This window comes from Rattus norvegicus, chromosome 7 (assembly GCF_021556685.1).
Source record: "Rattus norvegicus strain SHRSP/BbbUtx chromosome 7, alternate assembly SHRSP_T2T, whole genome shotgun sequence".
NCBI lineage: Eukaryota > Metazoa > Chordata > Mammalia > Rodentia > Muridae > Rattus > Rattus norvegicus.
The window spans coordinates 10,479,504-10,551,592 of record NC_141540.1 but is presented as its reverse complement, the minus strand read 5'-3'; the positions used below and the strand labels follow the sequence as shown (position 1 = coordinate 10,551,592).

The following is a 72,089-nucleotide window of genomic DNA, read 5'->3' as shown; positions in this document are numbered from 1 at the left end:
CCTTATTTACTATATTCAGATTCTGGAAATAACCCAGATGCCCTTCAACAGAGGAATGGATACAGAAAATGTGGTATATCTACACAATGGAATATTATTCAGCTATCAAAAACAATGACTTTATGAAATTCATATGCAAATGGATGGAACTGGAAAATATCATCCTGAGTGAGGTAACCCAATCACAGAAAAACACACATGGTATGCCCTCATTGATAAGTGGCTATTAGCCCAAATGCTTGAATTGCCCTAGATGCACAGAACACATGAAACTCGAGAGGGATGAGCAAAATGTGAATGATTCACTCCTCCTGTAAAAGGAGCAAGAATACCCTTGGCAGGGAATAGGGAGGCAAAGTTTTAAACAGAGGCAAAAGGAACACCCATTCAGAGCCTGCCCCACATGTGGCCCATTCTTATACAGCAACCCAATTAGATAAGATGGATGAAGCAAAGAAGTGCAGGCCAACAGGAACTGGATGTAGATCTCTCCTGAGAGACACAGCCAGAATACAACAAATACATAGGCGAATGCCAACAGCAAAGCACTGAACTAAGAATGGGACTCCCGTTAAAGTAATCAGAGAAAGGACTAGAAGAGCTTGAAGGGGCTCATGACCCCATATGAACAACAATGCCAACCTAACAGAGCTTTCAGGGACTAAGCCACTACCAAAGACTATACATGGACTGACGCTTGGCTCCAACCTCATAGGTAGCAATGAATAGACTAGTAAGAGCACCAGTTTAAGGGGAAGGCCTTTGTCCTGCCAAGACTGAACCCCCAGTGAATGTGATTGTTGGGAGGAGGGCGGTAATGGGGGGAGAATGGGGAGGGGAACACAAATCTAGAAGGGGAGGGAAGAGTTTAAGGGGATGTTGGCCCTGAAACCGGGAAAGGGAATAACAATCAAAATGTAAATAAGAAATACTCAAGTTAATAAAGATAACAACAACAACAAAAAAAAAAAGATAGAATCTCAGGAGCAGAAGATACTGAAGAAAACATCAACATAATCATCAAAGATAATGTAAAACACAAAAAGCTCCTAGACCAAAACATGAAGAAAATTCAGGACACAATAAGAAGATCAAACCTAAGGATAAGTATAGAAGAGAGTGAAGACTCCAAAGTGAAATGGCCAGTAAATACATTCAAAAATTATAGAAGAAAACTTTCTTAACCTAAAGAATGAAATGCCCATTAACATACAAGAAGCATACAAAATTGCAAAGAGATTGGAACAGAAGAGAAATTCCTCCCATCATATAATAGTCAAAACACCAAGTGCACAATACAAAGAAAGAATATTAAAAGCAATAAGGGAAAAATGTCAAGTGACATATAAGGGCAGACCTATAAGAATTACACCAGACTTCTCACCAGGGACTATGAAAGCCAGAAGACCCTGGTCAGATGTCATACAGACTATAAGAGAACACAAATGTAGTCCAGGCTACAATATACAGCAAAACTCTCAGTTAACATACACGACTAAAACAATATTTTACATGACAAAACCAAATTTACACAATATGTTTTCTCCAAATCCAGCTCTACAAAGGATAATAGATGAAAAACTCCAATACAAGGAAGGAAAAGACCAAGGAGAAAAAGCAAGAAAATAATCTCCTTTCAAAGAAACCAAAAGAGGACAGACACACAAACATAATTCCACCTATAACAACAAAAATAATGGGAAGTGATGATCACTATCTCTCAACATCAGTGGACTCAATTCTCCAATAAACAAACACTACTTCAGAGTAAAAGGCTGGAGAAAATTTCTAAGCAAATTGTGAGGAGAAACAAGTTGGAATAGCTATTCTAATAAAAATTAAATTGGCTTTCAATGAAAGCTCATCAGAAAAGATAAGGAGATCCCAGCCCGCAGCAGCTCTCTGCTCCCAGACCCCGTGGGAGAGAGACCTCACCGCCCGGTCAGGTGGGCAATCCTAAGGCTGCAGAGCGGAAGAGACCACCAAGACTGCCCACCCCTGCCCATATCCCTGGCCCAAGAGGAAACTGTATAAGGCCTCTGGGTTCCCGTGGGGGAGGGCCCAGAGCAGCAGGACCCCTGAGCCTGAGACACCGCCAGAACCTCAAGGAATAGACCGAAAAACAGTTCTCTGCACCCAAATCCCGAGGGAGGGAGAGCTAAACCTTCAGAGAGGCAGACACGCCTGGGAAACCAGAAGAGACTGCACTCTGCACACATCTTGGACGCCAGAGGAAAACAACAAACGCCATCTGGAACCCTGGTGCACTGAAGCTCCCAGAAAGGGCAGCGCAGATCTTCCTGGTTGCTGCCACCGCAGAGAGCTCGTGGGCAGCACCCCACGAGCAAACTTGAGCCTCGGGACCACAGGTAAGACCAACATTTCTGCTGCAAGAAAGCTGCCTGGTTAACTCAAGACACAGACCCACAGGAACAGCTGAAGACCTGAGGAGAGGAAAAACTACACGCCCGAAAGCAGAAGACTCTGTCCTCATAACTGGCTGAAAGAAAACAAGAAAACAGGTCTACATCACTCCTGACACACAGGCTTATAGGACAGTCTAGCCACTGTCAGAAATAGCAGAACAAAGTAACACTAGAGATAATCTGATGGCGAGAGGCAAGTGCAGGAACCCAAGCAACAGAAACCAAGACTACATGGCACCATCAGAGCCCAATTCTCCCATCAAAACAAACGTGGAATATCCAAACACACGAGAAAAGCAAGATCTAGTTTCAAAATCATTTTTGATCATGATGCTGGAGGACTTCAAGAAAGACGTGAAGAACTCCCTTAGAGAACAAGTAGAAGCCTACAGAGAGGAATCGCAAAAATCCCTGAAAGAATTCCAGGCAAACATAAATAAACAAGCAGAAGCCCATAGGGAGGAGACACAAAAATCCCTGAAAGAATTCCAGGAAAACACAATCAAACAGTTGAAGGAATTAAAAATGGAAATAGAAGCAATCAAGAAAGAACACAGGGAAACAACCCTGGATATAGAAAACCAAAAGAAGAGACAAGGAGCTGTAGATACAAGCTTCACCAATAGAATACAAGAGATGGAAGAGAGAATCTCAGGAGCAGAAGATTCCATAGAAATCATTGACTCAACTGTCAAAGATAATGTAAAGCAGAAAAAACTACTGGTCCAAAACATACAGGAAATCCAGGACTCAATGAGAAGATCAAACCTAAGGATAATAGGTATGGAAGAGAGTGAAGACTCCCAGCTCAAAGGACTAGTAAATATCTTCAACAAAATCATAGAAGAAAACTTACCTAACCTAAAAAAAGAGATACCCATAGGCATACAAGAAGCCTACAGAACTCCAAATAGATTGGACCAGAAAAGAAACACCTCCCGTCACATAATAGTCAAAACACCAAATGCACAAAATAAAGAAAGAATATTAAAAGCAATAAGGGAAAAAGGTCAAGTAACATATAAAGGCAGACCTATCAGAATCACACCAGACTTTTCGCCAGAAACTATGAAGGCCGGAATAGCCTAGACTGATGTCATACAGACTCTAAGAGAACACAAATGCCAGCCCAGGTTACTGTATCCTGCAAAACTCTCAATTAACATAGATGGAGAAACCAAGATATTCCATGACAAAACCAAATTTACACAATATCTTTCTACAAATCCAGCACAACAAAGGATAATAAATGGTGAAGCCCCACATAAGGAAGCAAGCTATACCCTAGAAGAAGCAAGAAACTAATCGTCTTGGCAACAAAAGAAAGAGAAGAAAAGCACACAAACATAACCTCACATCCAAATATGAATATAACAGGAAGCAATAATCACTATTCCTTAATATCTCTCAACATCAATGGCATCAACTCCCCAATAAAAAGACATAGATTAACAAACTGGATACGCAATGAGGAATGCAATTCTGCTGCCTACAGGAAATACACCTCAGAGACAAAGACAGACACTACCTCAGAGTGAAAGACTTGAAAACAACTTTCCAAACAAATGGTCGGAAGAAGCAAGCTGGAGTAGACATTCTAATATCAAATAAAATCAATTTTCAACTAAAAGTCATCAAAAAAGATAAGGAAGGACACTTCATATTCATCAAAGGAAAAATCCACCAAGATGAATTCTCAATCCTAAATATGTATGCCCCAAATACAAGGGCACCTACATACGTAAAAGAAACCTTACTAAAGCTCAAAGCACACATTGCACCTCACTCAATAATAGGAGGAGATTTCAACACCACACTCTCATCAATGGACAGATCATGGAAACAGAAATTAAACAGAGACATAGACACACTAAGAGATGTCATGAGCCAAATGGACTTAACAGATATTTATAGAACATTCTATCCTAAAGTAAAAGGATATACCTTCTTCTCATCTCCTCATGGTACTTTTTCTCTAAAATTGACCATATAATGGGTCAAAAAACGGGCCTCAACAGGTACAGAAAGATAGAAATAATCCCATGCGTGCTATCAGACCACCACGGCCTAAAACTGGTCTTCAATAACAATAAGGGAAGAATGCCCACATGTACGTGGAAATTGAACAATGCTCTACTCAATGATAACCTGGTCAAGGAAGAAATAAAGAAAGAAATTAAAGACTTTTTAGAATTTAATGAAAATGAAGGTACAAGACACCCAAACTTATTGGACAAAATGAAAGCTGTGCTAAGAGGAAAACTCATAGCGCTGAGTGCCTGCAGAAAGAAACAGGAAAGAGCATATGTCAGCAGCTTGACAGCACACCTAAAAGCTCTAGAACAAAAAGAAGCAAATACACCCAGAAGGAGTAGAAGGCAGGAAATAATCAAACTCAGAGCTGAAATCAACCAAGGAGAAACAAAAAGGACCATAGAAAGAATCAACAGAACCAAAAGTTGGTTCTTTGAGAAAATCAACAAAATAGATAAACCCTTAGCCAGAGTAACGAGAGGACACAGAGAGTGTGTCCAAATTAACAAAATCAGAAATGAAAAGGGAGACATAACTATAGATTCGGAGGAAATTCAAAAAATCATCTGATCTTACTATAAAAGCCTGTATTCAACAAAACTTGAAAATCTACAGGAAATGGACAATTTCCTAGACAGATACCAGGTACCGAAGTTAAATCAAGAACAGATAGAGCAGTTAAACAACCCCATAACTCCAAAGGAAATAGAAGCAGTCATTAAAGGTCTCCCAACCAAAAAGAGCCCAGGTCCAAGTGGGTTTAGTGCAGAATTCTATCAGACCTTAATAGAAGACCCCGTACCAATATTATCCAAAATTTTCCACAAAATTGAAACAGATGGAGCACCTACCGAATTCCTTCTATGAAGCCACAATTACTCTTATACCTAAACCATGCAAAGACCCAACAAAGAAAGAGAACTTCAGACCAATTTCCCTTATGAATATCGACGTAAAAATACTCAATAAAATTCTGGCAAACCGAATCCAAGAGCACATCAAAACAATCACCCACCATGATCAAGTAGCCTTCACCCCAGTCATGCAGGGATGGTTTAATATATGGAAAACCATCAACGTGATCCATTATATAAACAAACTGAAAGAATAAAACCACATGATCATTTCATTAGAGGCTGAGAAAGCATTTAACAAAATTCAAAACCCCTTCATGATAAAAGTCCTGGAAAGAATAGGAATTCAAGGCCCATACCTAAACATAGTAAAAGCCATATACAGCAAACCAGTTGCTAACATTAAACTAAAAGGAGAGAAACTTGAAGCAATTACACTTAAAGCAGGGACTAGACAAGGCTTCCCACTCTCTCCCTACTTATTCAATATAGTTCTTGAAGTTCGAGCCATAGCAATCAGACAACAAATGGAGGTCAAGAGGATACAGATCGGAAAAGAAAAAGTCAAAATATCACTATTTGCAGATGATATGATAGTATATTTAAGTGATCCCAAAAGTTCCACCAGAGAACTGCTAAAGCTGATGAACAACTTCAGCAAACTGGCTGGATATAAAATTAATTCAAATAAATCAGTAGCCTTCCTCTACGCAAAAGAGAAACAAGCCGAGAAAGAAATTAGAGAAACGACACACTTCATAATAGACCCAAATAATATAAAGTACCTCGGTGTGACATTAACCAAGCAAGTAAAAGATTTGTACAATAAGAACTTCAAGACAGTGAAGAAAGAAATTGAAGAAGACCTCAGAAGATGGAAAGATCTCCCATGCTCATGGATTGGCAGGGTTAATATAGTAAAAATGGCCATTTTGCCAAAAGCGATCTACAGATTCAATGCAATCCCCATCAAAATACCAATACAATTCTTCAAAGAGTTAGACAGAACAATTTGCAAATTCATCTGGAATAACAAAAAACCCAGGATAGCTAAAACTATCCTCAAAAATAAAAGGACTTCAGGGGGAATCACTATCCATGAACTCAAGCAGTATTACACAGCAGTAGTGATAAAAACTGCATGGTATTGGTACAGAGACAGACAGATAGACCAATGGAACAGAATTGAAGACCCAGAAATGAACCCACACACCTATGGTCACTTGATTTTTGAAAAAGGAGCCAAAACCATCCAATGGAAAAAAGATAGCATTTTCAGCAAATGGTGCTGGTTCAACTGGAGGTCAACATGTAGAAGAATGCAGATCGATCCATGCTTATCACCCTGTACAAAGCTTAAGTCCACATGGATCAAGGACCTCCACATCAAACCAGACACACTCAAACTAATAGAAGAAAAACTAGCGAAGCATCTGGAACACATTGGCACTGGAAAAAATTTCCTGAACAAAACACCAATGGCTTATGCTATAAGATCAAGAATCGACAAATGGGATCTCATAAAACTGCAAAGCTTCTGTAAGGCAAAGGACATTGTGGTTAGGACAAAACAGCAACCAAGAGATTGGGAAAAGATCTTTACCAATCCTACAACAGATAGAGGCCTTATATCCAAAATATACAAAGAACTCAAGAAGTTAGACCTCAGGGAGACAAATAACCCTATTAAAAAATGGCGTTCAGAGCTAAACAAACAATTCACAGCTGAGGAATGCCGAATGGCTGAGAAACACCTAAAGAAATGTTCAACATCTTTAGTCATAAGGGAAATGCAAATCAAAACAACCCTGAGATTTCACCTCACACCAGTCAGAATGGCTAAGATCCAAAACTCTGGCAACAATAGATGCTGGCAAGGATGTGGAGAAAGAGGAACACTCCTCCATTGTTGGTGGGATTGTACCTGGTACAACCATTCTGGAAATCAGTCTGGAGGTTCCTCAGAAAATTGGACATTGAACTGCCTGAGGACCCAGCTATACCTCTCTTGGGCATATACCCACAAGATGCCCCAACATATAAAAAAGACACGTGCTCCACTATGTTCATCGCAGCCTTATTTATAATAGCCAGAAGCTGGAAAGAACCCAGATGCCCTTCCACAGAGGAATGGATACAGAAAATGTGGTACATCTACACAATGGAATATTACTCAGCTATCAAAAACAATGACTTTATGAAATTCATAGGCAAATGGTTGGAATTGGAAAATATCATCCTGAGTGAGCTAACCCAATCACAGAATGACATACATGGCATGCACTCATTGATAAGTGGCTATTAGCCCAAATGCTTGAATTACCCTAGATGCCTAGAACAAATGAAACTCAAGACGGATGATCAAAATGTGAATGCTTCACTCTTTCTTCAAAAGGGGAACAAGAATATCCTTGGCAGGGAAGAGATAGGCAAACATTAAAACAGAGACTGAAGGAACACCCATTCAGAGCCTGCCCCACATGTGGCCCATACATATACAGCTACCCAATTAGACAAGATGGATGAAACAAAGAAGTGCAGGCCAAGAGGAGCCGGATGTAGATTGCTCCCGAGAGACACAGCCAGAATACAGCAAATACAGAGGCGAATGCCAGCAGCAAACCACTGAACTGAGAATAGGACCCCCGTTGAAGGAATCAGAGAAAGAACTGGAAGAGCTTAAGGGGTTCAAGACCCCATATGTACAACAATGCCAAGCAACCAGAGCTTCCAGTGACTAAGCCACTACCTAAAGACTATACATGGACTGACCCTGGACTCTGACCTCATAGGTAGCAATGAATATCCTAGTAAGAGCACCAGTGGAAGGGGAAGCCCTGGGTCCTGCTAAGACTGAACCTCCAGTGAACTAGACTGTTGGGGGGAGGGCGACAATGGGGGGAGGGTTGGGAGAGGAACACCCATAAGGAAGGGGAGGGGGGAGGGGGATGTTTGCCCGGAAACCGGAAAAGAAAATAACACTCGAAATGTATATAAGATATACTCAAGTTAATAAAAAAAAAGATAAGGAAGGACAGTTCATATTCTTCAAAGGAAAAATCCCAGCATGATGAACTCTCAATCCTAAATATCTATGCTTCAAATGCAAGGACACCTACATTCATAAAAGAAACCTTACCAAATCTCAAATTACACTTTGCACCTCTCAGAATAATAGGAGGAGATTTCAACATTCCATTTTATTCAACAGATTGATCATGGAAACAGAAATTCAACAGAGACATAGAAAAACTAGCAGAATTTATGAGCCAAGTAGATTTAACAGATATTTAGACACCATTTCATCCTAAAACAAAAGGATATACCTTCTTCTCAGAACTTCATGGTATCTTCTCAAAAATTGCCCATAAAACAGGCCTCAACTGATAGAGGAAGATATAAATAATTCTATGCATCCTATCAGATTACCACAGACTAAGGATAGACTTCAATAACAATAACGATATCAGATATAAAGGGATGATTTGTTATAAGAACATTCATCTATATAATCCACTATTTAAACAAACTCAATAATAAAAACCACATTATTGTTTCATTAGAGGCTGAGAAAGCATTTGACAAAATTCAACACCCCTTCATGATAATAGTCCTGGATAGATCAGGAATTCAAGCTCATACCTAAACATAGTAAAAGCAATATATAGCAATGCAGTAGCTAATATCAAACTAAGTGGAAAAGAAACTTGAAGCAAACCAACTAAAATAAGGGACAAGATAAGGCTGCCCACTCTCGCCCTACTCATTCAATATAGTTCTTGAAGTCCTAGACAGAGCAATCAGACAACAAGGGAGATCAAAGGCATACAGATTTGAAAGGAAGAAGTCAAAATATCATTATTTGCAGATGATATGATACTATATTTAAGTGATCCCAAAAGTCCCACCAGAGAGATACTAAGCCTGATGAACAACTTCAGAAAACTGGCTGGGTATAACATAAAGGCAAACAAATCAGTAGCCTTTCTCTACTCAAAGAATAAACAGGCTGAGATAGAAATTAGCAAAATGCCATGCTTTGCAATCATCCCAAATAGTATAAAAAAACCTCAGTGTGACTTTAACCAAGTAAGTAAAAGATTGTAGGACAATAACTTCAAGTCTCTGAAGAAATAAACTAAAGAAGACCTCAGAAGATGGACAGACCTCCCATACTCATGGATTGGAAGGATTAATATAGTAACAATGGCCATTTACCAAAAACAATCTACAAATTCAATGCAATCTCCATCAAAATTCCAACTCAATTATTCACAGAGATAGAAAGAACAATTTGCAAATTCATTTTCAATGACAAAAAATTCAAGGTAGCAAAAACTATACTCAAAATAAAAGAACTTCTGGAGAAATCACCATCCCTGATCTCAAGCAGTATTACAGAACAATGGTGATAAATATTGCATGGTATTGGTACAGAGACAGGCAGGTAGATCAGTGGAATCGAATTGAAGACCCAGAAATGGACACACCCACCTATTTTCACTTGATCTTTGACAAAGGAGCTAAAACCATCCAATGGCAAAAAGATATCATTTTCAACAAATGGTGATGATTCAAGTGGAGGCCAGCATGTAGAAGAATGCAAATTTATCCATTTTTATTGCCCTGTACAAAGCTTAAGTTCTAGTTGATCAAGGTCTTCCACACCAAAAAAGATACCCTCAAACTAATAGAAGAAAAAGTGGGGAAGAATCTTGAGCACATTGCCAATGGTGAAAATTTCCTGGAAAAAAAAAACACCAATGGTTTATGCTCTAACATCAAGAATCGACAAATGGAACCTCATAAAACTGCAAAGCTTCTGTAAGAAAAAGGAAACTGTCATTAGGACAAAATGGAAACCAACAGATCTGGAAAAGATCCTATATTTGATACAGGGCTAATATCCAATATATATATATATATAGAATTCAAGAAGTTAGACTCAAATAACCCTATCAAAAATGAGGAACACAGCTAACCAAAGACTTTTCAGCTGAGGAATGTTGAATGGCTGAGAAGACCCTAAAGCAATATTCAACATCCTTAGTCATAAGGGTAATGCAAATCAAAACAACCCTGAGATTTTGCTTACCACCAGTCAGAATGGCTAATATAAATATTCCGGTGACAGTAGATGCTGGAGGAGTATGCGGAGAAAGAGGAACACTCCTCCACTGTTGGTGGGATTAAAACTGGTACAACCACTCTGCAAATCAGTCTAGAGGTTCTTGAGGAAGTTGTATATTCCACTACCTGAGGACCCAGCTATAGCTCTCCTGGGCATATACTCAAAAGATGCTTCAATATACAGCAAAGAAACATGCTCCACTATGTTCATAGCAGCCTTATATATAATAGCCAGAAGCTGGAAATAATCCAAATGCCCTTCAACAGAGGAATGGATACAGAAAATGTGGTACATCTACACAATGGAGTACTACTCAGTGATCAAAAACACTGACTTCATGAAATTCATAGGCAAATGGATGGGACTAGAAAATATCATCCTGAGTGAGGTAACCCAATCACAGAAAAACTCACAGAGTATGCACTCACTGATAATTAGATATTAGCCCAAAAGCTCGAATTACCTTAGGTGCTATCCACAGACCACATGAAGCTCAAAATGGATGACCACATTGTGGATGCTTCACTCCTTTTTAAAAAGGGGAACACAAATATTCATAGGAGGGGATAGGGTGGCAAAGTTTAGATCAGAGAATGAAGGAATGACACACCCAGATCACGTCAAATACCGAGGTGAACACTGACAGCAAATCACTGAAATGAAAATGGGACCCCTTTTGGGATAATTAGAGAAAAGCTTGAAAGAGCTGAAGGGGCTTTCAAGCCCATAAAAGCAACAATGCCAATCAACCAGAGCTTCCAGGGACTAAACCACTACCCACATGGACTGACCCAGTGCTCCAACTGCATGTGTAGCAGAGGATAGCCTTGTTGGGCACCACTGGAAGGAAAAGGCCTTTGTCTTGACAAGATTGAACCACCAGTGCAGGGGAATTCCAGGCAGGGGTGGCATGTGTGGGTTGAAAAGGGGGGATGCATCCTTATGGGAGATGGGGGGGATAAGGGGGTTGAGGACAGGAAACTGGTAAAGGGAGTAATATTTCAAATGTAAATAAAGAAATATATCCCTAAAAATTATATAGAAAAACCCAACTTAAAAAAAGATTGTTATAATTTAAATACATACCATAGTTGAACCACTCTGAAAGTATGAAATAAATATATAAAATATATCCGTATATACGATAAATAGCTACTTAATGTCTTATATGATGTTTATATATACTTATATAGTAGTATACATTAAACCCTCAAATTACAAAACAGTTTTGAGCAACGCATACATATAAATGTAGGTACAGATTTAAAACCTTCTTTTCTCAAAATATTTAGAATATTGTTTTCTCCTGTTAGACTCTGTGAAAGCAAATTTGATTACTGTATATAATAGTGATTTCTTCACAGTTTTTAAGCATGTATGTTGTGTATCATTGTCTAAAATTTTATCAATTTATTCCTATATGCAAAAATAAATAAATATAAATATGGATATGGATATCAGTTACATTCAGGAAAATGATGTTAATTATATGTTAAGCACTTAGAATACTTAATAATGTAAATATTTACTTACTTAACACTTAAACCTAAAATTTAAATGAGTAATGGTCTATGCAGTCTCATCTCAGCAATCAAGTCATTGTAACATAAATTATGGGAGTGTGTATCAGCTAATATGGTTTGGCTAATAAATAAAACTTATGTTTTTTCAGTGATGTGGCATTTCAATCATTTTTCAAAGTTAAGTTTGGAAATTTTATTTAGGTTTAGCACACACTAATTGATTAACCATTACAAAATTGTAATCCTTAAGAAAGTTAATACAAGTGACTTTATACACAGTAAGCAGGTCGTTCTTATGTGTTTAATAATAAGTATTCATATTATGAAAAAAAGAGGCTGTGAATTTGAAAGACAGTGAGAAGGTATATATGTTTGAATTTGAAGGGAACACAGGGAAGGGAGAAAATGATATAAATTACTTTAAATTATCAACATAAAAACTTAGGAACTACAAAGTTGCATTTTAATGTGTAGTGAATAATCTATAACTGTTTATAAACATATTTCTCTTCTCTGGAACAATATCATAATATAAATGATAGCTGTAAAATTAATAAAGCTTAAAAAGTTACAGTCATACTATACTAGAAATTGTGTTAGAACTGTTTAGGAAAGCAATTTTAATTGCATGAGTGAAAATCACATAAATAGCATCATAATCTTTTAGATAAAATACAAATGATCAGAGACAGATTGACAAAATGATGTAAGTAGGCCACTGAAATTTAATACTTTATTATCTTACTTGGTCTTCAATGTACCTCTCATTCACAGGCCACATCATGTCATGTACTTGTGAAAAAACACCATCTTTCTTGCCATGTTTATAGACGCTTGCTTGACTTGCTGATTCCTCAGGCTATAAATGAACGGGTTTAGCATGGGGGCTACTGAGATATTTAGTATGGCAACTCCCTTGGTCAATGATGCTATATCTGCTGGTGAGGGCTTAATGTACATAAAAATGCAGCTTCCATAAGAGATGGAGGTGACAATCTTATGGGAAGAACATGTGGAAAAAGTCTTTGACCTCTGACTAGCAGAAGGAATCTTCACAATTGTTCTAATGATGTATGGGTAAAACAGAAATATTAACACCAATGTGAACATTAGGATAAAGACAGCACAGGAAAACCCCATTCGCTCCAGGAACCTTATATTTTAACAGGAAAGTTGAAGCAGAGGGAAATAATCACAGGCATAGTGATCAACAATATCGGACCCACAATAATCAAGCTGTAGGACCAACATGAGCACAGAGAAGATGACTAGGAAAGAGACCAGCCAGCAAGCAAAGACCAGCATTGTGCAGACCTTGTGACTGATGATGGTCAGGTAATGCAGTGGCTTGTGAATGGCAATGTAACAGTCATAGAACATGGAAGCTAGAAGGTGAATTCAATTTCCCCAAATAAAATAAGAAAAAATAACTGTTATGCAGTTGTTGAAAGAAATGGTTTTATCACCTGAGATAATGGTGTCTAAGTAGTTTGGTATGGTGACAGTTGTAAAGGATATTTCTAAAACAGAGAAATTCCTGAGAAAGAAATACATGGGTGTCTGGAAGGTGAGACAAAATGAGATTGATGATTGTCAGGTTCCCTGTGATGCTGACTGTGTATGTGATGAGGAGAAAAATGAATATCACAACCTGGAGCTTAGGGTCATCTGACAATCCCAGAAGAATAAACTCTGTGGTTTCTATATAGTTGTTCATTCTACAGTTAATTTTCATTTCTGCCAAATCTAGCTACAAAACCAGAAAGAATCAAGTAGAATTGATGACTCATAAAAACCAAAACAAGGGAATGTCATATTGTTCAAGTATTATGCTGTTTCCATCTGTAAACTGAATTTAAAGCTTTTCAATACTAGTGATTCTTTAATTACCTTTCTTTGTTCAGAGAACATCTCCACATTCAAGGCAGTTTGAAAAACAGTTTAGTATCAAAAATATGATGCAATCCTCTTGTCTCAATGAGCAAATATATTATAAGAAGTTGTTAGTTGGGGGTGTGAAGAGAAAAGATCTCTAAGTCATTCCAGTAGTGATGTTTGACTTGGTACATCTAGTGTGAGAATAAAATAGAGGTTCCCCAAATAGGACCTAAGAACTTAGCATATATTCCTGTGGTCTTGTCCCATGGTTTATATCTAATTGATGCTATCAAAAATATTTTTTTTTACTTTTCATAGAAAGTGGAATGATCTAGCAACTGATATACATCCAGGAAATGTTAAGGATGCCCTATGTTGAATATGAACCACTTACTAGCTTGAAAATAGGTTAACACTTGCTTCATTTTCTTGTCTGGTAAATATACAGTTTCTTCTGCAGACAAATCAATATTAAAGACCAATTTTTAGTTATACATGTTAATATATGTTAGATAGTAGAAAATTATATATCATATATATGTATGTGTATATGCATGATTGTGAGAACATGTAGCTCAGTGTAATGGCAACTAATTCACCTTTCCTTACTCCTTTTTCCCCATGATATTAGCGGTAACATTTTCTGTTCACATACATAAAACCTTAGATTCATTCTCCACTTAGACTAGGCTGTCAGTTCCCATAAGTCCTATCTGACTTGGTGCATTCACAGAAGGAGATTTCATTATCAATGCTCTTTTAATATATTTTTTCTTAGTGTAATATTGGCTGAAATGAGAATTGACCAGTTAATATTGGCTTTTATTTGATAACTTGTTGACATTATTCTTTACTTTATGCAATAATGTGCATGTGCATTACTTAGGATATATCTTTGCATAACGATATGTTTCCTCAATTATTTACTGTATTCAATGTCCATAAGTATTTGTTTCAAAATCACTATTTTGAAATTTTTTCAAATGAAATGGATGTAACGAAATGTGAAATATATTCCTATACATAATATGCGTACATACATACATACAATTTTAAGTAAACTGTGAAATATTATTTGGCTTATTTGACTCTTTTAGTAGTATTATGCTTAGTAGGAGTGAGTTTGGATTTGATCAAAATTATATGTTAATTCTTACATCTTTAGCTAAAAATATACTTTGTCATCAAATAGATAAGATTAATTCCAATCTCTAGGTGATATTCTTACAGTAAAATACTGATATTAAGACTCATATTTTAAAATAGATACTAAGGTTAACATAGTTACAAATGACTTCATATACATAGCATTTTTCATACCAGTAAAATGTTCTCCCATGGCATAGAATATTTTCAAATAAAATAACTCCTTATTTGGGCATTATCCACATGTGAATATATTTGAGTTGTTTTGGAACTGGAAGAGCTGACTTTTAAATATTGACTTTTTTTTTCTTTGAGTTTTACATATGCTGTAGCTCTTTATGTCTAATTAAAGTTAGTGTATTGTATTCTTTAAACATAAATTTTAATTATTTAAATCATAGATGGTGAAAAGTACTACAAGTATGTTTTAAATAACCATACTACTGAAATTTCTGATTTATTGACTTATTTATTATTCCTAAAACTGTAAAAGTAACATGCTGAAATTTCAAAAGACTGAGAAATTTGCTAACCACCGTTGTATGCCTTAATTGTAAAGTGTATATTTCTTGATAAATAAAATTCTTTTTTCAAATTAAAATGATGTAAATACACATTAGATTAGTACTATTTTGGATGTGAAAATCCACCAATGCATTATCTTTCATCCTCTTTTAAAGTTATACCTACATTTTTCCTTACATGTGCTTTAATTTTAACATTTAACATTTACAGTAACAATGTAATAAAGATATTTCTAACCCTTAAGAGACTGGAGTCCCCAAGAAATAGAGAGGTCTAGTTGGGTGGAGTATTGGGGTGGGATGGGGACATCCTTGAGGAGACACAGTTCAAGAGGAAGTAAAGCATGTGCAACTGTCAGCAGTTGGACTGGGAGGGAAATAATATCTGGACTGTAAAAAAAATTAAATATATATTTTTTAAAGAAAATAAATAAAATTGTGTCCAAGCATTTAATTCATTTCTTTAGGTTCAGAATATTAAAAGTTTTAGGTTATTTATTTAATTAAAGATCCATTTAATATTTGCTTATTTATTTATTTATTTATTTCAAATAAGAGTGCTCTGCCTGCTTGTATATCTGCATGCAAGAGAGAGCATCAAACCTCATTATAGCAGGTTGTGAGCTGCCATGTGGCTACTTGGAATTAAACTCAGGACTTCTGGAAGAGCAGCCAATGCTCTTAACCAAAGAGCCATCTCTCCAGATGGGTTAGGTTATTAACATCTCATTTTCTTCCACTCATTTCATCAAAATTACTTCTTTACTTACTTTTTAAAGACTCCAAATAATTCAAACAAAAAATGAACTATGATAATATTTGTTCAATTTCTTAATTACCATCAATTTTATGGGTTTCATTATAAAAATATATTCAAATTATGTCTTTCCAAAGTCTCTCTAATTATTAAATAGAAACCATGCGTCTTGCAGTAAAGTAAGTAAAGTATAGACAATTTATATAATACTTATAAGAGGAAACTATATTGAAAATTCAATTAGATGGAAATGTTAAAGAATGCTCTTTTGAGAGATACATTAGGGAGATTGACTAATTGCATTTTATTTTGGTATGTATGTTTGAATATTGTTAGTAATATTACATGATGCAATGGATGATCAATTTTCTTTATGAGATATTGACTTTGGAAGTCCAGCTTTTTCTCAACATTACCCCAATTTATACGTTTTTTCTTCAGTCAAATCTCATTAAGTAGAAGTTTCCAAAAATTACACAGAACACATCTCTGAATACATTTTATTGATCACACTGTCTTCGTTCTTTACACATTCAAATTTACAGGGTCATTCATAATGTTTGTGATTTAAGGATAGAAAAAATAATTATTTAATTTGGAGAGTAAGTCATATCTAGCTCAGTCTCAAGTTTTAAATTGTAAAACATAACACCCTATATATATGAATTTGGATAGGGAGGAAGTAGGATTGGGGAAGATTTGGGTTCAGGGAAAGAGTTTGATCAAAATACATTATGGACAAAAGATTTAAATATGCAAATAACTAAACAACAAGTCATAAAAGTAATCTTATATAAGTATACTCTTATTGCATAATCTGGATCATGCCACAGGGATTCTTTAAGATTTTTTCACTTGTCTTTATCAGACTCCTCAGAATTCACTGAATGAGTGATTAGACTTATTTTTTAACTAACTTCTCTTTTTACTAGTTTCACACTTATGTGTTTTTCTTTCCAGGATAATATGAATATAATAGACTAATTAGCTTCAATAATAATGAACAGGATCAATTTTCATCATTGAATTTCATATATATATATATACACATATATGAAAATTAAGTTGCATTTAATACTAAATCTCATATATCTAACTGTCTTGAAAATAATGCTAGTAGAGAAACAAGAATTGAACTGAAAGTATAAATTTCACAGAAACATTAGAAAAATAATGACTGACCCGCGGATCCCGGCCCGCAGCAGCTCTCTGCTCCCAGACCCGGTGAGAGAGACACCCAACCGCCTGGTCAGGTGGGCACTCCTGAGGCTGCAGAGCAGAAGAGACCACCAACACTGCTCACCCCTGCCCACATCCCTGGCCCAAGAGGAAACTGTATAAGGCCTCTGGGCTCCCGTGGGGGAGGGCCCAGGAGCGGCAGGACTTCTGCGCCTGAGACACCGCCGGATCCTGAAAGAAACAGACCGGATAAACAGTTCTCTGCACCCAAATCCCGTGGGAGGGAGAGCTAAACCTTCAGAGAGGCAGACAAGCCTGGGAAACCAGAAGAGACTGCTCCCTGCACACACATCTCGGACGCCAGAGGAAAAAGCCAAAGACCATCTGGAACCCTGGTGCACTGAAGCTCCCGGAAGGGGCGGCACAGGTCTTCCTGGTTGCTGCCGCTGCAGAGAGCCCCTGGGCAGCACCCCACGAGCGAACCTGAGCCTCGGGACCACAGGTAAGACCAAATTTTCTGCTGCAAGAAAGCTGCCTGGTGAACTCAAGACACAGGCCCACAGGAACAGCTGAAGACCTGTAGAGAGGAAAAACTACACGCCCGAAAGCAGAACACACTGTCCCCATAACTGACGGAAAGAGAGGAAACCAGGTCTACAGCACTCCTGACACACAGGCTTATAGGTCAGTCTACCCACTGTCAGAAATAGCAGAACAAAGTAACACTAGAGATAATCTGATGGCGAGAGGCAAGCGCAGGAACCCAAGCAACAGAAACCAAGACTGCATGCCATCATCGGAGCCCAATTCTCCCACCAAAACAAACATGGAATATCCAAACACACCAGAAAAGCAAGATCTAGTTTCAAAATCATATTTGATCATGATGCTGGAGGACTTCAAGAAAGACATGAACACACTTAGGGAAACACAGGAAATCATTAATAAACAAGTAGAAGCCTACAAAGAGGAATGGCAAAAATCCCTGAAAGAATTCCAGGAAAACACAATCAAACAGATGAAGGAATTAAAAATGGAAATAGAAACAATCAAGAAAGAACACATGGAAACAACCCTGGATATAGAAAACCAAAAGAAGAGACAAGGAGCTGTAGATACAAGCTTCACCAACAGAATACAAGAGATGGAAGAGAGAATCTCAGGAGCAGAAGATTCCATAGAAATCATTGACTCAACTGTCAAAGATAATGTAAAGCGGAAAAAGCTACTGGTCCAAAACATACAGGAAATCCAGGACTCAATGAGAAGATCAAACCTAAGGATAATAGGTATAGAAGAGAGTGAAGACTCCCAGCTCAAAGGACCAGTAAATATCTTCAACAAAATCATAGAAGAAAACTTCCCTAACCTAAAAAAAGAGATACCCATAGGCATACAAGAAGCCTACAGAACTCCAAATAGATTGGACCAGAAAAGAAACACCTCCCGTCACATAATTGTCAAAACACCAAACGCACAAAATAAAGAAAGAATATTAAAAGCAGTAAGGGAAAAAGGTCAAGTAACATATAAAGGGAGACCTATCAGAATCACACCAGACTTCTCGCCAGAAACTATGAAGGCCAGAAGATCCTGGACTGATGTCATACAGACCCTAAGAGAACACAAATGCCAGCCCAGGTTACTGTATCCAGCAAAACTCTCAATTAACATTGATGGAGAAACCAAGATATTCCATGACAAAACCAAATTTACACAATATCTTTCTACAAATCCAGCACTACAAAGGATAATAAATGGTAAAGCCCAACATAAGGAGGCAAGCTATACCCTAGAAGAAGCAAGAAACTAATCGTCTTGGCAACAAAACAAAGAGAATGAAAGCACACAAACATAACCTTACATCCAAATATGAATATAACGGGAAGCAATAATCACTATTCCTTAATATCTCTCAATATCAATGGCCTCAACTCCCCAATAAAAAGACATAGATTAACAAACTGGATACGCAACGAGGACCCTGCATTCTGCTGCCTACAGGAAACACACCTCAGAGACAAAGACAGACACTACCTCAGAGTGAAAGGCTGGAAAACAACTTTCCAAGCAAATGGTCAGAAGAAGCAAGCTGGAGTAGCCATTCTAATATCAAATAAAATCAATTTCCAACTAAAAGTCATCAAAAAAGATAAGGAAGGACACTTCATATTCATCAAAGGAAAGATCCACCAAGATGAACTCTCAATCCTAAATATCTATGCCCCAAATACAAGGGCACCTACATACGTAAAAGAAACCTTACTAAAGCTCAAAACACACATTGCACCTCACACAATAATAGTGGGAGATTTTAACACCCCACTCTCATCAATGGACAGATCATGGAAACAGAAATTAAACAGTGATGTCGACAGACTAAGAGAAGTCATGAGCCAAATGGACTTAACAGATATTTATAGAACATTCTATCCTAAAGCAAAAGGATATACCTTCTTCTCAGCTGCTCATGGTACTTTCTCCAAAATTGACCATATAATTGGTCAAAAAACGGGCCTCAACAGGTACAAAAAGATAGAAATAATCCCATGCGTGCTATCAGACCACCACGGCCTAAAACTGGTCTTCAATAACAATAAGGGAAGAATGCCCACATATACGTGGAAATTGAACCATGCTCTACTCAATGATAACCTGGTCAAGGAAGAAATAAAGAAAGAAATTAAAAACTTTTTAGAATTTAATGAAAATGAGGATACAACATACTCAAACTTATGGGACACAATGAAAGCTGTGCTAAGAGGAAAACTCATAGCGCTGAGTGCCTGCAGAAAGAAACAGGAAAGAGCATATGTCAGCAGCTTGACAGCACACCTAAAAGCTCTAGAACAAAAAGAAACAAATACACCCAGGAGGAGTAGAAGGCAGGAAATAATCAAACTCAGAGCTGAAATCAACCAAGTAGAAACAAAAAGGGCCATAGAAAGAATCAACAGGACCAAAAGTTGGTTCTTTGAGAAAATCAACAAGATAGATAAACCCTTAGCCAGACTAACGAGAGGACACAGAGAGTGCGTCCAAATTAACAAAATCAGAAATGAAAAGGGAGACATAACTACAGATTCAGAGGAAATTCAAAAAATCATCAGATCTTACTATAAAAACCTATATTCAACAAAATTTGAAAATCTTCAGGAAATGGACAATTTCCTAGACAGATACCAGGTATCAAAGTTAAATCAGGAACAGATAAACCAGTTAAACAACCCCATAACTCCTAAGGAAATAGAAGCAGTCATTAAAGGTCTCCCAACCAAAAAGAGCCCAGGTCCAGATGGGTTTAGTGCAGAATTCCATCAAACCTTCATAGAAGACCTCATACCAATATTATCCAAACTATTCCACAAAATTGAAACAGATGGAGCCCTACCAAATTCCTTCTACGAAGCTACAATTACTCTTATACCTAAACCACACAAAGACACAACAAAGAAAGAGAACTTCAGACCAATTTCCCTTATGAATATCGACGCAAAAATACTCAATAAAATTCTGGCAAACCGAATTCAAGAGCACATCAAAACAATCATCCACCATGATCAAGTAGGCTTCATCCCAGGCATGCAGGGATGGTTTAATATACGGAAAACCATCAACGTGATCCATTATATAAACAAACTGAAAGAACAGAACCACATGATCATTTCATTAGATGCTGAGAAAGCATTTGACAAAATTCAACACCCCTTCATGATAAAAGTCCTGGAAAGAATAGGAATTCAAGGCCCATACCTAAACATAGTAAAAGCCATATACAGCAAACCAGTTGCTAACATTAAACTAAATGGAGAGAAACTTGAAGCAATCCCACTAAAATCAGGGACTAGACAAGGCTGCCCACTCTCTCCCTACTTATTCAATATAGTTCTTGAAGTTCTAGCCAGAGCAATCAGACAACAAAAGGAGATCAAAGGGATACAGATCGGAAAAGAAGAGGTCAAAATATCACTATTTGCAGATGATATGATAGTATATTTAAGTGATCCCAAAAGTTCCACCAGAGAACTACTAAAGCTGATAAACAACTTCAGCAAAGTGGCTGGGTATAAAATTAACTCAAATAAATCAGTTGCCTTCCTCTATACAAAAGAGAAACAAGCCGAGAAAGAAATTAGGGAAACGACACCCTTCATAATAGACCCAAATAATATAAAGTACCTCGGTGTGACTTTAACCAAGCAAGTAAAAGATCTGTACAATAAGAACTTCAAGACACTGAAGAAAGAAATTGAAGAAGACCTCAGAAGATGGAAAGATCTCCCATGCTCATGGATTGGCAGGATTAATATAGTAAAAATGGCCATTTTACCAAAAGCGATCTACAGATTCAATGCAATCCCCATCAAAATACCAATCCAATTCTTCAAAGAGTTAGACAGAACAATCTGCAAATTCATCTGGAATAACAAAAAACCCAGGATAGCTAAAACTATCCTCAACAATAAAAGGACTTCAGGGGGAATCACTATCCCTGAACTCAAGCAGTATTACAGAGCAATAGTGATAAAAACTGCATGGTATTGGTACAGAGACAGACAGATAGACCAATGGAATAGAATTGAAGACCCAGAAATGAACCCACACACCTATGGTCACTTGATTTTTGACAAAGGAGCCAAAACCATCCATTGGAAAAAAGATAGCATTTTCAGCAAATGGTGCTGGTTCAACTGGAGGGCAACATGTAGAAGAATGCAGATCGATCCATGCTTATCACCCTGTACAAAGCTTAAGTCCAAGTGGATCAAGGACCTCCACATCAAACCAGACACACTCAAACTAATAGAAGAAAAACTAGGGAAGCATCTGGAACACATGGGCACTGGAAAAAATTTCCTGAACAAAACACCAATGGCTTATGCTCTAAGATCAAGAATTGACAAATGGGATCTCATAAAACTGCAAAGCTTCTGTAAGGCAAAGGACACTGTGGTTAGGACAAAACGGCAACCAACAGATTGGGAAAAGATCTTTACCAACCCTACAACAGATAGAGGCCTTATATCCAAAATATACAAAGAACTCAAGAAGTTAGACCGCAGGGAAACAAATAACCCTATTAAAAAATGGGGTTCAGAGCTAAACAAAGAATTCACAGCTGAGGAATGCCGAATGGCTGAGAAACACCTAAAGAAATGTTCAACATCTTTAGTCATAAGGGAAATGCAAATCAAAACAACCCTGAGATTTCACCTCACACCAGTGCGATTGGCTAAGATCAAAAACTCAGGTGACAGCAGATGCTGGCGAGGATGTGGAGAAAGAGGAACACTCCTCCATTGTTGGTGGGATTGCAGACTGGTAAAACCATTCTGGAAATCAGTCTGGAGGTTCCTCAGAAAATTGGACATTGAACTGCCTGAGGATCCAGCTATACCTCTCTTGGGCATATACCCAAAAGATGCCTCAACATATAAAAGAGACACGTGCTCCACTATGTTCATTGCAGCCTTATTTATAATAGCCAGAAAATGGAAAGAACCCAGATGCCCTTCAACAGAGGAATGGATACAGAAAATGTGGTACATCTACACAATGGAATATTACTCAGCTATCAAAAACAACGAGTTTATGAAATTCGTAGGCAAATGGTTGGAACTGGAAAATATCATCCTGAGTGAACTAACCCAATCACAGAAAGACATACATGGTATGCACTCATTGATAAGTGGCTATTAGCCCAAATGCTTGAATTACCCTAGATCCCTAGAACAAACGAAACTCAAGACGGATGATCAAAATGTGAATGCTTCACTCCTTCTTTAAATGAGGAAAAAGAATACCCTTGGCAGGGAAGGGAGAGGCAAAGATTAAAACAGAGACTGAAGGAACACCCATTCAGAGCCTGTCCCACATTTGGCCCATACATATACAGCCACCCAATTGGACTAGATGGATGAAGCAAAGAAGTGCAGACCGACAGGAGCCGGATGTAGATCGCTCCTGAGAGACACAGCCAGAATACAGCAAATACAGAGGCGAATGCCAGCAGCAAACCACTGAACTGAGAATAGGTCCCCTATTGAAGGAATCAGAGAAAGAACTGGAAGAGCTTGAAGGGGCTCGAGACCCCAAAAGTACAACAATGCCAAGCAACCAGAGCCTCCAGGGACTAAGCCACTACCTAAAGACTATATATGGACTGACCCTGGACTCTGACCCCATAGGTAGCAATGAATATACTAGTAAGAGCACCAGTGGAAGGGGAAGCCCTGGGTCCTGCTAAGACTGAACCCCCAGTGAACTAGTCTATGGGGGGAGGGCGGCAATGGTGGGAGGGTTGGGAGGGGAACACCCATAAGGAAGGGGAGGGGGGAGGGGGATGTTTGCCCGGAAACCAGGAAAGGGAATAACACTCGAAATGTATATAAGAAATACTCAAGTTAATAAAAAAAAAAAAAAAATAAAGCATAAGCCTGAGTAATAAAAAAAAAAAAAAAAAAAAAAAAAAAAAAAAAAAAGAAAAATAATGACTAATACATCATGACAGATAGTTTAAGGTATATACCAATAAACTGTAGATTCCCTTATATATACTTTATTTAAAATTAATGAATTCTCATTTTGACAGCATATTCATAATAGTAACAATTTATTAATTTATTAATAACAATTTATTAATTGTTTATTTCAGTCATCAAAGGTCTTATATTTTATTTTATTTGATTATGCTAAAATATTTGTAAACTTCTTATTCTTATTCTCAATTGGAGCATTGAGGTTCAGATTTCGCAATTTTCATTCATTTATAAAAATGTCAGGTTGGGGATTTAGCTAGCAAGCGCAAGGCTCTGGGTTCGGTCCCCAGCTCCGAAAAAAAGAAAAAAAAATGTCAAATGTTAGAAATCAACAGATATCTCACAATTAAATCAGATATCTACAATTAAAGACTTTCTTCAAAGGAGCATTAAATACATGTAAAAAAGAAAATGTATTCTGTGGAGATAATGAATCTGCTTTTACCCAACAGAAAATATGTAATTAGCATAAGCACTCAAGCCACATTTTAAAATATAATTACTATTGTATCTTAAATCTGACAAAGTTGAGTTCTCAATTGATGTTTAACTTTTAGAAATGTGCACTGCCCTCTTTAAGTTCAACTTACGTGCAATTACATACAGATTTCAGAACCACTAGAAGAGTGGCTGCATCCTCCACTGCTTTCTTTGAAAACTCCTCCCCCCAGGTAACAACTTAAAGATACATTGTAACTGTTTTCATCTACATTTTCTCATTTTACCCAAAGTGAGTTTATTCCTTTGATTACGGAGAGATAAGAAAGAGTGAAGGAGGACACAGAAACTGTTCCAGAAGATGTTTCAAAATAATACTGATTAATTCATTATCTCAAGTCACAAAGAATACTTATAGGTTTATCGATTCACTCTGCAATTGGCTCAAGGGACCAATTCACTGAATCAAAGTTGCCAGCAAGGGAATATGCACAAAACACTAGGGAATATCAACCATAATTGATTGCATTGTTATCAAAACAGAAAGAAGCTTGGGGACCCTGTCCAGAGAAACAGAGTAAGATCATTTGGAAGAAATCATGATGATGTTTCATGCAGTTTAAAATCCACCTACCTTTAAAATTTTGACTACATTAAAACTTCTTACACTTTATGCTTCTTTCTTCTGCTCACTCAATTGCTCAAAGACAATGGATTAATGTTATAATTTTTGTATCGAACATATTAGGGCCATCTTCCACAGGGAGTCTATAATTATAGTGTTATGAAAATAATATTAAAAACCAATAATATATTTCAAGACTTTAGTTAATTTTGTCCAAAACAGTAAAGAAGAACATGATTAGCAGATTTTGATTGGGGTTTTTTTGCTTGATTTTTGTTGGATTATTACATTATTTTAGTTGTTGAGATCATAATATGATTTGCCCCCTTTACTTTCTTCCCTCCAAAACCAACCATATACACCTGCTTGCTCTCTTTCAAATTTATGGCCTCAATTTCGTAAGTTATTGTTATATACATATATGTATACTAATATATATAATATATTCCTAAATACATAAATGCAACCTGTCAGTCTGCCTAAGTCTACTTGTGTGTTTTTCTGAAGAGAAGACCATTTGATATTGGCCTAACTACAGGCATGCTCTTCCCTGGGGAAGACTATATCGCACATGCTATTGCTTGTTTTTCATTACATTTTATTTTTTATGTTTTGATTTCAAAATAACTTTTGTACAATATAGTCATGGTTTCTGTTTTCCCAATTCTTCTTAGATCCTCCCCATGTACTGTAATTACAGTATAGTTTTCCATACTTATTTTCTCTTTTAATAAAATATATTGATGAGAAAGAAACTGAGAGTTTACTTAATGAGGTGGAATTGAAATTTTATATATTGACAAATCCATCTCCAAGAAAACAATTCAATGATATCCATTCCCTGTATGAATTACTACATGTGCAGGGGAAGATGTAGCAGCCTCTCCTCCCAACCACCCCTTTGCCTCCGGACTTGTCTGGGGCCAGAAGCCGCCCGACCTGGGGCCTGGGGACACAGGCTCAGTGGACAACCATGAGCTTGGTGTCCAACCAGCAGTTTGCAGGTGGCTGCACCAAGGCAGCGGAGAAGGAGCCAGAAGAGGCGCTGCCTGACGCTGTCTGCGCGGCACAGGAGCCTCAGTTGCGCATGGGACGGGCATCTGTAAGTGGTTCAACATGAGCATGGGGTTCGGCTTCCTGTTTCTGACTGCCCGTGCCCGGGTCGCGCTCGATCCCCCGGTATATGTCTTTGTGCACCAAAGCAAGCTGCAAACGGAAGGTTTCGGAGGGTGAGGCAGTGGAGTTCACCTGTGAGAAGTCTGCCAAAGGTCTGGAGTCCATCCATGTCACTGGCACTGGTGGCGTGTTCTGTATTGGGAATGAGCGTTGGTCAAAGGGAAGAACATGCAGAAACGAGGATCCAAAGGAGACAGGTGCTATAACTGTGGTGGGCTAGACCATCATGCCAAGGGATGCAAGCTACCACCCAAGAAATGCCACTTTTGCCAAAGCATCAGCCATATGGTGTCCTCATGTCCACTGAAGGCCCAGCAGGGCTCCAGTTCTCAGGAAATCCTGTCTACTTCCGGGAGGAGGAAGAAGAGATCCACAGCCCTACCCTGCTCCCAGAAGCCCAGAATTGAGAACCAGGAGTAGGGGTTATTCTTTGGCTAATGGGGAGTTTCAGGGAGGAGGCATCAATCCGCAGAGTGGAGAAAGTGGGAATCGGGTGGGTTGCGTGGGTAGCTTGCACTGTCATATGACATCTCAGACCGGGGTGCCCAGTATCACCCTGTCTTTCCTTGGAGGGAAGGAAAGGGTGAGGCAAAGGAACTCCTACCATGCTCCATCAAAAAGCAAGTGAAAGCTTTTGTGGGGAACCACCCTAGAACCTGCATGCTTTATCTGAAGCTCTAACATGCTTTGCCAAGTGGCTGTTATAGGGGAGAAGCCCTTCTTCTGTAGAAAGGCTGTGTGACATTTACATTGCTAGACAGGATGTGAAAAAAGTGTCAAACCAAGATTAATGAACCTAACCCTCCAGCTACTATGATCCCTGGAAGGAACTCTCAGCAGCAAGGAGAGGTTATTTTCACAGGGTGCTTACTCATTACCCAGTCCTGCCCTGCTGTGCTGGGAACATTCTCTAGCAATGGGTTGTGATGACAGGCAAAGTGGGTGGTTGGGGGACAAGTCCAGACCTACTGTTCCCGCCTCACTCCCAGCCTTTACTGTGCCAATGGGATTTTAATTTATTTGCTCCCTTGGGTAACTGCACCTTGGATCCCACTTTCTCCATAATGCCAACTGCACTATTTATGTGCAAATGATGTATCTTGTGCATTTTTTTCTTAATATAGATATTGGGTTTGTATTTTTGTATATTTTAATCTTTAGGTCTTCATTCCTGCACTGTGTTCTCGGGTACATGAGCAAACTCAGGGATAAGTCTTTAGCAGCCCCAGGTCTGCACAACAGGAATACTTAACTTTTTTTAATCACCATGGAGACAAACAATTTGGAGTGCACAGCCTGTTGAACTACCTCATTTTTGCCAATTACAATTGCCTTTTCTGCCATAGCATCCTTGAAAAATGTCTCACAGGTTTTGATTGAGCTATCCCTAGACTTGATCTGGTTTTAGCAAAACATAGGAAATCAGTCTAAACTGGAAAGTGTGAACAGAGACATTAAGAGGCAGGACCAGGTGAAAGGCACAAGAGTAACTTTCCATATCACATCCATCCTTTTGCCAGATTAATGTAAGCCTGCCATGTACAGCTGGGTGTGTTTGTGTGTATGTTTGTTGATTTTTTTCAATGCAAATTTATGAGGACAAGGTGCTAGGAAGTACCCTGCCACTGAGTTATCCTGGTAAGGATGCAATTTAAGACCAATATCTTATATCTTATTCCCACATTGTGCTATCAAGGTATGGGAACATGAGGCAAGGACTCAAACCCTTGGCCTTTCACAATCTTGGCTTTCGAGAGACTCACGAGTGTGGGCCTCTGTGGCAAATATCCAGCCCTGCTGTAATGTGATGGTTGATAGCTAATGAGGGGGGGAAGTTTTGTTTATGTGCTTTGAGATCACCACAAACCTACCTCACTATGTTGAAATGGGACAAATGCAATAGAATACATTGGGAGGTGTGTAGGTGTGTGTGTGTGTGTGTGTGTGTGTGTGTGTGTGTGTGTGTGTGTAATCCTGGTTTCTTTTTTCCACCAAATGCTGCCCCCACCTCTAGTTAATTGTATTCGTCTGGCCTTTGTAGGACTTTACTGTCTGAGTTGGTGATTGCTAAGTGGTCTACTTTTGTAAATATAAATGTGTTGGTCTTCATGTTCTTTTGGGGTTTTATTGTTTAAAAAACTTTTGTTATATTGAGAGAAAAATAGCCAACGCATCTTTGACAGAACGTTCTGTACCAGACTATACCATCTAAAACCTAAATGTGGGGTCCTCTTCTCAAAGTGAGCCTCTGGGAACCATGGCTTTCCATTCTGTGCTCTTTCTGTTTCCCAATCTGGACCACAATGACCTTAAAACCAGCCCCTCTTCTCCCTCATAAGAAAACTCAGACTCAGTTACTTCTTTGAGCATCTCTACAGATTTTGAAAGACTAACGTAAAAATTCTGAAGAAGCCATGAACTTCATTCTCCCTCCCCTTGTTCCATAACTCAGTGAAGAGTTTTGTTTGGTGCTTTTGAGACCGGGTCTCACACTGTAGCTGGAGATAGCCTCAGGTTACTGGCTATCCCCCAGCCTCAGACTCCTCTGTGCAGGGGTGCAGGTGAGCCACTTTTCCCTGGCAAGACCATTTCTTGGTGTGATTTACCTTTGGACGGATGCAACCAATGTAATCTGTCACCCTTAGGTAGAGAGAAGCAGTTGTGGGGCCTGCCATGTAAAAAGTGGAATCTGAAGATCAGGAAGGGACTATGAATGTTCTTACAGTTGAGACACTCAGGAACTTAATGCCGGTGCAAGAAACTTCTGTCAAAGTGGCCACAAGATGGTTACTAGGAGACGGATGAATGTATCTCCATGTGTACTGCTAGAAACAAAAGCTTTGTGAGAAATCTTGAATTTATGGGAAGGGTGGGAAAGTGTGTACTTGCCTGTCCATTCCCTGATATCTTTCCTGAACTGAGGAGACTAAGCCCCCTGGGGCTTTGGTGACCCCACCCCTGAGGTGTTTTATTTCATGGTTGAGTTGTACTGTCCCTGGGTACTTATATTCCTATCGTATAATCATTTTGTAACAAATGTTGACTTTACCTTCGCCTCTCTTTCCTGGGAAAATAAAGGCTTATTGGTACTCCAAAAAAACAAACGAACAAAAAAAAAAAAACAAAAACAAAAAACAAAAAACAAAAAACAAAAAAAAAAACAAAAACAAAACCCAACCAAACAAAAAATAATTACTATATGTGTGTATATTGTTGTCTTTATGTAGGTGACGGCTGGCACAAGTTAAGGCAAGGCCTGTGACTAGACAGTGAAAAGGTAAGGAAAGCACAGAGTTTTGAGGGGAGGAGTGAGAGAGTAAAAGAAAAGAAGAGACGCAAGATGGAGGAGGACAAGGAGGATCATTCTCCATGTCGCTCTAATTAGTCAGATGTAGCTACGACTATCACATAAGGGATGGATTATTTTAGGACAGTTTTTTCTTGCCTAGGTGGGCAAATTATATCATATCAATAGGCTCTGAGTTTCTTGTCTGGACATTTTGTGGAGTGTAAATTTACTGAGATAAATTACTGAGATATATCTGTTTATTAAGTTACAAGCTGTAGAGTCCTGATTTGGTCAGGCTGGGTTGGGTTGTGACAGTGACCACTTGGCGTGGTTGTAGGGAATGTGAGCAGAGCTGTGCAGCAAAGAACTAGGAGGGCAGCCACCACTGGGACCAAAGAATAGCTAGAGGTAGCATGGCATGTTGCCCTAGAACCAGCTACCACTGAGATGAATATATTCCACTAATGGCATATGGCTCGAAGACCCGGACTAGCAAGGGTTTGTGTTTACTGTTAGTATTTACCACAGCACATGTGCATTTGCCATCTTTCATCTAACATTTTGAAAAGCAGTATTATTTTCCTTTATAAATACATATAGATATCATTAATTTATCATCATAGCATGCAGATCAAAACCATTATTTGTTTGTTACCATTGAAATAAAGACCATATACACATTGAAAAAATACATTCATAAATCTTTGTTTAAAATTCCCTTATTAAAGTTTTTATATGAAATGTCATGTGTGTTATAAAATGTTGAAAAACAGATTGCTCCATGGTAATTATTACCTTTACCTGCAATTTGAACACTGCCATGAAATTTTTACGTGGAAAGCATATATATTACTTTCCAATTTCTGAAATTGTCTGCTTTTAGAAGTGAAATATCTAGTATTTAAAGTAAATTCTGATGCCATTTGAAACTTACATGATGTATTGATACAATTGAATGAACAAATTCATAATACAAAGTAGTGTAAAAAATTTGATCCTTACAAAATTTTTTTATGTGTAGCCACAAGTACCTGTGTACTTGCAACTACAGATATGTAGAAGTATCCTTGTATTGATTATAAGAAGGGTAATATTAATCAGAGAGCTAGAAGACAGAAACATAATACTATAATAAATGATGCCTTTATAAATTTATCATATAAATAGTTGTACTGGCTGGTTCTGTGTGTCAACTTTACACAGGGTGGAGTTATCACAGAGAAAAGAGCTGTAAGACATTTTACCCATCAGTGATCAAGACAGGAGGACCCATATGGGTGGTGCCATTCCTGGGCTGGTAGTCCTGGACTCTATAAGCAAGCAAGCTGAAGAAGCAAGGGGAAGCAAGCCAGTAAATAATATCCCTCCATGGCTTCTGCATCAGCTCCTGCTTCCAGACCTGCTTGAGTTCCAGTCCTGACTTCCTTCAGTGATGAACATCAACGTGAATGTGAAAGCTGAAAAAACCCTTTCCTCCCTAAATTGCTTCTTGGTCATGATATTTCTGCAGGAATATAAAACCTGACTAAGACAATAGTTTAATTAAAAAGGAACTTTATAATATTTGCTTTGTGGTTTCATCCTTATTTTTTTTCAGAATTAAAGGGAACTCACAAAGAAGTTGGGTTTTTTTTTTGTTTTGTTTTGTTTTGTTTTGTTTTTTTTGCAAAAATATAGCATTGCTTCCCTGCTGGAAGACTGACTATTCAGATTAAATAAAAAATTATTAGTTTTACTTTATTGAAGTTGTAAAGGGTTATCTAAATGACTTCTATCTGACCTGTTTAATACTAATACCCAGTAAACAATATAATGTCTGTGGCATAATTTCTCCATTATTATATGGTATTGCTGTTGGTGTATAACAGGAACTAGATATCTTGGCAAGAGTTAACTAAGATCACCAGTGGAAGGGGAAGCCCTTGGTCCTGCTAAGACTGAACCCCCAGTGAACATGATTGTTGGGGGGAGGGCAGTAATGGGGGGAGGATGGAGAAAGGAACACCCATGTAGAAGGGGAGGGGGAGGGGCTAGGGGGATGTTGGCCTGGAAACCGGGAAAGGGAATAACATTAGAAATGTAAATAAGAAATACTCAAGTTAATAAGAAAAATAATAATGGACATTTTCCCTCTATGTCATAATATTTTTGATAATCTGTGCTATATTTCTTTACAATATACATATTTGTCAGTAATTTATAATCAGACATGCAAGTCAAAAGCCTACTTATTATTATTTGAGAAATTGTATTAAATATGTAACTACTAAGGAAAAATGATAAATAATATTTGGAGGAAATCTCCAATACGTTTTGCATTAATAAGGTTTTAAATAAAAAGTCTGAGTTTATTATAAACACAAATATTCTTTCTTACATTGTATAACTATATATTAAAAAGGTATAATGCCCATTAGAAATGTAATTTTATATTTCCTAAAATATGACATATATTTCATGACACTCTTCAGATTAATTTTGTTATTCAATTTTTACCTTATATGTATATACTACATAAAATTCCCTCACATAGATTAAGCACATCTTCAAGAAAGATCTCTAGTAGTCTCACATAGAAGTAAAATAAAAGGATTTATATATGTATATATATGAATATATAAGAATAATATATATATTATGACTTAAATGTGTGTGTGTGTGTGTGTGTGTGTGTGTGTGTGTGTGTGTGTGTTGGGAGTGTCTTACTTTGTACCTCTTATTGGCCTGGAACTCACTATGTAGACCAAACTGGCCTTAAACTTAATCTCATGGAGATATGCCTGCCTATTCATATAGTATTCTTAATCCTTCCATATGAACAGAAACATGACTAAGAACTGCACTATAAAACCTTCTGTCTTGCTAACCCACAAACCAGGCAGCCTATATTAGCTGTTATGAGGCCCCCTAAAATTGTACAGCAGAGAACTGCCTGGTCTGTCTTCAGTGAGAAAAGAAGCACCTAACCCTTGAGAGACTTGAGACACCAAGGAGTGGGAAGGCCTGATGGGGGTGAGGGGGTGGGAGGTTAGGGGGACATCCTCTTGGAGACAGGAGAGAAAGAATAGGATGAGGACCGGTCGAAGGGCAGTCAAGGATGGGGATAATGACTGGACTTTAAAAAAGTAGATTTATGATAAAAACAAAAACAAAAAACAAAAAACTTTTGTCTTGAAACACAATAATTTTTTAAATCTAGGGAAACATGTTTAGTCAGATATTTTAAAGTTCTCTGCAGAAGGTAAAGAATGAATATTCCATAAGAATAAGACAACTTTAATTTCTGTTCACTATAAATCCCTGAGAGACTAGTTTGAAGAAAGGAAGGAAGCAAGGAGAGGTTAATTCAGGAGAGGTAATGCAGTCATGACATACCTGTTTAGAAATCACAGCAATATAGGAAGATAAAAGAACTGTAAACCAATGAACTGATAAAATAAGGGCACTTTCTCTTCAATCAAACAACTTTGCTAATAAACACATGGACTCAACACTTGGAACAATTTATTCCTAATTATCTGTAGGATAGGTTGAAACCGAGTGAACTATACTGCAAACGATACTTTGTTAAGAGTAGTATTTTAAGTTCAACATCTTTAGTCATAAGGGAAATGCAAATCAAAACAACCCTGAGATTTCACCTCACACCAGTGAGAATGGCTAAGAACAAAAACTCAGGTGACAGCAAATGCTGGTGAGGATATGGACAAAGAGGAAGATTCCTCCATTGTTGGTGTGATTGCAGACTGGTACAACCATTCTGGAAATCATTTTGGCGGTTCCTCAGAAAATTGGACATTCAACTGCTTGAGGACGCAGCTATACCTCTCTTAGGCATATACCCAAAAGATGACCCAGCATATAACAAAGACATATGCTCCACTATGTTCGTAGCAGCGTTATTTATAATAGCCAGAAGCTGGAAAGAACCTAGATGCCCTTCCACAGAGGAATGGATACAGAAAATGTGGTACATCTACACAATGGAATATTACTCAGCTATCAAAAACAATGACTTTATGAAATTCATATGCAAATGGATGGAACTGGAAAATATCATCCTGAGTGAGCTAACACAAACACAGAAAGACATACAGGGTATGCACTCATTGATAAGTGGCTATTAGTCCAAAAGCTTGAATTGCCCTAGATGCACAGAACATATGAAACTCAAAAGGAAAATGTGAATGCTTCACTCCTTCTTTAAAAGGGGAACAAGAATACCCTTGTCATGGAATAGGGAGGCAAAGTTTAGAACAGATGCAGAAGGAACATCCATTCAGAGCCTGCCCCACATGTGGTCCATACTTATAAAGCCACCCAATTAGAAAAGATGGATGAAGCAAAGAAGTGCAGGCTGACAGGAACCGGATATAGATCTCTCCTGAGAGACACAGCCAGAATACAGCAAATACAGAGGCGAAAGCCAGCAGCAAACCAGTGAACTGAGAACGGGACCCACGTTGAAGTAATCAGAGAAATGACTAGAAGAGCTTGAAGGGGCTCAAGACGCCATATGAACAACAATGCCAACAAATCAGAGCTTCCAGGGACTTCACCACTACCTAAAGACTATACAAGTACTGACCCTCGGCTTCAACATCATAGGTAGCAATGAATAGCCTAGTAAGAGCACCAGTTGAAGGGGCAGGCCTTGGTCCTGCCAAGACTGAATCCCGAGTGAATGTGATTGTTGGGGGGAGGGCGTTAGTGGGGGGAGCATTGAGGGGAACACCAATATAGAGGGGGAGGGGGAGGGGTTAGGGGGATGTTGCTCTGGAAAATGGGAAAGGGAGTAGCAATCGAAATGCGAATAAGAAACACTCAAGTTAATATAGATTAAAAAAAAGTGTAGTATTTTAATTCGATTCATTTGTACATCTCATGGGCAAAGAAAAATTAAAAAAATGATAGCATTTTAATATCTTTACATATCAGCAAATACTATTTGCTCCTTGTGAGAACATAACATGTTGCATTTGTTATAGAATTCCATATGGAGCTTTCTCAGAAACCTAAAGTTAAATCAAGCAGGTGACCCATTCATAGGCATACACCCAAAGGACTCAAAATACTACCACAGAAGTACTAGAGAATTCATGTTACTTTTGCTCAATTCAAAATACCAAGAAAATAAAACTAGCTTCATTGTTTAACAGCAGATGAATTTGTGGTACTCTCACAAAATAAAATTTTATTTAAGCATAAATAAAAAATTAAATAGTAAAGTTTGTAGGAAAATAACTTTATTTGGAAACTGTTATGTTAAATAAAATAACTCAGGCTCAGATAAAAAGCAGAAAAAGGAAGCTCCCGGAGAGGGCGGCGCAGATCTTCCCGGTTGCTGCCGCCGCAGAGACCTCATAAGCAACACCCCACGAGCAAACTTGAGCCTTGGGACCGCAGGTAAGACCAACTTTTCTGCTGCAAGCGACCTGCCTGGTGACCTCAAGACACAGGCCCACAGGAACAGCTGAAGACCTGTAGATAAGAAAAACTACACGCCTGAAAGCATAACACTCTGACCTCATAACTGGCTGAAAGAAAACAAGAAAACAGGTCTATAGCACTCCTGACACACAGGCTTATAGGACAGTCTAGCCACTGTCAGAAATAGCAGAACAAAGTAACACTAGAGATAATCTGATGGTGAGAGGCAAGCGCAGGAACCGAAGCAACAGAAACCAAGACTACATGGCATCATTGGAGCCCAATTCTCCCACCAAAGCAAACACAAAGTATCCAAACACACCAGAAAAGCAAGATCTAGTTTCAAAATCATATTTGATCATGATGCTGAAGGACTTCAAGAAAGACATGAAGAACTCCCTTAGAGAAACACAGGAAAATATAAATAAAAAAGTAGAAGCCTACAGAGAGGAATCACAAAAATCCCTGAAAGAATTCCAGGAAAACATAAATAAACAAGTAGAAGCCTATAGAGAGGAATCACAAAAATCCCTGAAAGAATTCCAGGAAAACACAATCAAACAGTTGAAGGAATTAAAAATGGAAATAGAAGCAATCAAGAAAGAACACATGGAAACAACCCTGGATATAGAAAACCAAAAGAAGAGACAAGGAGCTGTAGATACGAGCTTCACCAACAGAATACAAGAGATGGAGAGAGAATCTCAGGAGCAGAAGATTCGATAGAAATCATCAACACAACTGTCAAAGATAGTGTAAAGCAGAAAAAGCTACTTGTCCAAAACATACAAGAAATCCAGGACTCAATGAGAAGATCAAACCTAAGGATAATAGGTATAGAAGAGAGTGAAGACTCCCAGCTTAAAGGACCAGTAAATATCTTCAACAAAATCATAGAAGAAAACTTCCCTAACCTAAAGAAAGAGATACCCATAAGCATATAAGAAGCCTACAGAACTCCAAATAGATTGGACCAGAAAAGAAACTCCTCCCATCATATAATAGTCACCAAATGCACAAAATAAAGAAAGAATATTAAAATGGAAAAAGGTCAAGTAACATATAAAGGCAGACCTACCAGAATCACACCAGACTTTTCACCAGAGACTATGAAAACCAGAAGATCCTGGACAGATGTCATACAGACCCTAAAAGAACACAAATGCCAGCCCAGGTTACTGTATCCTGCAAAACTCTCAATTAACATAGATGGAGAAACCAAGATATCCCATGACAAAACCAAATTTACACAATATCTTTCTACAAATCCAATGCTACAAAGAATAATAAATGGTAAAGCCCAACATAAGGAGGCAAGCTACACCCTAGAAAAAGCAAGAAACTAATCGTCTTGGCAACAAAACAAAGAGAAGAAAAGCACACAAACACAACCTCACATCCATATATGAATATAACAGGAAGCAATAATCACTATTGCTTAATATCTCTCAACATCAGTGGTCTCAACTTCCCCAATAAAAAGACATAGACAAACAAACTGGATACGCAATGAGGACCCTGCATACTGCTGCCTACAGGAAACACACCTCAGAGACAAAGACAGCACTATGTCAGAGTGAAAGGCTGGAAATCAACTTTCCAAGCAAATGTTCGGAAGAAGCAAGGTGGAGTAGCCATTCTAATATCAAATAAAATCAATTTTCAAGTAAAAGTCATCAAAAAAGATAAGGAAGGACACTTCATATTCATCAAAGGAAAAATCAACCAAGATGAACTCTCAATCCTAAATATGTATGCCCCAAATACAAGGACACCTACATACGTAAAAGAAACCTTACTAATGCTCAAAACACACATTGCACCTCACACAATAATAGTAGGAGATTTCAACACCCCACTCTCATCAATGGACAGATCATGGAAACAGAAATTAATAAGAGACATAGACAGACTAAGAGAAGTCATGAACCAAATGGACTTAACAGATATTTTTAAAACAATCTATCCTAAAGCAAAAGGATATACATTCTTCTTAGCTCCTCATGGTACTTTCTCCAAAATTGACCATATAATTGGTCAAAAAATGGGCCTCAACAGGTACAGAAAGATAGAAGTAATCCCATGCATGCTATCAGACCACGACGGCCTAAAGCTGGTCTTCAATAACAATAAGGGAAGAACGCCCACATATACGTGGAAGTTGAACAATGCTCTACTCAACGATAACCTGGTCAAGGAAGAAATAAAGAAAGAAATTAAAGACTTTTTAGAGTTTAATGAAAATGAAGGTACAACATACCCAAACTTATGGGACACAAGGAAAGCTGTGCTAAGAGGAAAACTCATAGCTCTGAGTGCCTGCAGAAAGAAACAGGAGAGAGCATATGTCAGCAACTTGACAGCACACCTAAAAGCTCTAGAACAAAAAGAAGCAAATACACACAGGAGGAATAGAAGACAGGAAATAATCAAACTCAGAGCTGAAATCAGTCATGTAGAAACAAAAAGGACCATAGAAAGAATCAACAGAACCAAAAGTTGATTCTTTGAGAAAATCAACAAGATAGATAAACCTTTAGCCAGAGTAACGAGAGGACACAGAGAGTGTGTCCAAATTGACAAAATCAGAAATGAAAAGGGAGACATAACTACAGATTCAGAGGAAATTCAAAAAATCATCAGACCTTACTATAAAAGTCTATATTCAACAAAACTTGAAAATCTGAAGGAAATGGACAATTTCCTAGACAGATACCAGGTACCGAAGTTAAATCAGGAACAGATAAACCAGTTAAACAACCCCATATCTGCTAAGGAAAAATAAGCAGTCATTAAAGGTCTCCCAACCAAAAAGAGCCCAGGTCCAGACTGGTTTAGTGCAGAATTCTATCAAACCTTCATAGAAGACCTCATACCAATACTATCCAAACTATTCCCCAAAATTGAAACAGATGGAGCACTACCGAATTCCTTCTATGAAGCCACAATTACTCTTATACCTAAACAACACAAAGACCCGACAAAGAAAGAGAACTTCAGACCAATTTCCCTTATGAATATCGACGTAAAAATACTCAATAATATTCTGGCAAACTGAATCCAAGAGCACATCAAAACAATCATCCACCAGTGAACGTGTTTGTTGGGGGGAGGGCGGCAATGATGGAAGGGTGGGGAGTGGAACACCCATAAAGAAGTGGAGGGGGAGGGATTAGGGGGATATTTCCCCGGAAACAGGGAAAGGGAATAATATTCGAAATGTAAATAAGAAATACTCAAGATAAGAAAAAAATAAAATAAAATGAAATAAAGCAGAAAAAGATTATTCTCATGCATATCTCTTTTTAATTTTTACCTGTGCAGATGTCTAGACACACACACATATATATATACATATATTTATGCATATTCATATGTGCATCTACACCATATAAATAATAAGGTAAAACAAGAGGTGATAAAAGAGGTTTTAAAGAAACAGGAGTTGAAAAAATATATATGACATAAAGGAAAAAGTGGCGTAGTAGGGAAGGAAGATTAGATATTTAGGTGGTGTGTTTATGAAGTAGAGAGGAATATAAAAATGCAAATTATAGAAGTCAAAATATTACTATGTGAAGATAATATGATAGTATACTTAAGTGACCCCAAAACTTCCCCCAGAAAACTACTAACCCTGATAAACAACTTCAGCAAACTGGCTGGGTATAAAATCAACTCAAACAAATCAGTAGCCTTTCTCTACTGAAAGGATAAACAGGCTTAGAAAGAAATTAGGGAAAACAACTCCCTTCATAATTGTCTCAGACCACATAAAATACCTTTGTGTGATCCTAACCAAGCAAGTGAAAGATCTGTATGAAAAAAACGTCAAGTTACTGAAGAAGGAAATTGAAGAAGATCTCGGAAAATGGACAGATCTCCCATGCTCATAGATTGGCAGAATTAAAAGTGGTCATTTTGCCAAAAACAGTATACAGACTCAATGTTATCTCTATTCAAAATGCCAACTCAATTCTTCATAGAGTTAGAAAGAGCAATTTGCAAATGCATTTGGAATAACCAAAAAAAAAAAAAACCATGAAAGCGAAAACTGTACTCAATAATAAAAGAACTTCGGGGGGAAATCACCATCCCTGACCTCAAGCAGTATTACAGAGCAATAGTCATAAAAATTGTATGGTATTGGTACTATATTGTAGGTAGATCAGTGGCATAGAATTGAAGATGCAGAAAAGGACCATCACACATATTGCCACTTGATCTTTGACAAAGGATTAAAAACCATCCAATGGAAAAAAGATAGCATTTTCAACAAATGGTGCTGGTGCAACTGGAGGTCAGCATGTAGAAGAATGCAAATCAATCCATTCTTATCACCCTGTTCAAAGCTTAAGTCCAAGTGGATCAAGGACCTTCACATCAAACCAGACACATTCAAACTAACACAAGAAAATGTGGGGAAGAGCCCTTAACTCATGGTCGCTGGGAAATTTTCCTGAAAAGATCACCAAAGGCTTATGCTCTAAGATTAAGAATCAACCAATGGGACCTCATAAAACTGCAACTCTTATGTAAGGCAAAGGACTCTGTCATTAGGACAAATTGTCAACCAACAGATTGGGAAAAGATCTTTACCAATCCTACATTTTATAGAGAGCTAATATCCAAAATATACAAAGAGCTGAAGACTCCAGAGAGCCAATTAAACCTATTTAAAATGGAGTACAGAGCGAAACAAAGAATTCTCAGCTGAGGAATATCGAATGTCTGAGAAGTACCTAAATAAATGTTCAACATCTTAGTCATCAGGGAAATGCAAATCAAACAAACCTGAGATTCCACATCACACCAGTCAGCATGGTAAGATCAAAAACTCAGGTGATATCAGATGCTAGCAAGGATGTGCAGAAAGAGGAAGAGTCTTCCATTGTTGCTGTAATTGCACGCTGGTACAATCACTCTGGAAATCAGTCTGGAGGTTCCTCAGAACATTGGACATTGCACTACCTGAGGACCCAGCTATACCACTCTTGAGCATATACCTAAAAGATCCTCCATTATACAACAAAGAAACATGCTCCACTATGATCATAGCAGCTTTATTTATAATAAGATTTATAATAAACAGAAGCCAGAAAGAACCCAAATACACTTCAACACAGGAATGGATACTGAAAATGTGATACATCTACACAATAGAGTACTACTCAGCTATCAAAAACAATGAATTCTTGAAATTTATAGGCAACTGAATTGAACTAGAAATGTCATCCTGAGTAAGGTAACACAATCACAGAAAAATATGCATGATATGTACTCACTGAGAAGTGTATATTAGCTCAAAAGCTCAAATTACCCAAGGTACAATCCATAGACCACATGAAGCTCAAGAAGATTGATGACCAAAGTGTAGATTCTTCAGTCCTTCAAGGGGGAATGAAAAGATTCATAGGAGGGGATATGGAGGCAAAGTTTCAAGAAGAGACTGAAGGAATGGACATTTATAGCCTTCCTTGCATGAATATACAGTCCATACATATACAGGCACCAAAATTAGATAAGAATGATGAAGCTAAGAAGTGCATGCTCACAGGAGCAGGATATAGCTGTCTTCTGAGAGGCACAACCAGAGTATGTCAAATACAGAGGTGAATGCCAGCAACAAATCATTGAACTGAAAATGGGATCTTTGATGGAGGAACTAGAGAAAGGATTGAAAGTGCTGAAGAGATTTGCAACCCCATAAGAAAAACAATGCCAATGAACCAGAGATCCCAGGGATGAAACAACTACCCAAAGATTATACATGGACTGACTTATGGGTTCAGTTGCATGTGTAGTAGTGGATGCCCTTTTGTGGCTCCAATTGAAGGAGAAACCCTTGGTCCTGACAAGGCTGTATCCCCCAGTGTAAGGGAATATCAGGGGGGCAGGAGGAGGGGTGGTTGTGGAGGGGAACACCCTTATAGAAGGGGAAGGGGACAGGATAGGTGGCTTATGTCTGGGAAACCTGGAAAGCAAATAACATTTTAAATATATATATACATATATATATATATATATATATATATATATACATATATATATATATATATATGTGTGTGTGTGTGTGTGTGTGTGTGTGTGTGTGTTCAATGAAAGAAAAAAGAACATACAACAAAAGCAAAAAGAAAGAAGCAAAAAATGTAAATTCTATATGAAAATACTATTGTGAAACCAATTACTGGTGTTCTAATTTTTAAAATAAAGCATCAAATAGAATATTTTAGCTAAAAATTAAAATTTAACTAACATATTTATGAGATATACGTGTATGTACAATAGTACATAGTAATATAAAGACATAGATAATGTCATTATAGTTCCCATTTGACTCCTAGTCTCTTTACTTTTATAAGCCAATTTAATGCTCTGTAGTATGTCCAATGTGATACTTTGTCTATATTTTCACTAATATATTAGAGAGACAGGGAGACAGAGATATATTAATAGATGGTAGATGAGTGATAGATTGATTAATGCATGTGTATACACATATACCAATTTTTGATTTAAATATATATGTAATACTTATATATAATGTGTGCATTTGTGTGTGTGTGTGTGTGTGTGTCTAGTGCTCACACAGTACGAGTTTAGCTTATTGTATGTTTAATTTTTTTATATTTTCTGCCTGCCCCTACTAGTGTTGCAGGTGTGGCTGCTGTGTCACATGTGCATCAGTAGGTGGCAGAGATGAGAGAGGTTACTTCTACACTCAGTGTAGTGTTTTGGTCTATGAATATCTAAATGATTAATAGCCTAACATTCCCTGAAAATAAGTGAGCATGAGACAACAACTAGCCCAGCACTAGGGGGCTCGGACAGAGGACTAGCCTGAGTTGACCACCAGGCAGGACCCACAGTTCCCAGTACCAGGAACAAGGTGAAGTATAGAAGAATCCCATCTGAGACCGAGAATTCCCTATGAGAGTGAGCCCAAGAGAGAAGACACTTGCATGGCAGGCCAGGAGAGGAGCAAGACTAAGATGACCACTGGACTGGCACCATGGGGCCTGGGCAGAAAGCTATCCTAAGACAGACAACCAATTGACCACTTTGAAGGCCGGGGTAATAGTGGGGTGCAGACCATGCACAAGATGACCTCTGCTGGGTGGCACAATGCATAATGCTCAAACAATGCTCAGTAATTCTGAGACCACTCCTGAGATGACCCCAGAAACTCAGAGACCCTGAGTACCACTAAGAGGATGAAGAAAGTGATGAAGAAAAGGAAAAGAAAGAGAAACAAAAGGGGTATGGGCACTGTAAAGACAGATAGAACTGGAGACTCAAGGGTCGTGGAGCAGCCTGATGTGAGTAGACAGTTATACCACCTGGGGCTATGGTAGGGTACTGTTTTGTGCTGCTACGATTGGCCACATCTGGACCCATGGCTCTACAGCAGCAGGGGTCTGTTATTACCAAATGTCAGGTGGATTTACAGGGTCTGGGCTGCCACATATGGATATGTCAATGCCTGGGGGCATAACTGGTAACGATTTTCACCTAGGTATCAAGGGAGAGCTGACCCTGCCCTTAGCAAGCTGCAATACTCAGGAGAGCCCCTGAAAGCCTATTTCAAGAGTTGCAGGTGAGCCAGCCTCTGAGGATATGAGTGTGAGAGTGCTGGTCCTACCACACATCTGAGCAGTGGGGTGGACGAGGGAGAAACACCTTCCTGCCTCTTTTGCTTATTGCCACCTACAATAGGAAGGAGAGCTGGCCCAGGAGTCATCAGAGCAGAAGAGTTGACCCTGTACCTCACCTGCTGCAGCACATGGGAGAGCGGGCTCTGCACCTCACCTGGGAAGCACAGTAGATCTTGCCTTTTGTGGGAGTGTTGTGGGTGAGTCAACATGTGTGTGAATATGGAAAAGATGGTCCTTCCCCTTGTCTTATTTGTGCCATCAATGGGTGAAAGATTCCCCTCCCCATTGCATTTGCACTTGCCACCATTGGTGGGAAGATCTGTCCCTGCTCCTTATCTGCTCTAGAACTCTGGAGAGCAGGCCCTTAACTCACCTGGGCAGCACAATAGAACTGACCCTGATGGCTGGGTAGTAGGCAAAAACTGCACTACGTGTGTGGATGTGGGAGAGCTGGTCCTTCTTCTTGTCTGTTGGGTACTGGCACTCCTCTGCCTCATCCTTCACCATTTATAGCAGACAGTGAAGTTGGCCTCAGGGTCATGAGAGTGGGAGAACTAGTCATGTCCCTCACCTTCTCCAATGCTTGGGAGAGAGAGCCCTGCCCCTTGCTTGTGAGGCATGATAGCACAGTTCCCGATGGCGAGGTAGTGAGTAAGCTGCCCTGACGGTATGAGAGTGGGAGAGACCAGCTCAGATACCTCTCAGGCCCAGATCCAGGACTTTGAGTTGATCCAACCAAATATCTATTCCATGGTGAACTTCTGAAGTGCATGAAGAAGCTAATCCTACAGATCCAAAACTGCAGGATCTCCATGACACAAAGTACCAACAGGGTGTCTGAGAGAAGTCTCAGTGAATTTCAAGTATTGATAGAATAGCACAAATCAGAGACCTCATGCCAGACTAACAAGTGACTGCAATTAACATTTGCAAGAAAAAATGTATAGACAAAAGGCCGTTCCATGGGACATAGTGTGACACACTACAGCTTCCACAAAGCGAGTTTGTTTTCTTTGGTTTAAAGGAACATGGCAGAGTTAGACGGCAGATGAAAGGGGAGGGGAAGATGAGTGGGATCGGGGTGCATGATATTATGTTCAAAAGGAACTTATAAAAAGGTTTTAAAAAATGACAAGACTATCTGAGCATAGAAACTCAGAAGCAGTATTTCTTTAGAGTCATGGTTTGAATATCGAAAGTCCTTCAAAGGCAATCTCTTTTCCAAAAGAGATATTGAATATATTTTATTATTTGTTTTCCTTATTCATCCATTGCTTTTGTCTTTTTAATATTAAGTATTATTTCTGGACATTAATAAGAAAACTTTAATTTTTTTCTCTTACTGAACAATAGGTTTCATCATGAAGGTTTTGTGTGTGTGCACATGTGTGTGTGCACATGTGTGTGTACATATGTGTGTGTGTTCACATATATGTGTGTGTGCATGTGTGTGTATATGTGTGTTTGTTTATTATTCCTGAATCTCATTCATACCCCTCCAGTTCTTATTTCATTCCATTATCTTCTAGTCCCATTCCGCCTATCCATTTTCCAAGAGATTCTTCTTTCACCTTGCATGCCGCATGTTCCATGGTCCTTCCATTTCTGTTCTAGCTTACCTTTCTTTTAAAATATGAATAACCTGTGGGAAAGTAGATATGTGGGTATCGTTTAATTCAAGAAGTCCTCTCAGTTTCAGTTACAGCAAGGTAATTGCAGACTATCCATGACTAGTAAATCATTCTTTTATAAATCAATCCAGATTTGGAAAACACTTTATTTTAACCACAATAGTCCACCAGCTATACAAACAGATAATTTTTATGTAATTTATGATGTGTATAGTCCTACCCTGAAAATTCTGTGTGTATAATGTTTTGTGTGAGCTGGCTCAGCAGTTTAGAGTACTGACTGCTCTTCCAGAGGTCTTGATTTCAAATCCCAGTAACCACATGGTGGCACACAAATATTTGTAGTGAGATCTGATGCCCTCTTCTGGTGTGTCTAAAGACAACTAGAGTGTACTTATATATAATAAATAAATAAATCTTTTAAAAATTATATCCACATGTGCAAAACCATAGATATATAAAAAAAACTTGCCATCTTCCAAAAAAAGATGGGACACAATTCAAATGTCTATCACTAAAATCTGGGTACATGTTTATAGTATGTTTAGTATAATCCTATATGCAATTGTGTGTGTGTGTGTGTGTGTGTGTATTTATGTATTATAATTGTGACTTTGTAGAACAATTGAGGGAGGATAGAGTCCCTACTCTACCCTAGTTTGGAATCTTTTATTATTTTAATTTGGTATATGGGTTTGTCGGTTTATAAGTCTGCAAAGAATGTTATTTGGATTTTGAAGGGGATTGTACAGATCAGTAGACTGCTTTTGGCAATATAACTGTTCCCAAAACACCAGTTCTACTAATCCATGTTCATTGGAAGTTTTCCCATCCATTTCAACTTATTTTGTTAGTATTTGACCTCATTTACATGATGTGTACGCTTGCCTTCTTCTTTCACTCTATTTTTTTTTTTTTACCAATCCTTAACAGCCAATTCTCTTGCAACTATAAACACAGTTACAATGATAAACCTTTGCTTCTCCCCCATAAAAGGACTTCAAAAAGGCCTGAAGGGTCTGTTCTCTAAAATCCCAAGTTAGAGTGAGACAACAATCTGGCCAGTCCCAGATGAATCTCTAAAATAAACATTGTTTTTATTTGATTTTTTCAATGCCTTTAAGGATGTATAACATTGTTTGTATGCATGGTTTCAGGACTGACCACCTGGAATTGGCAGTGGATTTAGATGGCAATTGAGGTGGAGAGATTCTAGGAGGAATTGAAGGAAGGTAAATGATAATAAAAATATATAAACAAATATATTTTCAGTAGGATAGATTTTAAATTGATTTTAATTATTTCCTATACAAATACTATATTTACATCATTTTCAGCTTTTAAACTGTCTAAGGGAAATCATTTTTTCAACTACATTTTGTAAGAGAGATTTTAGATAAGCATTTGAGTCAAATCCAGGATGTTTTTATCCATTGTCACAATTCTGATTTGAAACTGATCTATGATATACATAAAGGATGTATAACTATGCTATATATTCTTTATAGTTCTTTCTAGCATCAGACCAAAAAACTGCTTGTTTCAGACAGAGGAAGAAGAAGAAAAAGAAAAAAGATAGATAAAAGTATTAAATATAACTTCAATCTAAGACTGAGGAGCACATTCGAGCTTTCTGAAATATTCAGCCACTGATGTCTCAGTTCCATGCAGCTCCTGGAATTTAGTGTGAGTGACTCGGTATTTGGAAAATGATATGGGATGTTCCCCAGAAACAGTACCTACAAATCAACTTGGATTCTTACTCTTTCTCTTATCCTGTACTTCTCAAGCACTATGTTTCAAATGTGCAGGTGTATTGTAGGTGCAATAGAAACACCCAACAGTTATAAAGTAATTTAATGTATTTTAGTTGCTTTTTTCATTCTTAAGCTTTCTTTGAGGATTACATGCAACATATTTTGATTATATTCACCCCTCCCATGACTTCCATTTCTGCTTACACACAAGCACACACACACGCACATACACTTACATACATACACACACATATACACACATACTTACACATTTACATATATACACACATATACACAAACATGCATACATATACATACATACACAAATACACATGAGCATGTGAGCACATGCACATGCATCTTTTTGTCTTCTTTTTTATTTTTGTAGTGAAAATGTGCTTAGTTGTATAGCCTGCAATCTAAGGTAACTAATACACCAGGATCCATATCTTCATATTTTTCCTTATAGTCAGCCAACGCCTCTGGCTCTTACAATCTTCCCTCCCTGTCTTCCACAATAATCTCTAAGCCTTGGAAAGATAGTATGTCATTCATATTTTCTGTTAAAATAAGAATGGCAGTCTTCTATTATCTGCATCTTGACCAGTTGTGGTTGTCTGTGTTGACCACTATCTCTTGCAAATGAAGTTTCTTTGATGAGAATTTATCTATGCTTATTATGATCTCACTACGAGTAAATTTGGTACTATACTGATTTAGCAGAATTATAGTACTCATTTCTTCCTTGAAATTCTAACGAGAGATTCTTGACAGGTAAAGCAGTACTGGGTATGATGGAACATGATTTAAATCCAATTAGAAAGTGTTTGGTTATTTCCATGACATTATGAGGCTGTTGCATAAATGAACATATCTTGCTAAGGTTCTAATTGTTATAGCTTACAGGGTTCACAGCTTGGTAGGACTAGAAATTAAACTGTCCACCAGTGGTGTGAAAAGAACAGTACTGACAGCTATCCAATGTGTATGAAACCTACAGGTGAAAATAAACTTTACTTCTTTATATTTTATGACTCAAATGTGTTTAGGGCAATATGGATTACAGCTGTGTAAGGCACTATTGTTGCAGAGTAGGACACCTGTGCAAGGCATGGATGATGCACACTAGGACAGCTGTGTAAGGCACAGAGGATGAGCAGTAGAACAGCTGTAAAAGGCATGGATGAATGATGCACTCTACAACAGATGTAGAAAGCACATACGATGTATAGTAGGATAGCTGTGTAAGGCATTGATGATATATACAAGTGTATTTAAGGAGATGCAATGACAGCTTATGTCTGTAAATGTTAAGACACTGTTTAAAGAATGAGCAAAAATGCTTTGTAAGGATGGAAAAATGCTCCAGGAAGCCACATCCTAGTTAAATGAGCATTCCAGTGCTTTAAGTAAATTGTTCCCTATAAGTGATTGGCAAAAAGTTCCCTTGAGAATTCCTGACATGATAAAAACTAATATCATTATTTTTTTGTTTCATGTTAAAACTAAATTGTAAGATCTATTGCTCAAGACAAAGCACAGTTTGTTTTCAGAAAGTACATAATTCAATCTGTGCTGGCCCTGAAACATTTCCACCCCGTTAAACATCTTTATTAATGATGTAAGGAACTGTGAAAACTGTTAGGAAGAGTGATAGTGCACATTTCTACTCAGCTATTGAACGTGTATGCTACATTATAGAAGTGCCAAGCAAGGTATACTAGCAATAGCAATAGTAGCATGGATTATTATGGGTACAACCAACCTTTTATTGAGTTTAGTAAACACTCAATGAGATGGGCAGAGGCATTCTTTGAAACTAGTTTTGTGAGTTCAGACAAACTCTTGTGGCAGATGAAGTCATAGGCACCAGGGGAAAGTAACTACTATTGGTTTGTTTAATGAATATAATACATCTGTTAAACTTTTCTCTGAATATTCATTTTTTGTCCATAGATTATTACTTCTGTTAACATTGACATTAAACATAAAAGTGGATATACACAATGAAAGTTAATATATACTTGGTTTATACCACAACAAAAATCAATTTTAAGTGAATCATATAAATTAATACCTGATATTTTTAAAATCTTGGATAAAAAGTTGGAGGTCAACATGACATTTGTCTATTTATTTAATTTTTTTCTTTTACTTTTTCTGTGTATGGGTATTTTCCTGGCATGTATGTCTCAATACTACATATATAGTGCTTGTAGAGACCAGAAGTTGGTGTTATACTTATTGGGATTGGAGTTATATCTCATATGTATAATCATATGGGTGTTAAATTCAAATACAGTTCTTCTGGAAGAACAAACAGTACTCTTAACCCAATGACGTTGTTCTTAATGATGATTTGAAAAACATGATACAGGAACAAAAATAAGATTATTCCAAAGTAAAAATGAAACAAAACAAAACAAACAATAAATAAAAAAAAAACTCCAAAAGTATTAAATAATCTACGGAAGCATTGAATGTGTTTATAAACCATAAAACCCAACAGGGAACTAATTTTGAAAATATATAGCAACTGCAGTGAACTATGATGGATGCTTCTGATAAGAATTTTTCTGATTTTTCTAAGTCATTTATGACAGTCCTCTGGGATGCTTTTTTCTAAAGCTTTGATACACACCATGGTACCTTTTGTTATATGTAATGAGTAATTTGTAGCAGTGATCCCCAGAGAAGAGTCTGCCACCTTAAGTCCCATAAGATCCCCCTGGAAGTAGGAAGCAATGGAACTAGAACATTTATGAGTGCAAAGCTGGCTATGAGTAATCTCTTTGATCTAAGATTTGTGTATGTTTCAGTAATGAATTCATATTCTTCTTATTAACCCTGATTTTTACATCATCTTTAAGAACAGCATCTAATTGTAGAACTGGAAAGACAGCAATCTCAACACGAAGAACTAAATTTTACAAAATTCAGCCCATTGGATGACAATTGTTAAAATTAAAGCCATAATCTCAAGATTCCACAGTAAATGTGAATTAGAAGGAATGTTGAAATTCTTTATTGAAGTATACCATGCACTGTGGTTTTTTCCTTACAAAAAAAGGTTAGTAATGAATTTTTCTACAAAATAGGAAAATACAAAAATGATCACCCATACAGTTGAAATTATATTTAACAAACAGCATGGTTAACTGACAAAAAATGTGAGTCCATTTTGACTTTAAGTTATTTTTATAATGTGAAAATTTAGAATGTGAAATGTCCAGGCAAATTTTACATTAATTTTATAATATGAAACTAAGGCAAATGCACAGTAAATCCAATTAAGGGAATTTTGTTTGGAAAATTGAATTTTTACTTTACAATATGTTCTAAATGGTAGATATTTTAAGATTGTGTTTTAACTGATTAATTTTTATATTTATACTATTACACCTACATTTGGTTCTCTATCACTATTTTATCAAGTAGTATAAAATGCTATACTAAAGAATTCTTGTGAATTGGTAATACCGTAATTCTAAATCTATTAAGCCTAAATCACTCAGAAATGACTAATATCTAGGCATCTTTTCAAATATGAGCATTATGGATAACAGGAAAATAGTAATAATGTTCACTTGATGAAAGCTTGTAAGTTCTCAGCAATGAAAGCCTGAACATCTTAAGAATTCAATCTTAAAATTATTCACTAATACTGATATTTATAAAATTCTATTATGTTCCTACAGCACTGGTGTTTTTTCTGAATAGGTGTATAAAATAGCATATGGAAAAATATTGATAAGATAAATTGAAAAGGAAAAAAATTGGAAAGACGGTGTGCTAGTAAACTCATTTAAAGGGAACAGAGCACCAACTGGTTATTCGATACTAAACTGTCTGCCCTGAAGCCATACACAGTAACACTAAACAGCCTGAGAAGGTTGTACTTATGTATTTAGGAATATATGCAAATTCATGTTTTAAAAAGAAAAAAAGCTATGAATCAGGAAGAAACCTAGAAAACTGGGTATATGGGAAAGGTGGGAGACAGAAAAAGGAAGAAATAAATATTATAATTAAACTATAATTTCAAAAAAAATTTAATCCACAAATAAGCAAGAACCAGGGGCACAGTTGTCTAGGCTACATCAGAGTCTCAAGAAGGAGGTTCAGAAGCCCCTACCCTTCAGAAGAGGCTATATGGAATTGAATGTGCTAACTTGCATTTGCAAATTAATGAAAAATGACATTATTCTGCTTTTTGGGGGGTACACAGGGGTGGAGGGGTGGATTATGAGAAGAATGTTAAGAAAAGACAGACTAGGGCAAGTTTATAATTAACCTATGGCATATAATTATGTCACCTGAAATTTCGGGCTAGAAAACATTTGAAAACTGATTTGACAACAATTCTCCTAAAGGATCAATAACATAAAATCAGTTTCCAAATGTTTTCGAGCCCAAAATTTCAGGGGACTAGAGGAGGGCAGCATTTGGGATATAAATAAATAACAAAACAAAACAACACTAATGAACATAAAATGTTTTGTTTTTAGTTTCCTATGTTTGTTTGCTAAGGCTCACAAATGAGGATGAAAAATCAGTCAATGGAACTTGACTTCATTCTTTTGGGATTGACAGATGACCCACAATTGCAAATTGTGGTTTTTCTGTTTCTCTTTCTTAATTACATGATGAGTCTGGTGGGGAACTTAATCATTGTGCTCCTCACCCTGCTGGACCCTCGCCTCAAAACTCCAATGTATTTCTTTCTTCGTAATTTCTCCTTGTTGGAAATCATGTTCACAACAGTGTGTATTCCAAGATTCTTGACAACCATTGTGACTGGAGACAAAACTATTTCCTATAATAATTGTGCATCTCAGTTGTTTTTCATTCTTTTGCTGGGAGTCACAGAATTTTATCTCCTGACTGCCATGTCCTATGACCGATATGTTGCCATCTGCAGACCATTACACTACCCTATCATCATGAACAGCAGAGTGTGTCATCAACTTGTCTTTAGCTCATGGGTGACTGGGTTCTTGATCATCTTTCCCCCATTGGCAATGGGTCTGAAGCTGGATTTCTGTGATTCTAGAATAATTGATCATTTTATGTGTGAAACTTCTCCTATTTTGCAGATCTCTTGCACAGACACTCGTGTCCTAGAAATGATGTCCTTTGTCTTAGCAGTGGTGACACTTGTAGTTACACTGGTACTAGTGAGTCTATCTTACTCTTTGATCATTAAGACTATTATAAATTTCCCTTCTGCACAGCAAAGAACCAAAGCATTCTCTACCTGCACTTCCCACATGATTGTTGTCTCCATAACGTATGGTAGTTGCATTTTCATGTATATTAAACCATCTGCAAGAGAGAGAGTGACTGTGTCTAAAGGTGTAGCTTTGCTGTATACTTCAATTGTCCCTCTCCTGAACCCCTTCATTTATACACTAAGAAACCAGCAGGTGAAAGAAGTCTTCTGGGATATATTACAGAAGACTTTGAGCTTTTCAAAACACAAAGTTTAAAACAGATGGGTAATGTTTGTGGAATTTCAAGGAAAAAGATTTTCAAGAGAACAAAATCATGCTGAGGTTAAAAAATACATATATGTCAACAGTTAATATAAAAACATGTAAATTTGTAAGAGAACAAGAATGGGTATATGAGACGGCTTGGAAGTAATAGGAGGAAAGAAATGCATTTGTTAACTTCAACCATACGTTAAAAATGAAACTCTCGTTCATATGTTTGATTTCCTATGTCAGCAGTTATTTCATATACAGGATGTTTTTCTGAAGAACCCTGTAACTCCATTCAACCTTACACTCTACTTTCTCAGGAAAGGTTGCACTCTACAATAACTTACTTCCTTCAATTCCTTTCTATGTGTATATGTTATTTTTTATTACATACTCATTTCCAGAAATCATTACATTGAATAAAATAAACATTGTATAGTAGCAATTTTTTGTGTGATTTGTTATTTGATTGAACATCAATGCAATATATATATATATATAATAATTCTACTCATTTGGAGAAATGCATTACTTTCATCTCAGTAGTCTTAAATGTCTGTAAAGCACACATAAACTTAAAGAAAACATCCTGTATATGAATGTTTCTTAAGGGATATATTTCTATAGGTCAATTTTTTTTATCTAGGTGGGTGGTTTATATCATTATCAATTTGTTGTGAGTTTATAGTGTGGATGTATTTTGAATTGAAAATTTAACATATAAATCCGATTCCTAAATTATAGCTTATTGAGTCTTGACTGTAATGGGTTGTTGGGAGTTTACAAAATAACCATTAGGAGGTGGATTCTGAGAAAGTAAACAGAGCAGCGAGAGTTACCAGAGGATAGCCTCTGCTAGGACCCGGGAGTGGATGCTGGGAATGTGAGAAGATTACATAGTTAAAGAGATGTGAGACAAGCGATCACTGTGTGAAACTGACATGGTAACAACTCATTTTGGGAACTAAATGAATAGAGAGATTGCTGACAGGCTCAGAGAGTAGCTATCGGCAATGTGAGATGGGATAGAGCTTAGTGAGTGAGATGCTTTCATGACTGAGATGAAAATATCCTGCAGATGTCATGCAGTCCTACGATTGCAACACTAATGCAGGAGAAAAGATTCTAATTTTAATAATTATTTTAACAGAGGGGCAGATGGGTGATATTTGTGGAATTTCAAGAAAAATTATTTCAAGATGTCAGGAACCATCATCATAGAAAAATCTAATAACTAACAGGTAATCTTCCTGAGATTGTCAGCCTCAGGTTAATAAAAGAGGAATCCATAACAGATTTGCTCCTATTGACAAAGCCCGGGATAAAATTATTTTAGGAAATATTCCTGCTATTAATATGTTTTTCCTAATACTGTATAACAACCACTGTATATTAGCCCAGTGTTTTGAGTAGATCTCTGCATATCTATGAGATCTATTGTCTTGTAGTGATCCCATATATAAAATAATTGGCTTCTCAATTTTTTATGATGGTCCCAAAAGAATTCCTAAAGGTATATTAGTATTTATTAAGCTTTTTTATAGTGGGATTGTCATTAGGTCCCTTCTTGTAGTCAAAACTGCAAGCAGTCTTTCATGTGTCACTAGTTAATTGCTTCTGAGAGTAAACAGACTTACAACACACAGAGCAGATTCCAAGAGATTGTAAAACAATTAACCAAAGGTCGTAAAAAGGAAACTAACAATTTTTAATAGGTACTGAGAGAGAAGATAAAATATTGAGTGGTTTTATCTATATAAAACTTCACTAATAACTTAGTGGAGCTATGATAGGTGATAAATGTTTAGCTAGATAATTACTACTAATAGATATACATGTAAACTTACTCTGTTGTAAACTTCTATTTCAATTTATGATTTGAATTTATGTGTAAATTTGTGATGAACTTTTTAACATGTAATAATGTATTCTGACAGATGTATAAGTGCTGAGGACAAAGAAGGAGTGAGCAAATGTCCCTTGCCCCACTTCAGATCTGTCTGTTTTTGAATCTTCTTCTTGCAGAGCTTCATAGGTAACTTTTTACAACTTAGAAATAAATGCTTAATTCACTTTTCAAGTTTTTTTTCCTGCAAATTCAACTAGGAGATTGAAAGTTAAATCTGTGCAGTTTCTGCTGAGATAGAGCAAAGGCTACATAATCCCTGCCTGTTGTTAGGCTACAGGTGTTAATCACTCAAACTGGTGGCTTTTAACATTGAGAATGAGAAAGACTGTTTTTAGGACTTTTTAGAAGTTAACATTATCATTCAGTATGGTTAGAGAGCTAGAGTGTTTGGAGAACATCTGTCTTTAATGCCATATCAGCGTTGTACTCTGTTTCTCCTTTCAACCTGCTCCAGATCAGGAGGCTCACAGCATCAAGAGAACATAATCATGCTGAAAAAAAAACATACAAATATATCAACGATTAATGTATAAGAAAAAAGAAGAATTTGAAAGAGATCAAGGAGAGGTATAAGAGAATGCCTGGAAGGAAGAAAAGAGAACTGCAAATATAATTTCAAAATATAAATAATTAATAAAAATACATTAGATGAAAGAAGATAAAGGTACATGCTTGTACAAATTTTACAATTTAACTAAATAACTCTGTATATTATGCATTGCAAAGTGAGCATAAGAAATAGTTCAGAAAGCTTTTAAGTACTTATCTCGAGATGTGTCAGGATGATTTAGTAGTACAAACACTTTCCATGCTAGGGTGAGTACTTGAATTTGATTCTAAGAAGCCACAGTGAGAACTTTCCCCAGGAGTTTTCCTCTGACTTCTATACATGGGTGTGCATGCACTTTGCATCCCTGTACCACACATTCCACCCCTCCTCACCTTAGCAGACACTCAGTAGATATTAAACATACATTTCTGCCCTAGATTCTCTGTATATTACATAGAACAAACATAGCCACAGAGTTGTTCAGTGACTCTATTGGAACTATGTAGCACTCAGTAAAGATAATACCTGAATATCTAAAGTCACATAGATTCTTGTGTCACAGCTCATTTAATGTGTTAATGAAGGGGAAATCAACAAGACAAGAGAGGCTGAAAGATCAAAATATGACAGGATCTGTTATTCAGAAGAGTATGGAACTGAACCTATCATTTCAATAATCTCCACACAAACTAGTAAAAGAATTTGCTGAAAAATTTAAAATATTTTTGATTTGCTTTTAATTGGTGAATAGTATTTTATGTTTTGAGTACAAATGTGATATTAAATACATGCACATATTGTCAAATAATCAAACCATGTATCTATTACCTCATGCATTTTTCATTTCTTTGTGAAATTCCAAGTTCTCATATGTAATTTTTCTTAGTTGAAATGTCTGAAACATAATCAGTATATATTCTATATGCACCTTGTGCTTTGAAGAATATTCTGTATCTGGATTTTTTTCCTACTGGAGAAGCCATTGTAAGTGTGAGCAAGATGGACACATCAGTATTAACTCTTTAATCTAGAGAGATTACTCTTGTACATAATATTGTAGGTACTCTCCATTGAATAATGAGATATGCTATATCTTGTACCTATCATCCCATTTGATTTTTAATTTTTAAGACACCTACTTAGCCAATAGGTGAATGAAATATGGTGTTTCCCCCTCCTCTCTATCTCCTGTCTACCTTCAAGATTGAGCCCATTTTGGTCAGAATCAAGGTTTTCTGAGGGCCAGGTTACTGTAATAACTATTCCAAGAAGAGAAAGCTTTTATTTCACTGATAGATATCTGTATATTTCCTCTTATAAGGCAGAGAAAGAAAAAAATAGATTTTATTTTGTTGAAGGATTTTAACTAAATATTTAGCATATGGATTTGGATTATTTATTTATAAACTGATCTTATAGTATAAGCAGAACTATCTCCCTTGTCTCGTAATTTCCAGTAATTGGAATTTCACATTTCACTCTCTTTATAGTGTGAGATAAATGGCTAGACTGTGTCTAAGGCTTTAGAACTGAGCTGAGAAGGTCTTGTATCTGGGGGACTTGTATCATTATAACATTTTTTGTTTTTACTAAGTTTATTTGTTATTTTACCTTTAATCTTTCTAGAGGACAAAAGGAACTCATACAAAGGTTTTTAGGTTTAGTTTTTTATTTTTTTTTCTGTAGTAGACATACATTTTATTTCTCAGTTTGTATGTCTCACTGAAATCTCATAAGCCTACAAGGGAACTATTACTCTATTACTGTTATGGTTCAAAATTTACAGACTGGTGAACAAAAACATCCACTATATATTTTTTATTCTTGCACAATAATGTAAAATGGTTACAATGTGGTAACTTCAAAAGTTCCAAATAACATCATCTAGTAATGCAAACACTCTGTCATTTCATACAATTTTGTGGAAATAAAGAAACATCTTTTTATTTATGTTTTACCGATTCACTTTATATCCCACTCATTGCCCCCTCCCTAGCCCAAATACATACATAATCCTCCTTATCTCCCCCCTTCTCATTTGAACAAATGGGCTTCCCCTGGTTATCCCCACACTCTCGCTCTTTAAGTGATAGGCTAGGAGCTTCCTCTTCCACTGAGGCCAGACAAGGCATCCCAGCCTGAATATATCCCATGTACCAGCAACAGCTTTATGGATAGCCCCTGTTTAAGTTTTAGGGACCCACATGAAGGACAAGCAGCACATAGGCTATACATGAAGACAGAAGCCTAGGTCTGGATCATACATGTTCTTTGTTGGGATCATACATGTTCTTTGTTGGTGGTTCATACTCTCAAGACCCCCAAGGGTCTAACTAGATTAGTTGACTCTGTTGGTCTTTCTGTGGACTTCCTTTCCCATTTGGAGCCTACGATCTTTTCTCCTATTCTTCTGTAAGAGTTCCCAAGCTCAATCCATTATTTGGCTGTGAGTTTCTGTATCTGTCTGAGTCAGCTGCTGAGTGGAGCCTCTCAGAGACCAACATGCCCTGTCTACAAGCATTAACATATTATCAATAGTGTTTGGAATTGGTATATGTCCATGTGATGGATCTCCAGTTGGGCCAGTGTTGATTGGCCACACAATCAGTGTCTGCACTATCTCCCATGCCTGCATTTCTTTTTTCTTTTTTTCTTTTTCTTTTATTTTCAATTTTTTATTACCTTGAGTATTTCTTATTTACATTTCAAGTGTTATTCCATTTCCCGGTTACCGGGGAAACATCCCCCTAACCCCGCCCCCTCCCCTTCTTTATGGGTGTTCCCCTCCACATCCTCCCCCCATTGCCGCCCTCCCCCAACAATCACGTTCACTGGGGGTTCAGTCTTAGCAGGACCAAGGGCTTCCCCTTCCACTGGTGATCTTACTAGGCTTTTCATTGTTACCTATGAGGTCAGAGTCCAGGGTCAGTCCATGTATAGTCTTTAGGTAGTGGCTTAGTTCCTGGAAGATCTTGTTGCTTGGCATTGTTGTTCATATGGGGTCTCGAGCCCTTTCAAGCTCTTCCAGTTCTTTCTCTGATTCCTTCAACGGGGGTCCTGTTCTAAGTACGGTGGTTTGCTGCTGGCATTCGCCTCTGTATTTGCTGTATTCTGGCTGTGTCTTTCAGGAGCGATCTACATCCGGCTCCTGTCGGCCTACACTTCTTTGCTTCATCCATCTTGTCTAATTGGGTGGGCGTATATGTATGGGCCACATGTGGGGCAGGCTCTGAATGGGTGTTCCTTCTGTGTCTGTTTTAATCTTTGCCTCTCTATTCCCTGCCAAGGGTATTCTTGTTACCCCTTTTAAAGAAGGAGTGAAGCATTCATGTTTTGATCATCTGTCTTGAGTTTCATGTGTTCTGTGGATCTAGGGTAATTCAAGCATTTGGGCTAATAGCCACTTATCAATGAGTGCATACCATGTGTGTTTTTCTGTGATTGGGTTACTTCACTCAAGATTATATTTTCCAGATCCACCCATTTGTCTATGAATTTCATAAAGGCATTGTTTTTGATAGCTGAGTAATATTCCATTGTGTAGATGTACCACATTCTCTGTATCCATTCCTCTGTTGAAGGGCATCTGGGTTCTTTCCAGCTTCTGGCTATTATAAATAAGGCTGCTATAAACATAGTGGAGCACGTGTCTATTTTATACTTTGGGGTACCTTGTGGGTATAACCCAAGACAGGTATAGTTGGATCCTCAGGTAGTGCAATGTCCAATTTTCTGAGGAACCTCCAGACAGATTTCCAGAATGGTTGTACTAGTCTGCAATCCCACCAACAATGGAGGAGTGTTCCTCTTTCTCCACATCCTCACCAACATTTGCTGTCTCCTGAGTTTTTGATTTTATCCATTCTTACTGGGGTGAGATGAAATCTCAGGTTGTTTTGATTTGCATTTCCCTTATGACTAAAGATGTTGAACATTTCTTTAGGTGTTTCTCAGCCATTCGGCATTCCTCAGCTGGGAATTCTTTGTTTAGCTCTGAAACCCATTTTTAATAGGGTTATTTGTCTCCCTGTGGTCTAACTTCTTGAGTTTTTTGTATATTTTGGATATAAGCCCTCTATCTGTTGTAGGAATGGTAAAGATCTTTTCCCAATCTGTTGGTTGCTGTTTTGTCCTAACGACAGTGTCCTTTGCCTTACAGAAGCTTTGCAGTATTATGAGATCCCATTTGTTGATTCTTGATCTTAGAGCATAAGCCATTGGTGTTTTGTTCAGGAAATTTTTTCCAGTGCCCATGTGTTCAAGATGCTGCCCTAGTTTTTCTTCTATTAGTTTGAGAATATCTGGTTTGATGTGGAGGTCCTTGATCCACTTGGACTTAAGTTTTGTACAGGGTGATGAGCATAGAACGATCTGCATTCTTCTACATGCTGACCTCCAGTTGAACTAGCACCATTTTCTGAAAATGCTATCTTTTTTTCATTGGATGGTTTTGGCTCCTTTGTCAAAAATCAGGTGCCCATCGGTGTGTGGGTTCATTTCTGGGTCTTCAATACTCTTCCATTGGTCTATCTGTCTGTCTCTGTACCAATACCATGCAGTATTTATCACTATTGCTCTGTAATACTGCTTGAGTTCAGGATTAGTGATTCCCCCTGAAGTCCTTTTATTGTTGAGGTTAGTTTTAGCTATTCTGGGTTTTTTGTTATTACAGATGAATTTGCAAATTATTCTGTCTAACTCTTTGAAGAAATGGATTGGTATTTTGATGGGGATTGCATTGAATCTGTAGATCGCTTTTGGTAAAAATGGCCATTTTTAATATATCAATCCTGTCAATCCATGAGCATGAAAGATATTTCCATCTTCTGAGGTCTTGTTCAATTTCTTTCTTCAGAGTCTTGAAGTTTTTATCATACAGATCTTTCTTTGCTTGGTTAAAGTCACACCAATTTCTTTCTCGGCTTGTTTCTCTTTTGTGTAGAGGAAGGCTACTGATTTATTTGAGTTAATTTCATACCCAGCCACTTTGCTGAAGTTGTTTATCAGATTTAGTAGTTCTCTGGTGGAACTTTTGGGATCACTTAAATATACTATCATATCATCTGCAAATAGTGATACTTTGATTTCTTTTTTTCCAATCTGTATCCCCTTGATCTCCTTTTGTTGTCTGATTGCTATGGCTAGAACTTCTAGAACTATATTGAATAAGTAGGGAGAGAGTGGGCAGCCTTGTTTAGTCCCTGATTTTAGTGGGATTGCTTCAATTTTCTCTCCATTTATTTTAATGTTAGCAACTGATTTGCTGTATATGGCTTTTACTATGTTTAGGTATGGGCCTTGAATTTCTATTCTTTCCATGACTTTTATCATGAAGGGGAGTTGAATTTTGTTAAATGCTTTCTCAGCGTCTAATGAAATGATCATGTGGTTTTGTTCTTTCAGTGTGGTATATAATGGATCACTTGATGGTTTTCCGTATATTAAACCATCCCTGCATGCCTGGGATGAAGCCTACTTGATCATGGTGGATGATTGTTTTGATGTGCTCTTGGATTCAGTTTGCCAGAATTTTATTGAGTATTTTTGTGTCAATATTCATAAAGGAAATTGGTCTGAAGTTCTCTTTCTTTGTTGGGTCTTTGTGTGGTTTAGGTATAAGAGTAATTGTGGCTTCATAGAAGGAATTCGGTAGTGCTCCATCTGTTTCAATTTTGGGGAGTAGTTTGGATAGTATTGGTATGAGGTCTTTTATGAAGGTCTGATAAAATTCTGCACTAAACCCGTCTGGACCTGGGCTCTTTTTGGTTGGGAGACCTTTAATGACTGCTTCTATTTCCTTAGGAGTTATCAGGTTCTTTAACCAGTTTATCTGTTCCTGATTTAACTTTGGTACCTGGTATCTGTCTAGGAATGTGTCCATTTCCTGCCAATTTTCAAGTTTTCTTCAATATAGGCTTTTATAGTAAGAACTGATGATTTTTTGAACTTCCTCTGAATCTATAGTTATGTCTCCCTTTTCATTTCTGGTTTTGTTCATTTGGACACACTCTCTGTGTCCTCTCGTTAGTCTGGCTAAGGGTTTACCTATCTTGTTGATTTTCTCAAAGAACCAACTTTTGGTTCTGTTGATTCTTTCTATGGTCCTTTTTGTTTCTCCTTGGTTGATTTCAGCTCTGAGTTTGATTATTTCCTGCCTTCTACTCCTCCTGGGTGTATTTGCTTCTTTTTGTTCTAGAGCTTTTAGGTCTGCTGTCAAGCTGCTGACATATGCTCTCTCATGTTTCTTTCTGCGGGCACTCAGCGCTATGAGTTTTCCTCTTAGCACAGCTTTCATAGTGTCCCATAAGTTTGGGTATGTTGTACCTTCATTTTCATTAAATACTAAAAAAATCTTTAATTTCTTTCTTTATTTCTTCCTTGACCAGCTTATCCTTGAGTTGAGCATTGTTCAACTTCCACATATATGTGGGTGTTCTTCCCTTATTGTTATTAAAGACCAGCTTTAGGCCACCGTGGTCTGATAGCATGCATGGGATTATTTCTATCTTTCTGTACCTGTAGAGGCCTGTTTTTTGACCAATTATATGGTCAATTTTGGAGAAAGTACCATGAGGAGCTGAGAAGAATGCATATCCTTTGCTTTAGGATAGAATGTTCTATAAATATCTGTTAAGTCCATTTGGTTCATCACTTCTCTTTGTCTGTCTATGTCTCTGTTTAATTTCTGTTTCCATCATCTGTCCATTGATGAGAGTGGGGTGTTGCAATCTCCTACTATTATTGTGTGATGTGCATTGTGTGTTTTGAGCTTTAGTAAGGTGTCTTTTATGTATATGGGTGCCCTTGTATTTGGGGCATAGATATTTAGGATTGAGAGTTCATCTTGATTGTCTTGGTTGATTTTTCCTTTGATGAATATGAAGTGTCCTTCCTTATCTTTTTTGATGAATTTTAGTTGAAAACTGATTTTATTTGATATTAGAATGGCTACTCCAGCTTGCTTCTTCAGACCATTTGCTTGGAAAGTTGTTTTCCAGCCTTTCACTCTGACATAGTGCTGTCTTTTTCTCTGAGGTGTGTTTCCTGTAGGCAGCAGAATGCAGGGATCTCATTGCCTATCCAGTTTGTTAATCTATGTCTTTTTATTGGGGAGTTGAGACCATTGATGTTGAGAGATAATAAGGAATAGTGGTTATTGCTTCCTGTTATATTGATATTTGAATGTGAGGTTATGTTTGTGTGCTTTTCTTCTCTTTGTTTTGTTGCCAAGATGATTAGTTTCTTGCTTTTTCTAGGGTGTAGCTTGCCTCCTTATGTTGGGCTTTACCAATTATTATCCTTTGTAGCACTGGATTTGTAGAAAGATATTGTGTAAATTTAGTTTTGACATGGAATATCATGGTTTCTACATCTATGTTAATTGAGAGTTTTGAAGGATACAGTAAACTGGACTGGCATTTGTGTTCTTTTAGGGTCTGTATGACATCTGTCCAGGATCTTCTAGCTTTCATAGTCTCTGGCGAAAAGTCTGGTGTGATTCTTTATATGTTACTTGACCTTTTTTCCTTACTGCTTTTAATATTCTTTCTTTATTTTGTGCATTTGGTGTTTTGACTATTATGTCACGGGAGGTGTTTCTTTTCTGGTCCAATCTATTTGGAGTTCTGTAGGCTTCTTATATGCTTATGGGTATCTCTTTATTTAGGTTAGGGAAGTTTTCTTCTATGATTTTTTTGAAGATATTTACTGGTATTTTGAGCTGGGAGTCTTCACTCTCTTCTATACCTATTATCCTTAGGTTTGATCTTCTCATTGAGTCCTGGAATTCCTGTATGTTTTGGACAAGTAGCTTTTTCTGCTTTACACTATCTTTGAGAGTTGAGTCGATGGTTTCTATCGAATCTTCTGCACCTGAGATTCTCTCTTCTATCTCTTGTATTCTGTTGGTGATGCTTGCATCTACGGCCCCTTTTCTCTTCTTTGGTTTCCTATATCCAGGGTTGTTTCCATGTGTTCTTTCTTGATTCCTTCTATTTCCATTTTTAATTCCTTCAGCTGTTTGATTGTGTTTTCCTGGAATTCTTTCAGGGATTTTTGTGATTCTTCTCTATAGGCTTCTACTTGTTTATATATGTTTTCCTGTGTTTCTCTAAGGGAGTTCTTCATGTCTTTCTTGAAGTCGTCCAGCATCATGGTCAAATATGATTTTGAATCTAGATCTTGCTTTTCTGGTGTGTTTGGATATTTCGTGTTTGCTTTTGTGGGAGAATTGGGCTCTGATGATGCCATGTAGTCTTGGTTTCTGTTGCTTGGGTTCCTGCGCTTGCCTCTTGCCATCAGATTATCTCTAGTGTTACTTTGTTCTGCTCTTTCTGACAGTCGCTAGACTGTCCTATAAGTGTGTGTGTCAGGAGTGCTATAGACCTGTTTTCCTGTTTTCTTTCAGCCAGTTATGGGAACAGAGTGTTCTGCTTTCGGGCATTTAGTTTTTCCTATCTACAGGTCTTCAGCTGTTCCTGTGTGCCTGTGTGCTGAGTTCACCAGGCAGGTCACTTGGAGCAGGAAGGTTGGTCTTACCTGTGGTCCCAAGGCTCAAGTTTCCTCATGGGGTGTTGCTTATGCGCTCTCTGCGGGGCAGCAACCAGGAGGACATACGCCACCCTTTCTGGGAGCTTCCGTGCACCAGGGTTGCAGATGGGGTTTGGTCTTTTCCTCTGGAATCAGTAATGTGGGCAGAGTGTAGTCTCTTCTGGTTTACCAGGCGTGTCTGCCTCTCTGAAGGTTTAGCTCTCCCTGCCATAGGATTTGGGTGCAGAGAACTGTTTATCTGGTCGGTTCTGGCAGTGTCTCAGACGCAGGAGACCTGCTGCTGCTGTGCCCTTATCTACAGGAACCCAGAGTCCGTGTACAGTTTCCTTTTGGGCCAAGGATGTGGGCAGGGGTGGGCAGTGTTGGTGGTCTCTTCTGCTCTGCAGTCTCAGGAGTGCCCACTTGTCTGGGCGGTGAGCTCTTTCTCCCACGGGTTTTGGGAGCAGTGACATGCCTGCATTTCTTGTACACAGGATACAAAGTTGAAATTTGGAGTTGAAAGTTTTGTGAAAGGGTCGGTGTCTCTATCACTACACTAGGGCTTGCCTGGCTACAGAAGATGGCCTTCTCAGGTTTCATATCCCCAATTCTGTGAGTCACAGTTAAAAATACCCCCATTGATTCTTGGGTGCCTACCTTATCTCATGTCTAGCCTCATCTTGGAGATGCCCCTACCTCCTTGACCCTGTCAGTTGCAGATTTTCATACATTTTTATGGTCATCTGGCCACCTCTCATGTTCTTATCCCCAACAACTGATCTTAAAATCCCCTTCCCCTCATAATCCCACCTCCCTCCCGCTTCCCTCCAAATATTGGCCTCTTATAACTATTATATGTCCCCTTCTAAGTGAGATTCAACCTTCCTAACTTTGGCCTACTTCCTTGTTTAGCTTATTTGTGTTTGTGGAGTATAACATAGTACCTGTATTTTCTGGGTGATATCCACTTGTAAGTGAGTAGATATCATGCATGTCCTTTTGGTATTTGGTTACCTTATTCAGGATGACATTTTTACAAAAGTCATGATGTCGTTCCTTTTAATAGCTGATTAGTATTCAATTGTATAGATATACCACATTTTCTTTATCCACTTTCAGTTGAGAGACATCTAGAATATTGCCTGTTCCAGGTTATTATGAATAAAGCTACTATGGACATAGATGAGCAAGTATCCTTGTGGTATGGTGGATATGGCAAGGAGTAGTATAGCTGTGTCTTAAGGTTGGACTATTCTCAGTTTTCTGAGAACCTAACAAATTGATTTGCAAAGTAGTTGGTCAAGTTTGTACCGCCCACATCAGCAAAGGAGGAGTGTTCCCTTTGCTCCATATGCTCTCCAGCATGTTTTGTCACTTGAGTTTTTGATCTTAGTCATCTGACAGGTGAAACATGGAATCTCAGAGTCATTTTGATTTGCATTTCCCAAATGACTGGAACACTGAACATTCCTTTATATCCTTATAGGCCATTAATTTGGTTTGTTGCTGTCTACTTTCTTGGGTTTTGTGGGTATTTTAAAAATTTGTCTTCCATTGAGTGCAGTGTTTATGAAGCTCTTTTTCCATTCTATGGGCTGCTACTTTTCCTATTGATGGTGTCCTTTGCCTTACAGAAAAATTTCAGTTTCATGCAATCCCATTTAATAATTCTTGATCTTAGTGCCTAAGCTACTAGTGTTCTGTTCAGTATGTTGTTTGCTGTGCTAATGAGCTCAAGGAAGTTCCACAGTTTCTCTTCTAGTATATTTAGTATACCTAGATTTAGGTTAAAGTTTTGTGCAAGGTGATAAATATGGATTTATTTCCATTCTTCTACATGCAGGCATCCAGATAAATGAGAGCAATTTGTTGAAGATGCTTTCTTCTTTTCACTGTATGAATTTATTCATTGTCAAAAATCAAATATCTTTACATGTATGGGTTTATTTCTGGATGATTGGTTCTATTTCACAGATTAACCTCTCTTTATGTCAGTATCATTTGGTTTTTATTACTGTAGTCTGACTTGAATTATTTACTGTAAAAGATTGCTACATCTTTTACAAAAGCAAAGAATGCTTTGCTACATATGCAGCTAGTGCCATGGGTCAGTCCATGTATAGCCTTTGGGTAGTGGTTTAGTTCCTGTGACCTCTGGTTAGTTGGAATTGCTATTCTTATGGGGTTTCAAGCCCCTTCATCTCTTTCAATCCTTTCTCTAATTTCTTCAACGGGGGTCCCATTTTTAGTTCAATGTTTTTCTGCTAGCATTTACCTCTGTATTTGACATGCTGTGGGTGTGTCTCTCAGAAGATATCTGTATCCAGCTTCTGTCAGCATTGCAATTTCTTAACTTCATCAATCTTATCTAGTTTGGATGATGATAAAAATGGGCTACATCCACATGTGGGACAGTCTCTGAATGACCATTCGTTCAGTCAAGTCTCCAAAATTTGCCTCCATGTCCCCTCCTACTAATACTTTTGTTTTGCCTTTTAAAAATAAGTGAGGCATCCACACTTTGGTTGTCCATCTTCTTGAGCTTCATGTAGTCTGTTGATTGTATATTGGGTAATTTGAGCATTTGTTTAATACACATGTGTCAGTGCATACCATGTATGTTTTTCTGTGGGTAACCTCACTGAGGATGGTATTTTCTAGTTCAATTCATTTGCCTATGAATTTCATGAAGTCATTATTTTGGATAGCTGAATAGTACTATACTTTGTAGATGTAACATATTTTTTTGTATGCATTCCCCTGTTAAGAACATTTGGGTTCTTTTCAGCTTCTGGCTATTATAAATAAGGCTGCTATGAACATAATGGAGCATGTGTCTTTGTTGTATGTTGGAGTATCTTTTGGATATATGCCCCAAAGTGGTATAGCTGGGTTCTCAGGCAGTGCATTATCCAATTTTCTGAGGAACTGCCAGACTGATTACCAGAGTGGTTGTAGCAGTTTGCAATCTCACAAACAATGGACGAGTGTTCCTCTTTCTTCATATCGATGCCAGCACCTAGTGGCACCTGAGTGTTTGATCTGAGCCATTTTGACCAGTGTGAGATGGAATCTCAGGGTTGTTTCTATTTGCATTTCCCCGATGACTAAGGAAGTTGAATATTTCCTTGGGTACTTCTCAACCATTCAATATTGCTATGCTGAGAATTCTTTAATTAGCTCTGTACCCCATTTTTATAGGTTTATTTGGCTCTCTGGAGTCTAACTTCTTCAGTTCTTTGTATATTTTGGATATTAGCCCACAATCAGATAGAGGATTGGTAAAGATCTTTTCCCTATCTGTTGATTGCTGTTTTGTACTAATGACAGTGTCTTTTGCCTTATAGAAGCTTTGCAGTGGTATGAGGTCCATTTGTCAATTCTTGATCATAGACCATTGGTGTATTGTTCAGGAAATTTTCCCGAGTGTTCATGTATGTGATCGAGACACTTCCCCAATTTTTCTTCTGTTGGTTTGAGTGTATCTGGTTTGATCTGGAGGTCTTTGATGCACTTGGACTTAAGCTATGTACAGGGTGGTAATAATGGATTCATTTGCATTGTTCTACATGCTGAACTTCAGTTAAACCATCACCATTTGTAGAAAATGCTATCTTTTTTTCCACTGGATGGTTTTACCTCCTTTGTCAAAGATGAAGAAACCATAGGTGTGTGCGTTCATTTCTGGGTCTTCAATTATACTCCACAGATCAACATGCCTGACTCTATACAAATTCCATACAGTTTTTATGACTATTGCTCTGTAATATTGCTTGAGGTCAGGGATGGTAATTCCCCAAGTTATTTTATTGTTCAGTACAATTTTCACTATCCTGGGTTTTTTGTTATTGCAAATGAATTTTTTTCTTTCTTTCTTTTTTTTTTTTTTTTTTTTTTTGAGCTGAGGACTGAACCCAGGGCCTTGCGCTTTCTAGGCAAGCACTCTACCACTGAGCTAAATCCCCAACCCCTGAAAATGAATTTGAAAATTGCTCTTTCTAACTATATGAAGAATTGAGTTGGAATTTTCATGGGAATTGCATTAATCTGTAGATTGCTTTTGTCAAAATGCCCATTTCACTATATTAATTCTGCCAATCCATGAGCATGGGAGATCTTTCCATCTTCTGAGATCTACTTCAATTTCTTTCTTCAGAGACTTGAAGTTCTTTTCATACAGATATTTCCCTTGCTTGGTTAGAGTCACACCAAGGTATTTTATGTTATTTGGGAGGATTATGAAGGATTTCATTTCCCTAATTTCTTTCTCAGTCTGTTTATCCTTTGAGTAGAGAAAGGCTACTGATTTGTTTGGGTTTATTTTATACACAGCCACTATCCTGAAATTGTTTTTCAGGTTAAGTATTCTCTGGTTGAACTATTGGGGTCACTTAAGTATACTATCATATTATCTGTGAATAGTGATATTTTGACTTTTCTTTTCCAATTTGTATCCAGTTGACTGCCTTTCATAGTTTGATTGCTCTGACTAGGACTTTAAGGACTATATTGAATAAGTATGGACAGAATAGGCAACCTTGTCTAGTCCCTGATTTTAGTGGGGTTGTTTCAAGTTTCTCTCAATTTGGTTTATTGTCAGCTATTTGCTTGCCTTACATTGCTTTCACTACGTTTAGGTATAGCTCTTGACTTCCTGATTTTTCCAGAACATTTATCATGAGTGTTGAATTTTGTCAAATGCTTTCTCAACATCTAATGAGATGATCATGTGGGTTTTTATTTTCATTGAGTTTGTTATATAGTGGATTATGTTGGTGGATTTCCATGTATTGAAACATCCCTGCATTCCTGTGATGAAGCCTATTTGATCATGATGGATGATCATTTTGAAGTATTTGTGGACTCAGTTTGTGAGAATTTTATTGAATATTTTTGTGTCAATATTCGTAAGAGAAATTCACCTGAAGTTCCCTTTCTTTGTTGCTTCTTTGTGTGGTTTAGGTATAAGCATAATTATGGCTTCATAGAAGGAATTTGGTACTGCTCCATATATTTCTATTGAGTAGAATATTTTGGACAGTATTGGTAATAGGTCTTCTATGAAGTTCTAAAAGAATTCTGTAGTTAATACATCTGGTCCTGGGTTCTTTTTGGTCAGGAGACATTTAATAACTGCTTCAATTTCTTTAGGAGTTATGGGATTGTTTAGATGGTTTATCTGTTCCTGATTTAATTTTGGTCCCTGTCTAGAAAATTGTCGATTTCCTCCAATTTTTTCCAGTTTTGTTGAATATAGGCTTTTGGAGTGGGATATGATGATTCTTTTTAAATTTCCTCAAATTCTTTTGTTATGTCTCCATTTTCATTTCTGATTTTGCTAATTTGGATACTCTCTCTGTGCCCTCTGGTTAGTCTGCTTAAGATTTTATCTATCTTGTTAATTTTCTCAAAGAACCGTCTCCTAGTTTTGCTGATACTTTGTATAGTCCATTTTGTTTCTAATTGGTTGACTTCATACCAGAATTTGATTATTTCTTGTCGTCTACTCCTCTCAGGTATATTTCCTGCTTTTTGTTTAAGAAGTTTTAGGTATGCTGTCAAGCTACTAATGTTTGTTCTCTTTCTTTTTTGAGGTGCTCAGAGCTAAGCATTTTCCTCTCAGTACTGCTTTCATTGTGTCCCATAAGTTTGGATATATTGTGCCTTCATTTTCATAAATTCTACGAGGTCTATAATTTCTTTCTCTATTTCTTCCTTGAACAAGTTATCATTGAGTAGAGCATTGTTACACTTCCTTGTATATGTGGGCTTTCTGTCATTTTTTTTGGTTGTTATTGAAGGCCAGCCTTAGTCTTTGGTGAACTGATAGGATGCATGGGACTATTTCTATCTTCTTATATCTCTTTTTTGACTGATTATGGTCATTTTTTGAGGAAGTACCATAAAGTGCTTAAAAGATATTATATTCTTTTGTTTTTGGATAAAATATTCTATAAATATTTGTTAAGTTCATTTGCTTCATAACTCTCTTTACTTTCTTTATGTCTCTGTTCAATTTCTGTTTTCATGATCTGTCCATTCATGAAAGTGGGGTTTTCAAACCTCATACTATTATTCTGTGAGGTGAAATGTGTGATTTGAGCTTTAGTAAGATTTCTTTTATGAATGTAGGTGCCCTTGCATTTGGAGCATAGACATTTAGGATTGAGAATTCATCTTAGTGGATTTTTCCTTTGATGAATATGAAGTGTCCTTCCTTGTCTTTTTTGATGATTTTTAGTTGAAAGTCGATTTTATTCAATATTAGAATGGCAACTCCAGCTTGTTGCTTTGGAACATTTGCTTGGAAAATTATTTTCCAGTCTTCACTTTGAGATTCTGTCTGTCTTTGTCTCTGAGGTGTATTTCTTGTATGCAGCAAAATGCTGGGTCCTTTTTAGGTATTCATTCTATTAGTCTGTGTCTTTTTATTGGAGAATTAAGTCAATTAATATTAAGAGATATTAAGGAATAGTGATTGTTGCTTCCTGTTATATTTGTTGTTCGAGGTAGAATTATGTTTCTCTCTCCTTCTCTCTCTCTCTCTCTCTCTCTCTCTCTCTCTCTCTCTCTCTCTCTCTCTCTCTCTCTCTGTTTTGTTGCAAGGAGATTATTGCTTTTTCTAGGATGTAGTTTCCCTCCGTATGTTCGAGGTTTCCATATATTATCCTTTGTAGGATGGGATTCACAGAAAGATATTGTGTAAATTTGGTTTTGTCATGGGATATCTTAGTTTCTCCATCTATGTTAATTGAGAGTTTTGCTGCGTATAGTAATTTGGGCTGGTATTTGTTTTATTCATAGGGTCTGTGTGACATCTGCCCAGGATCTGCTGCCTTTCATAGTCTCTGGTGGGAAGTCTGGTATAATTGTGATAGGTCTGCCTTTATATGTTCCTTGAGCTTTTTCCCTTTTAATGTTCTTTGTTTGTTTTGTGCTTTGGTGTTTTGACTATGATGTGATGGGAGGAATTTCTTTTCTCGTCTAATCTATTTGGAGTTCTGTATGTTTCTTGTATGTTTTGGGGCATCTCTCTCTTTAGGTTAGAGAAGTTTTCTTCTATAATTTTGTTGAAGATAATTAATGGCCCTGTAAGCTTCCATCTTTTCTATACCTTTTATCCTTAGGTTTGATCTTCTCATTGTGTCCTGAATTTCCTGGATGTTTTGGGCTACGAGTTCTTTGGTTTTTTTTTTTTTTTGTTTTTCTATTGTTTGTTTGCTTTTTTGTTTTTGTTTGTTTGTTTGTTTTTGCATTTAACATTATCTTTAATGATTGTGTCTATGTTTTCTATGGTATGTTCTGTCCGTGGGAATCTCTCTTCTTTCTCTTGCATTCTGTTGGTGATCTTAGCATCTCTGACTCCTGATCTCTTCCCTAGATTTTCTATCTCGAGGGTTGTCTGCCTTCGTGAGTTTTTTTTTTTTATTGATTCTATTTCCATTTTAAATCCTTAATGGTTTTGTTTAATTCCTTCATCTATTTCATTGTGTTTTCCTGTACTTTTTAAGGGATTATTCTGTTCCCTCTTTCAGGACTTCTACTTGTTTACTTGAGTTGTCCTGCATTTCTTTATGTCCTTCTTAAAGTCCTCCATGGTCATCATAAAATGTGATTTTAAAACTAAACCTTGCATTTTCAGTGTGTTTGGATACCCAGCATTTGCTTTGGTGGGAGAACTGGGTACTGATGATACCAAGTAATCTTTGTTTCTGTTGCTTATGTTCCTGAAATTGCCTCTTCCCATCAGGTTGCATCTGGTGTTATCGTGTCTTGCTGTCTTAGATAGTGTCTAGACCCTCCTGTAGGCATGTGTGGCAGCACTACTATAGACATGTTTACTTTCAGGTGGATCCGGGAACAGAGAGCTCTGCTCGTAGGTGTGTAGGTGCTCCTGGCAATTGATTTTCAGCTTAATGTGCAGGCAGAAATCCAAAGGGTCCTGCCCCTGATTGCTCTTAAATCCCTGTGCTAAGGAGAAATTTCCTCTTGGGTCAGAATATGGGCAGAGATTAGTTGCTTCCTCTGAGTTCAGGAGGGTCCACATTTCTGAGGGTCCAGTTCTCTCCCATGTGGGATTGGGTGCAGGGAGATGTGAAACTGTTTCAGTTCAGTTCCTTGAACATTCAGAAACCAGCATGTCTTTCTGCCAACTGTTCCTATATTCCTGTATGCAAAGCCACTATGCAGTTTTCTCTTGGGCCAGGGGTGTGAGTAGATGTGGGCAGAAGTGGCGGTCTGTCCTGAGGTCTTGGGATTATCCACACTTCTGGGAGTTCAGATCTCTCCTCCACAGGATTTGGGTGCAGGGAGCTGAATGATTGGATCAGTTCAGTTTTGGGCACATCCAGAAACAGCAAGCGCCCTGTCCCAGAGGACTTCTGATTTTGTGTGTCCTAAGTCCAACAGGCAGGTCACTTGTATCAGAAATGTTGGTGTTACTTCTGCTCTCCAGAGTGTAGGTTTTCCTGGTACCTGGCTTTCACCTCTCAGAGCAGGCAGAAGCCTAAGTGTCCTGCGCTGACTGCTCCTAGATCCTTCTGCCCAGAGGGCACAGCTGGCACTAGGCTACTTCCTCTTAGCCCAGGAATGTGGGCAGAAAGTAGTTGTCTCCTCTGAGTTCTCAGGAGTGTCCACCCTTCTGAGGGTCCAGTTCTCTCCCCCATGGAATTTGCATTGAAGATTTTTTTCTATCATCTGCTTTCTTCCTTAATTTCTTTCTTCAGTGACTTGAAGTTCTTGTCTTTCAATTCTTTGGTTAGAGTTACATCAGGTTATTTTATATTATTTGTGTCTATTGTAAAAAGTGATGTTTCCTGAAATTCTTTCTTAGTCTATTTATCTTTTGTTTAAAGGAGTGCTATAGATTTTAGTTGAGTTCATTTTGTATTCAATTGCTTTCCTGATGGTGTTTTTCAGTCATAGGAGTTTCCTAGTAGAATTTTTAAGGTCAATTATGTATGCAACCATATCATCTATATTAGCAGTATTTGACTTCCTCCTTCCCACTTTGAATCCCTTTGATCTCCTAAAGTTGTCTTATTGTTCTAGCTAGAACTTCAAGAGCTAGGGAAATAGTGAGCAGCCTTGACCCTAATTTTAATGGAACTACTTTATCTTTCCATTTAAGTTGATGTTGGTTATTGGCTTGCTGTAAATTGGCTTTATTATGTTTAGCTCTGCAGCTGGTATCCCTGACCACCCCAAGACTTTTGGCCTGAAACAGTGTTGGATTTTGCCAAATATTTTTTTTTTCAGCTTCTCATGAGATGACCATGAGAAGGGAAAATTTGGGAAGTCAATTGTATTTGATGGTGTTTTACCTTGTAAACATGTGAAGGAGTGTTTTCCTGAAATAGACCTAGGTAAAAGACTAAGGCAGACTTGTGAAGTAATGTTTCACTGAAGCAGTCATAGGAGAGAGGATATTCTGCTAAAGCAAATACATAAAAGGACATGTGATGAAGGATCTTTGCTAACAACACATATGTATTGCTCTGACCTACATTAAATAGTTGAGCTCCATTTATTTGGATTCTGTACACTCGGGCTAATTGGATGCACATGATGAGGTAAGACTCCTGCTGAGGCAAGGCACTTGGTGGACACATGATGTTTGAGGGTAT

The 72,089-nt window shown here is 37.5% G+C and overlaps 1 protein-coding gene, 1 non-coding gene and 2 pseudogenes across 2 annotated transcripts; 3 read left to right on the top strand and 1 right to left on the bottom strand.

The window, feature by feature from the left end:
- On the bottom strand, positions 12,705-13,685 carry Or6c243-ps1 (olfactory receptor family 6 subfamily C member 243, pseudogene 1; annotated as a pseudogene).
- Lin28a-ps (abnormal cell lineage 28, pseudogene 1) lies at positions 26,028-26,637 on the top strand (annotated as a pseudogene).
- A 14,948-nt stretch (positions 26,638-41,585) lies between these two features.
- On the top strand, positions 41,586-41,722 carry LOC120093980 (small nucleolar RNA SNORA17). Its single transcript, XR_015626255.1, has one exon. It is a non-coding gene; the product is annotated as a small nucleolar RNA SNORA17 (small nucleolar RNA).
- Positions 41,723-50,536: 8,814 nt separating this feature from the next.
- Positions 50,537-51,481, top strand: Or6c6b (olfactory receptor family 6 subfamily C member 6B). Its single transcript, NM_001000076.1, has one exon. It carries the CDS (start codon positions 50,537-50,539, stop codon positions 51,479-51,481), a length of 945 nt encoding a protein of 314 aa, NP_001000076.1.
- Positions 51,482-72,089: the final 20,608 nt, after the last annotated feature.

Coding starts and splice junctions, on each gene's coding strand:
- Or6c6b (NM_001000076.1), top strand. CDS start 50,537: ATGAAAAATCAGTCAATGGAACTTGACTTCATTCTTTTGGGATTGACA.